General features: G+C 39.0%; 1 protein-coding gene, 2 long non-coding RNA genes and 1 pseudogene across 3 annotated transcripts; 3 read left to right on the forward strand and 1 right to left on the reverse strand.

Moving 5' to 3' along the window:
* The first annotated feature begins 7,781 nt into the window (after positions 1-7,781).
* Positions 7,782-12,004, forward strand: LOC122643214 (beta-glucosidase 12-like). The gene is made up of 11 exons (XM_043836861.1): positions 7,782-7,857; positions 8,216-8,293; positions 8,390-8,477; positions 8,739-8,988; positions 9,134-9,249; positions 9,386-9,603; positions 9,736-9,767; positions 9,944-10,046; positions 10,305-10,404; positions 11,618-11,861; positions 11,969-12,004. Exons 1-11 carry the CDS (start codon positions 7,794-7,796, stop codon positions 12,002-12,004), a joined length of 1,329 nt encoding a protein of 442 aa, XP_043692796.1. The 5' UTR covers positions 7,782-7,793.
* Positions 12,005-24,923: 12,919 nt separating this feature from the next.
* Positions 24,924-29,773, forward strand: LOC122643215 (annotated as a pseudogene).
* Positions 29,774-35,183: 5,410 nt separating this feature from the next.
* On the reverse strand, positions 35,184-47,181 carry LOC122641550. The gene is made up of 3 exons (XR_006329926.1): positions 47,000-47,181; positions 37,017-37,020; positions 35,184-35,197 (listed from the first exon to the last, which is right to left on the reverse strand). It is a non-coding gene; the product is annotated as an uncharacterized LOC122641550 (long non-coding RNA).
* Positions 47,182-49,092: 1,911 nt separating this feature from the next.
* On the forward strand, positions 49,093-58,933 carry LOC122641551. The gene is made up of 3 exons (XR_006329927.1): positions 49,093-49,187; positions 53,297-53,300; positions 58,922-58,933. It is a non-coding gene; the product is annotated as an uncharacterized LOC122641551 (long non-coding RNA).
* Positions 58,934-63,870: the final 4,937 nt, after the last annotated feature.

Raw genomic sequence — 63,870 nt, forward strand, 5'->3', positions numbered from 1 at the left:
CACGATGAGTTTCAATCATTGGCTCCCACTATGATGGCCCGATTTGATCCGATTTCATTAACTGACTTCCATAGGCTCCTGGTAAGTCATGAGTATTTATTGCAATCACGCCGAGCTGTTATTGATCCTTCTGCACATGCTTCTGCCAATTTGTCATGACATGTTGTATGAAACCCGTCTCTAAATCGAGCCTAATTCAAATGCCGACCATTAGGTGCAAATCTTCTCCAATTATTAAAGGCAAATGCGACCTAAGTTTTCCAATTTAGGCATCGGAATCCACTTTGAATCAAATGAACTAATTTTCTAAAATCCATTCTTATATGGCCCCTAACCAATCAAGCCCTAAGGGCTATGTATATAAGCAAAACCTTGCTTTGAGAATTCATTTCTCAAAGCCTTAAAACTAAATCAGTTCGGGAGAAGAAGAAGCTAGGAGTGGGGTTTTGCTTGGTGACTCTTGTTGGCTTGCATGCTTCAATTTCACTAAAATTTTCATGTTAATCCATCAATAGGTAACCTCTAACTCTGATTTTGGTTTCAACTATGTTGATTTATATCAATTAAGCCCTACATGCTATTGTTCTTGAGTTCTTCTAACTCAATTGTCCAATTCCTTTCCTATTCTTACAATTTCTGATTTGGTATGCCATTGCATGTGTAATCCTTTGATTATACATGCAATTGGACCTAATTAACCTAAAACGTGTGTACATCATCTTCCCCAAACCCCTGGGCAAATTACACTGAGTTTGGAGACCAAACTCAGCCAAAACCCTGCAATTTTGGGTTTTGTCAAGGACCCAGAGTGTTAGGGACGGTTGACCTGACCTGGCAAGGCTAGAAGATTCGGATCTTTGCTGAGTACTATTTTTGGTCCAGTTTGGGCTGGGTTTAAATGCATGCCCTGTATACCTTTTCTAACCCTCTATAATTTATTCTAGGGCCTTTCTAGTACCTTGTTTTCTCCTTTTTGTGTTGGGATGAAGGCAATTTGGTCAATTAAAACACAATTTTACCGTTTTCAGTCACTAGTCACTACCAGTTAATGGATTAGGTGTTTTGGTTAATTAGTTTGGAAAGCAGGGGAGGTATGTGAAATTTTCAAAACCTCACGGGTGAAAGTGTAATTAAGACAAACCTTAGGAAAGGTAGGTGAAATTTTCCCTTAAAAAAATGATTATCCTTGTAAATGGATTTTTTTGGTAAAACCTTGTAAATGGATTCAAAACATAGTACACCATTTCTTTAAAAAAAATGCCCCTATGATTGAATATGCAAGTTTATGAATAACTTGCACTGCTATAGCACAACGCTTAGCACCATCAATGTACGATTTCTAGTTTCTTACATAAGAATCCAAGAAAATAGGAAAAGAATACATGAATCAAATATGCCTATTGCCTTGGCAGGTCCAAGTTTGACTGGCTTGTTATCTTGAAGAAGAGCAATGGCTCATAAGGAAACTCTTCTTTCAAATTCACAATGGCTAGGTGGAAGAGGTGACGTAAATTTCTGGCTTGATAATTGGTCAAGGTGGGGTGTTTTGCTTGATTGTGTGGATGGGGTGGCTAATCTTGATCTTTCAACTCGGATGTGTGATGTTCTTAATCAGGAAGGTATTTGGGATCAGGATGTTTTGCAAAGAATTGATTTGGCCATGGTGCTTGATAATATCCGAAATGGAAATTTTTCTCTGTCAAGTAGGGCCGATAGATTGGTCTGGACACCGGAAAGTGATGGCAAGCTCTCTGTTAAAGCCTTATGGAACGAAGTTAGGTCAGCTTCGTCGGAGAGGCCATTTGCGAAATGGCTTTGGAATCGGATGTTGCCATCTAAAAATGGTTTTTTTCCTTGGCAAGTGCTTTGAGGATCAATTCCAACGGATGATGCAATTATGGTGATGGGCATTCCCTTTGTTTCCAAGTGCTTATGCTGTGGTAACCTGTGCAAGAGAAGGCAACACACTGTTTGGTGGCGGGAGGAACGGCTAACAAGGTATGGGATTTTTTCTCAAGACTGGTTGACATAGAATTGGTGCCCACTCAGGATGTGCGATGTAGAATTTTATTCTGGCACAGACATGCTCATGGAAAGGGTCTCGGTGGTGTGATCAATGGCTTGCTTCCCTCTTTTATTATTTGGGAGTTGTGGAAAGAGAGGAACAATCGTAAGCATGGGGAATGAGCTTGTTCGGCCCGTCACATTGTGGAGGTGATTTGTAATTGGGTGAGAGAAATTCCTTTCTTCCTCATTTCGTAAGTACCCAAATTTTTGGGACTCTATGGTACTTCAATTTTTTGGGATTACTCAAAAATTGGTTGTCCGTCGTCCTCCGACCCCTGTGGTCTGGTGCCCTTCTTTTTCTGCGATAAAGCTTAATATTGATGGTGCTTCCAAAGGAACCCTGGAGAAGGGTGGTGGTGGGGGCATCATCAGAGACAAATATGGTCTTGTCATTGCTGCATTTGCTAATTACTATGGTGCTTGCAGAAATAGCGCGCATTGCTGAACTAAGCGCTTTGAGGGATGGTTTGAGACTTTATGCTAACTTGGGGTTAGTGGGGCGGCCTATTGTTAACTCGTACTTGGAGGTGACTCTCAGGTGTATTATTTCAAAACAAAGATATAGCCTCTAGAAGGGCTGGTATTGGTTCCAGGAGATCATGGATCTCATCGAGTCTACTAGGCCTTTGGTCTCCTTCATCTTTAGAGAGGGGAACAGGGCAGTAGACTGGTTGGCCAATTTAACTTGTGAATCGGCTTCTGATATTTATTTTAATGGGGAGATGAATCTCCCTCTAGATCTTCAGCGGATTACCAGAGAAAATGCCCTTGGTTTTCCTGTGTTAAGGAGTTAAGCTTTCTTTTGCTTGGGGTTGCTTGTAAGGGCTGCGAGTTTTCTTTCTGGAGAGTTGAGGGTTTATTTTCTTTTGGGCTGGGGTAAGGCGGGTATGTCCCCTCTTGTATTTGTTTCTATTTTTTGATTGAGCTTTAATAAAACCGTAGGGACTGGCCCGAGTCCCACATAATATTCGGGTTAAAAATTAAAAGAAAAAACTATGTAAAATAATGTGAGGTCTTTTTATTATGATGTGTAACCAAGGTTCTTAATATATATATATATATATATATATATGTAAAGTAATACAGATCATCCTAATGATGATTCAACCTTGGAGCAGCAAGTCTCCGTTGGGGAAGTTGTGAGCCAAGGCCATTGACCATACCAGAAAACAATGGCATTACAGAATTGGTACATAAAAAGTACACACAGTAATCACTCCAAAAACCAATTTTTGAATCATATGGCAATTTTCCAAATTAACATCCCCAAACAATCTGGAATAATTTCTTGTCTACCATTGTAGTAGACAGAGAGAAATACAAGAGTGGATATAAATCAACTAAAATTTATTAAATTTTTTAACACTTGGGAAATATTACAGACCAAATGAATCTGCTACAACAATAAAGATTGGTTGAGAAAACCTGCATCATCAGTGCACAAAACTAATGGGTGCTTTGCATTATAGAGATCACTTGTGTTACTTGATAAACATGGCTGGCTTTAGATAGAAAAGAAAGAGCACAAAATTACATCTATGTCCTATGGGGAATATGGAGCATGCACAACATGATAAATGCATAGAAAACAATGGCTATTGAGCCTCTAAAATCAAACATAATGAAAGGAACATCGCATATTTTTTGAAGGATTTTTTACATTTCTGACATTTATTATATTCTCTAAAATGCCATAACAAGAGGTAGAAAAAAGAGAAAAATACTAAACCCATGTTTGGAGGATGAATTGGCCCAAGCCAAAAAATGCCCCACAATTTAAGCTTAGCTTAAAGGCTGAAACCAAAACATGCTTCACAGTTTCAGATTGTGCAAGTTCTAAAAACAGTTACAAGGGTTAAATTGTCCAAAATAAAAGCATTTGGGCCTGAGAAAATTAGTGGACATCAAACATAGTGGGGGGCATCTTGCATAGAAATTTCAAAAATTTTGAAACACAATAACTATTTTTAATAATGCTTCTACTCAGAACAGCTTATTTTCATTAAGAAAAATTAAAAAAAAAATAAAAAACCAACAATTAGGAAAAATTGCCCTTGAAGCCTGGGAGTATCCTATATCAATGTAGCAACCTTTGGATGGCCAGGATTTGTTTTCAGTATCCACCAACAGCCGATCCAAGTGTGATTGCTTCAAATGACAAAATGGGTGAACCAAAGATATTTGGAAATTTTTATAACAATATTAAGAAGGGGGTTTGCAGGCACTATAACTTGCACAAAATATAACAAGCTTCAATTTCAAGTTTTCATTCACATTGAATAGTAGTCAATACTTGGCCAATTCTGATAAATTTCGTACCCACTCCCCAATGAGAGTTACAATGTCCATTGAAGGGGCACTTTCATTTGCAATCATAAGTTAAAAAACAAAAAAAAAAAGGAAAAACAGCAAGGTGACAGAAAAGGAAGGACCATATTTTTCTTTTTTTGGATTTGGGAGCTTTATAAATATTTTACTTTTTTAGTTGGGGGGGAATAGAGAAGGGGGAAGGTACCAGTTAGGAGACTCAAACTCGAAACCTTTTGGTGAGCAAGGGCATGAAGCGCTCCACTGGTCACCAACTGCACTAGGCAGTTGTTGGTGAAGGACCATATTTCTTTACTGTTGGTATCATTGCACTTTGATGGGTAGTGAATAGCATTTTAGACCTCCAACATAAGGGTAGAATAATGATGATTGTAGACTTGTGAGTGAACCAACATAGATCTTCACAATGGTGAAGAAAAACTTTAGCTGAAAGGAATATGCATCTCGGTTGGATTCAAGCTGAAAATAGATAGAAGAGGCCATTATTTTGCTTAGATCAGGGTTCTAAAGTACATTAAAAGTTAACATTAAATAAGAAAGTGTTTGTGGTGGTCACTCAAAGAAGAAAATACGCAAAATCTTATACAAGAGAAAAGTAAAAAATATGTCTCAATGCGAAAAACGTACTACAAGTGGGGCTCAAGATTTAAATATCGCTAGATGACTCATATGGTGTGAATTATATGGGCTTTGTACTTGAGCTTATAGCACCTATATATGGCTATATGTTAGACTTGCCAAAAAAATAAGGACAAAAATCAATGATGATCCACTGAGATGCATTTGATGATGGTTTCACATTTATCATTTATGGGAGAGAGTTAGGTATTTTACCAGTTTTCTCTCTCCCTATTTTATTTTAAAAAGATCTTTAAGAGAAACCCCTTTTGTTACACCTCACACATGCCCCTCTCTCTCTTTCTCTCTCTCTTTTTCACCTAACACACACCCCTCAATCATCTCTCTTACTCTATGTTTTAAAAGAAAATCCTCTTACCCATGTTTTGGGAAAACCCATCATTTACACCCTTTGAGAAAACCCATCTCTTCGCCCGTTTGTAATTCTCACACCGTACTCAAAGGAAAAGAAGAGAGAGAAAGACACATGAGTAGAAGAAGGGTTCTCTTTCAACTGATGAAGGTAAGAGACCCCATCTATTATTGTTATGTGCCTAATGGGGTTCAATCTAATGTATGTGTGCTAGATTGGGACAGTCTACTATGCGATAGGTTAAAAGGTTTGATTTAAAACATTTCATCAGTTCTGGAGCTTTTGGCGTATCAGTCAAGTACCTAACATTTGGCATCAGAGTCATACACCACGTCAGGGGTACGAGTCACGGAAAGGACTACCTAGGAGAGAGTTATCTAGAGTAAAGTGAAAATCGTTAAGAAATGACTACCTCCTATGGAACAGAGTGGAGCCCCTTGGAAAGGGCTATCTATCGCCAGAATGAGAGTTGCCTAGAGTGAGAGCCGGCCTAGTATGGAATAGATTCAAAGACTTAATTTAACGCATTCCATTAGTTCTAGAGCTTTTGACGTATCGATCAAATACCTAATACTCATTCTCTTCAACCCAGTGAAATCCTCCTTCACAACGTAAGGGGAATGAAGAAAAAGAAGAGGATAGGAGAGAGAAAATGCCTTCTTTCAACTGATGAAAGTTGGGTCCCTCTCTCCCTCTCACCCATTCTCCTAAATACAACCGAAGCAATACCAAAACTCTCAAACAACACTTAAAACATAACTGAAAAATCTGAGATTTCCTTTGGTACCATAACTGTGCCTATGGTGCCAATGCAACCAAAATAATGCTTGAATTGGGCTCTACGCCTCTAAGCCAAAACGGTCTTCTTGAGCTAAACGGAAACGAAGGACAAGTATTTTCACCCCCCCTTCTGTTAATTCGAGATGTAGTACATCATCAGTGGTCCTACAACACAGATCCTCTATGGCGCAGTTGCCGATAGCGATCTGTGCGGTGCAGACTGGGCTGCACGCGCAATAACCGCCTTATCCCCGTTCGGGCAAGGCGTTTGGGCAGGGGTAAGACGGTTTTTGCACTCACGGCTCAGACTGTGCTGCTCAGGCCGCTATGGGCAGCGCACCGTAAAGGATCTGGATCCGTGGTTCTAAGGTCCGCTTTTTAGTTTTTACTACATGAAAGCGGTCCACCGTTAATAATATTATGGCAGTGATCCACCGTTAAATAAGAGTTGTAATCAATTCAAAATATAATGGAAAATCATCTTAGCGTGGAGGCGTGGACGTAAGAGAACTCATGCTGTTTCTCGCATCTATTATTCTATGCTTCACTCGTTCCATAACATACTCTATAAAAGGGGAGCCAAGGAGGAAGCTTGGCAACTCATAAGATGATCTCAACAATGGCATTTCTAGGCTCTCCTCTTCACTTTCTTCTTATTAATGTCTTCCTACTCCTTTTTTTCAACTACTTCTCTCTTTCCATGAATGCATTACCATTCGATGATGTCAATTCCATCAACCGGCATGATTTCCCATCGGATTTTTATTTCGGTTCCGCATCATCTGCTTACCAAGTACTACTTCTTATCATTTCCGGCCATGTTCGTTAATAATGTTCTTATTAGATATCTACTAATTAATTTTCTCTTCTAATAAACATGTTTGTGTGTGTGTGTGTGTGTGTGTTTCATTTCAGTATGAAGGTGCATGGAATGTAGATGGTAGAGGCCCAAGCATCTGGGACACTTTAACTCGTGATCATCCAGGTCTCTCTTTCCCTCAAAGAGGATAAGCAAAAGAATCTACCACATGAAAGCTCTTCTCTACCTAAAGTTAGGGAAACCAGCCTAGCTAAGTCAAAATGCCTTATCTTACCACTTGGCTGGATCTCTTTTAAGTAGACCATCCATGCAAAAGATTGGCTGAATTTCCTTCCATGTATGGGCGGGAGAGGACGGGAATGGGTATTGAGAGGTATTTTAGAACATACTAAAACCCTAGGAGGGGTTTGTGAACCATAGGATGGTGGGTGAAGCATCCTCTATGGGTGGAGGAAAACTTTGTTTCGAAATATATATTAACCATTTATTTAGGTTTATAAATTTTTACCTTAAACCATTTTCTATAAATTTTTACCATTCAATTTATAAACTTTTTCCTTCATGGAATTGTGTGGTGATTTATATGAACAGATGCCATAGCAGATCAATCGAATGCAGATATTACCGTAGATTTCTATCGCCGCTATCCGGTATTGTAACACTGGATCTTATTTTGTTAATGTCGCTTTTATGGTTTTGAATTTTAAACCATGAACAGTACTATTGTGTGTATTAGACATTATATATATATATATATATATGTATTTATGGATGGGGTGTGTCCAACGTTAATAGGAGGATGTCCCCATGATGAAGGATATGGGGATGACGGCTTTCAGGTTCTCAATCTCGTGGTCTAGAATATTACCAAGTAAGTGAGATGATCATTTGATATTTTAAAGGATCAACTATTCATTCAAATTAAGATGACAAAATTATAAAAGAAGAGAAATGTTCTTTGATAAGATCAAATCATTTCTGTGTAGAACTTCACAGTTTAGAGTTATTGGGCTGGGCGGGAGTAGTACTAGAGCAGGTGACCACCACTTGGGAAGTCCTCGTGGTGGTCAGCTACAACTCAACCTTGCCCAGAAATCAGCAAAAGATGATTAATTAAACTTTTTTTATTATGTCTCCCCTCCACCGAAATACAAATATAATTTTTTTTCTTATGTGCAAAATAATCCGATATTTACTTTGCTTTCCCTTGAAATATTTTTAATTTTCAGAAGGCACACTAAGCGGGGGAATAAACCCTAAAGGCATCCAATTCTACAATGACCTTATTAATACCCTGAAGAACAATAGTCAGCTCTCTCTCTCTCTCTCTCTCTCTGTCTCTCTGTCTCTCTCTCTTTTCTCTTTGCGTTTTTTCTTATATATTGGTTGTCCATCGTCTGCAGGTCTTGAGCCTTTCGCAACTTTATTTCACTGGGATTCTCCCCAAGCCCTTGAAGATGCTTACGGGGGTTTCTTAAACTCTAGAATTGTGTAAGGAACTTGAGCCCTTTATTTGCTAGGCAGTACGGATGGGGTTTCAAACTTCGTTGATGGGTAGATCTTGAGATTCCTTGCCTATATATAAATCAAATTTCAGCACAAAAGGAGTTTTTTTTTCCCCCCTTGAAAATACAGGGACAACTTGACATACATGGGGAGTGTATTTGATTGAATTTGGGTATGAAATTTGTCTAGGTGAAAGAGCTATGCTTCCAGAGTCTATTTTTTATGATCTCATTTGTGTACATGCAGGAATGATTTTCGAGACTTTGCAGATGTGTGCTTTAAGAACTTTGGTGACCGAGTGAAGAACTGGATGACCATAAACGAGCCATATTCCTATGCAGTGTATGGATACGGTGATGGAACCTATGCGCCAGCCCGATGTTCTACTTGGTTGGGTTGCAGTGAAGGGAATTCATCGACGGAACCATATATTGTGGGCCATAATTTACTCCTTGCTCATGCAACAGCAGTTGATTTGTATAGAAGAAACTATACGGTGCGTGCTATAAAACTATTGACTAGTTACCATTGGGAGATTAGTCACACAGAGACTACTAACAAGTCTAACAATTTGAAGTTTTGAGATGGAAACTTTACAATTAGGGAGTGAATGAATGAAATTGCACTATGTGAACCTGCAGGGATCTCAAAACGGCACGATTGGATTAGCATTAAATTTTTTCTGGACGGTGCCTTACTCCTCACACTTGGAAGATATTAATGCCACCCAACGATCGGCTGATTTCAAGTTTGGCTGGTGAGTCTCCTCCGTTTATAGTTTAATGTACAATGATCTCTCTCTCTCTCTCTCTCTCTCTCTCTCTCTCTCTCTCTCTCTCTCTCTCTCTATTTAGTTTTTATTTATTTATTTTAATTTGTTCCTGTACATGAAGGTATATGGACCCAATAACCAATGGCGATTATCCAGAAATTATGAAAGAACTTGTAGGAGAACGGCTACCGAAATTTAATGCAACAGAATCAAAGATGTTAAAAGGTTCTTTTGATTTCCTGGGGTTAAATTACTATACTACCTCTTATGCTTTCAATGTTCCTCCAGCCGACCCCAACTATCTAAGCTATCAAACTGATGCTTGCGCCAATACCACCGGTAAGCACTTGAAATCCATACATCCATCCTAGCATGGAACCCTAATATTAATTAATTAATTAATTAATTAATGGAGTTTAATCATAAGACTTATAATTAACTCCCACTCTTGTTCAATATTCAATGTCACAGGTGTTCGAAATGGCACTGCAATTGGTACACTGGTATAAGTTTTAATTACAAACTTACTTACCCCTGTTAATGTAGTTTCCATATTTTTGTATGGAAAATGCAGTTCTAGGGAACCTTAATTTTTCTTATGTGACACAGTAATCAAATTAATAATAGTAATGTTGCATTTGATTTATGATTATTATTATTATTATTTTGTTTTTTGCAGACTGGTTCACCATGGCTCTATGCATATCCAATTGCCATGGGACAAGTTCTGAATTACATAAATGGGAAATACAACAATCCTATTATTTACATCACCGAGAATGGTAAGACTACTTGAAGATCCATCTTTTTTTTTTTTTTTCTTTCTAAAAGATCATTTATATTAAACGAACAAAGAATGAAAAAATGCAAGTTGGACTGAAGCTGATACACCAACAAAAATCAAGACAGACTCCTACCAACTACAGTAAAGCCATCATCGGGAGGGGAAAGCTCGCAACATCAACATAGGAAGTTTTAAATTTTATTTCAATATCAATTTCCAATGAAGTTAATTTTCTTAATTTTGGGTACCCATGCAGGAGTTTCCCAGGAGAATGCCCCATCATCGAAGTTCCTCAATGACAACAATAGAATTGACTACCTCAAAAGTCATCTATATTACCTTCACAAAGCCATCAGGTAGGTATCTAGAGCAATCCCCCAAATTGTCTATGTAATATCCAAAAATCTCTACTCTTTTTTTTTTTTTTTTTGGTGGGGGGGAGGGGGGAGAGGGACAGAAAATTCTTTCCACCCAAAAGACCTATTTGAGTTGTTTTTACTTATGGGTCAGATATGGTTGTTAAGACTTCTCCCTAAGTAGTTTTTCATGATGCATGTCTCTCAACATTTATTAGATCCCCTAAAAAAATATGTTTTGTTAGTTGTGGAAACTAGGATGTGGCATTCTCAATCTAGCGAAAGCATGGCTTAGTTTATAAGGGACTATAGTTGGGTTGGCCTAGCTAGCCTAGTTATTAAATGGGCCTAGCCCAAAGCCAAGCCACCACTCCACAAAAAATATTTTTAGCATCATGACACTCAATTGTTAGCGCGAAAGAAGACAATGCTAGCATAGTTGGTTGGTGCCTTGGCAGTAGAGTGCAGGTTCCCAATAGAAACCAAAAAAAAAATAGGTACCTACCCATGAGAGAGAGGCATGGTGGTTCAACAATAGGGAGAAGGAGGTTGGAGAAGAGAGAGAGACTACTAGCTCTGATACCATGTAAAGTTCTAAGAGTATATGATTTTGAATTAATTACTCACACTTACAATAATGACAAGATTGGGATAGGTGGTTATACAATTTAAATTTAAAAAAATGGTTACACAAGAAGGATAAGATATGACACGATCATATGGTATTTGAATTTGTAATCGAATTCCTTAACATAGGGGAACGGTTGTTTGAGACTACAACATTTTCTATACTCTCACACAATTAAGGATATCAATGGATAGTCGAAAATTCATAGTTGATTTGTATTCATATCCGTTTGGAGGAATCTGTATTCGAAAAAATAATATCCAAAAACTAATCCAAGTTCTGAAACTATTCTACCTAATCTGATTATAAGAATATGAAAAAATAATAATTCTATAAATAATATTTTATAATATTAAAATGGCATTATCAGTTCATGACATGTTATTAAACAAAAAATTATCTGAAAGAAAAAAGATTCATGAGGACATCTATGTAATTTCAAATATGACTCTTCACATCATCTACATTTTTCTTTTGAAATAGTCAGAATGTATTGACTTGTTGATTAAAGCATTCCTTGACGCAATAATTAATTATTATTAAGATTATCCAAAATTTAATCCTCTTTATTTGGTTGTTTGACAGGAATGGAGTGAATGTGAAAGGATACTTCGTATGGTCTTTGCTTGACAACTTTGAGTGGAACTATGGTTACACAACCCCATTTGGAGTTTACTACGTGGATTTTGATTCAAGATTGGTTAGCCCACCGCGGTTCCCAAAGGAATCAGCTAAGTGGTTGAAAGGCTTCCTAAGAAATGTAGGGGATATTAAGCTTCCTGTGTCTTCTATGTTGGAAATAGAGCAGAGGGAGCAGAGGGGTCGTTTGGTCATTTCGTTTCTCCCTCTATTCTAATATTATGTATGAGTGAGTGTTGGGGTCTTTTGGTTGTTTCGTTTTGTTTGGAATTTACTCCCGTCTCTCTTTATCTGCAGATTGTGTGTGGGTGTGAATTGACTGTTTTGTTATGATATTGACGTTGAAAAATACGTCTTAATAAATAATAAAAAATATGCTTCATCAATTGCAATTGTTTTAGGTAATTGAATTAGTTTTACGAGTCTAAAAGAATAGAAGAAAAGAAAAGAAGATAGAAACTTCAAAGACAGAGAAGAAGAATGCAACGAAAATCAAAATATGTTATTAAGAAGGAATTAAAAAAAAAATAGAAGTAAAAGATGCGAATATATAGGGATTGAAACCCCCTGGACTCGGTAGCCGACTCGATCTTTTTGTCATCTTCCCCATTTTTAAATCCCACATCTTCGTTTCTTCGGAGAGACTGAAGAAACCCTGCACGTACGTTGTAAAGATTTTCGTAATCATCATCTTCTGAAATAAATTAAACCAGTCTACTGACTAATCCTTTATACTAGCATGCATAGTAGACTTACTGAAATAAATTAAACCAGTCTACGTTGCTATGTTGGAAAGCACATAAAGCATGTGAAAGCATATAAACTAATATATATAAACATGATACAAATGAAATATATGAAAAAGAAAATTATATACATGAGAGAGATAGAATTTTGCCAAGATGCCTATATACCCTTACCAGGGATCTGGTCATATGTAATTGACACAATAGAAGGATGGATGGGCGAGATACCATTCTAGCACAAACGAACCTTGAACCCACAAGGAAGAAGATAAGGACAAAAAATGACAGATTTCAATAGATTTCAAGATAACCCTTTACAAACCCCAAAGAGACCTTAGATAATAGGTCAAGATACATTTTCAACTAATAAAAGTGGGTCAAAATTCAAAATTCAAAAATTGCACCAAATTTTTGAAGCATCAGACGGTCTTGAAAACGAAGGGTTTTTTGGGTGGATACCTTTGTTGAATCAGGTTACTCTCATAATTTGTTGATCTCTACACGCCATTTCAAAAAGATATTATAGTAGCGAATCGAATGAGAAATGACATCAGTAATGTAGGCAGCTTGGTTGCAATCACATCAGAATCCCAACTCTCAGATGTATTTTAGGTATTTTTCTATTTTTCAAGATTTTTTAAGACTCTTTCTTAGGGTTTTTTAGAACTATCGATAGATTTCAGGGTTCTCCAAAGCTTTGGGATTTTAATTGGTTAGAGGTGTGTTTTGAACTGTTAACTAATGCCTTATTTATAGCCTTTAAAGAGGGGTATTTTTTTTGTAATTTACCAAAGGTGGCACCACCAAGGGGCTCTGGCGGCAACACTAGGACTCCTTGGTGGTGTCACCAAGGGTCTTGCTACATGGCAAGCCCAGTTGGCTAGAAAACTTTGATTTGCTGAGTTTTGTTGCTTTATTGGCTGATTTTTAGGCGGTGATTTCGAGAGATCTCATTATCGGAATTTATGATCCATATAGCTTTAGAAATGTATTTTCATGTAATATCCAATGATGTGAAGATCGATAAAAAATTTTATTAGGAACACAATAAAAAATATAGCCCAAAGAAGGGGACGCAAAAATAGTAATTTTGATGAGATGATGGCAAAACAATGTCATTTGCAATCAAAAAGGTATCATACGATTCAGGCTAAATATGATAAAACAGACATATCAAAAAGGTATCATACGATTCAGATAAGATTTAGGTAATCAACTCATTCTAGTAAAAAACGGTCATTTTCCACTGTACAACCTCTAAGAGCAGCGCCAAGCTCAATTTATCTAGAGGGTCCTCTAGAGTGACAAAATTCAGTGTCTATATAATTTTCATTTGATTTTATTTAAACCATCGGAGTAATTGCAAAATGAACACCAAAGGATTAGTTTTGCTCTAATTTGTGATACAAAATTTTCAAGCTTTTTTGGTTTAGTTTGGATTTATTATGGTGTTTTCTTGTGGTTTCTAGGTAATTTACAATTTTTTATGACGGTTATTTTTTAGTATATTTCCATTATTTGAACAATTTATTTTATCAATAAAAAATATCTTCTAATAGGCTAGGCCATTATAGATGGCCACGCATTGAGGAATCTATGCAGTAGCAATTTTTTTTTTCCTTCAAATCATTTGGGTTGATCTACATTCCTTTGAGGTCCGTTTTTTTGTGTGGTTGTGTAGAAAAGTTCTTTCTATAGGACGTTGCTTTATCTTGAATATTGATTTCAACCAATCATAAAAAGTCAATTTTAATCTCTTTTTTCTTACCATAAAAAGAATAAAAAATTAATCTCTTTTTAGCTTAAAATCTTAATAAAATGTATTTTGTACGGAAAATAAATACTCACATTTTTTGTTTACACAACCGTTGTATTAAACTCAAACAGTATCATTGCTGTACACATTTTATTATGCCGAATTTTCAAAAAGTATAATTATCGTCTGATTCGTTTAATTGACGTACGTATCTGTACCCATTTTACTGGCGTTCCCGAACTTACTAAGGTTCTAATCCTATGTTGAATATGCAACATGGTTAGGTAACTCTTTTATTTTATTTTATAAATATTCATGATCTAATAAAATATCAAATAAATAGAAGATCAATTTTCATCGAGTGGACTGGGTTCCTATGAACTTCTTCGGACCGTAACTTGACAAGTTCTCGATCTCATGGTCAAAATTTTCCTTGGAGTAATTTGGAATCAATTTTTTTGTGGATCCTTAATTGACCTTAATTTAGGTGGTGACTTAATGTCTTTAGAAAAACCCCTAAAATCTTTGTAGAAGAATGACCGAATTTATTGGTAGCCACTTAACGTCTTTAGAAGCTCCCTTTCCTTCATAGAGTGTAACAACGAATTTTGCCACCACGAAGATGCTATCGGTAGTGATGGAATAATTACCATTCTGCCCACATGAAATAAGAAATCTCATCTATATTGATGTCTCTACACTTGCTCTCATTGACCCCCGCATTGGTGCAAGAGTTACATTATTAGGCAATGATGTGGGACGTACCCAGTGCACGAGGCTCCCGCCACTATGGGGTATGGGGAGAGTCATAATATACACAACTTCATCCTTGGTTTTCGCAGAGAGGCTGTTTCCAGACTCGAACCCATGACCACTTGGTCACAATGAGCAACCTTATTTTGCACTCGAACCGTGAGCATTGGCAGCGATCTCTTGCCCCAAAAAAATAAATATTTTGGACCGAATCAAGTTGGATCAAAACAGGTTGACCCAACCCAGACTAATTCGGACCAAGCCAAGCCATCCTAACACCTAGCCTACATCATCCCTACCCCACTTACCACTTACCACTTACCACTTCATCTCGTCTTCCCTACACAACTCCTACACCACTTGCCACCTCACCCTTTCCCATTTACAAAATGAGAAGCCTTCTCTTATTATATTCTTTTCCAAAAGTCTTTATCCCCTTCCCTATCTCTGTTTTAGCCTTATAGACCTCTAGACCCCTCTCCTATTCCACTGTCTCGGTTCCTTTCTGCATTATCCCACCGAGACCTCCTTCCCTCACTTTTGCCAGTAGGCCACTTTTAAAAAGTAAGAACCCACGCTCTCGTGCGGTCCTGCCACCGCTATTTCACATTTTTGTTTTTTTTGGTGAAATCCTCTTTCACATATCATACACGCCACTCACCTCACTCTTGACACTCTCCACACACATTACACACCCCTGAGACACATCTCTCCCCATTTTATTTTCAAAAGATCTGTTCTCTCTCTCTCTCTCTCTCTCTCTCTCTCTCTCTCTCTCTCCCAAACACACACCCCTCAATCAAGTTGTTGACTTTCTAGGTAACCACACCGCAAAATCCGGAAGATCCCAATTTTGGAGGAGGTTTCCTGACTATGTGAAAGATGTTGCTGATCATGAGGTTATTGAAAACCTAGATACCATTTTGGATAGTCTATGGGAAGAACTCTGTCCTAATTATGGAGTTTCTTGGTACAGGATAATGGATATTTGTATATCATTTATGGTTGGGTTGGAATTTCTGCTGATCACTATGCTGAAGGTGGATCCCCAATCTGATCTTGGGTTCCTTTATCCTGTTGATGGATATGGAGAAGGTTGAGTGGGGGATTTCCAATGTATTTAATCCTGTACAAGTACACCTGGACATTAATCTTGTACCTGTTTTTTTTTAATATACTCATTGTCTGACCTTATAGCAATAAATTAATAAATAAATAAATAAAAGAACATTAATTTATGTATAATTTGAATGCCACAAAATATTATTGCAGAATGTTTTGAGAGAGATTCATTAATGAAGTGTTCTTACGAGAGATTGAAAAATGCCGAACTCCAAATATTTTATTTAAGGAGTGTTTTAAGACTTTATAGGTGTATTTAGAATCACTACAAGAAATTGGTGCAATGGCGGCACTTTGGGTTGAGTTATTGCGGCATATTTTACAAATGTCGTCATATGTGAAGATATACCGACATTTTATTAAAAATGCCGTCATATATAAAGGTATAACGGCGTATGGGTTTAAACGCCGTCATATATGCATATATAACGGCATTTATCACAATCGCCGTTAAATAAACTAGTTTCCACGGCGGTTTTTTAAACAAACGCCACTGTAGTTTACTATTTAATAATGGTTTAATATTTTTTGTAATAGCGTTTTCAAAGAAATGCCGTTGTATGTCACAATACAACGACGTTTATAGATAAACGCCGTATAAAGTAATAGTTTGCAGCGATAAAAAACCCCAAAATCTTTTCACTTCCCCGTGCTTCCCATCTCCATCTCAAAAACATTTTCGTTTCCCCCGCTCTTTCCATCTCTCTCTCAAAGTTCTCTCAAATCTTTTTCCCCTCAACCGTCAAACTTCTCTGAAATCCCTTTCAAACGACAGAGCAACGGTGAATCGGCGACACCAATTCTCGCAAGTCCCACAAGGTTTGATCCCATTGAACCCTTCTTCTCTCCTTTTTACTTACATGTTTTGATTCGTCAGAAAGTGTTAGTTCTTGTGTTTGATCTGTTGTTAGTATTTCAAGTTTTTTGTCCAAATTCTTTTGTTTAGGTTTCTGTAGTTAATTCTATTGTTTTTAAATTTTTTTTTTTTTTATCTTAAACTCTCCTTTCTCTCCTGCTCTCTCTGTTTCTGCTTCGATTCATTCTGTGTTTATCTTTGGATTTACTTATGTTTATATATGTATGAACATGTGATTTTGATCTTTAAGGGAGGAGAGTATTTTCTACTTCTCTCTTCCGTCTTCGTTCATTCAATTCTTTTGCTTCGTTTAAGCACCAAAAAAGATGGGTTTGATTTCTGGAATTCTAATGGGATTGTCGGCGGCATCGCTTTGAGGGCATGAGCTTTATGGAGCTTTATAGAGCTTTATGGCCTGTGAGGTGTTGATATATCATACTACAGTACTAATACTACTGGGTATGGTCGTATGGACTATGGATAGAGTCAGATCGACCTCCACTAACTTCTCTGTCAATGATTGAGTCAATTCAGGAAAAAGGAGAGGAGGAGAAAGATTGAGACCCCAAGAGAAGATGTTGACATTTCAGCAAGCAATCAATATAAAATAGAGCAGTTAAAGAGATGGATAAAACTTATAAAACTTAAAAGGATGGTAAGAGGTGGAGGAGGGGAGAGGAGAGGAGTGGAGTGGAGAGATGCCATTCTAGTGAATAGGAGTCAACATAGAAAGACAATAGGAGAAGTGTGGTTTTGTGTCTTCACAGAATGTCAACCCAACCCAATCCCATAGAATTCAAATTCACCATTTATATATTCTTTACTATTAGGTAGCAGGTAGGACACTTTCTTTTTTTAAAGAGGAAACTGAAGAAACCACCCAAGATTTCTTTTTTTTTTTCTTTTCCACCTTTGAAGGTGCATGAAGGAATCTCTCTCTGTCTCTCTCTATCTCTGTGTGCTGTAATGGGAGTGTCACTGTAAGATTTTGATGCAACTTGGGTTCTTCCATGTTTCCAAAATTGGTATCTGATGGTGTTGTTGTTCCAATGACATTCTGTTTGTATTGAATCCACCAAAATTGGTCTCTTGTTCATGTCCACCACTATTGCAATTCACTCCAAAGGTAGGGATTCCTCCTGAAGCAGCTCCAAAAATGGAGGAGCCACCATTTGCTAGAGAATTCATTAGATCTTGGAGATGATTTTCATTTTCCATCTGTGACAATGTTTCACCCCCACCACCTCCAAAATTGGCCCTAAAATTAGCAGTCAAGTGAGACCTGTCAGATTTAGGACCACTTAATGAAGAACTACCAAAACCTCTAAGCAAAGAACCACTTCCACTGTTTGCTGTTGAACCCATTTGAGCAGTTTTTTTAAGCAAAGCTGTTGCAGACATTTGAGGAATAACAACTTCATTTTGCTTCGATTCATTCTGTGTATGTAGTTTATATATGTATGACCATGTGTCTATGTTGGTGATGTGATGGTGAAAAGTGAAAACACTAGAATTTGAGCTAATTTGGATTTGTTTTGATCAAACAAAGGTGGGGAAAAAGAAAATAGAATAGGTTTTACTTTCATCTTTGTTCTATTTGTTTCTAATTGTGTTTAGGATGTTAGATTTTTGATATCTTGTTTGGTTCTGAATTCTAATCATTATTAGAAATTACCTAGCTCTAATTACTAGTTGCTGTGGATGTCTTTTTTTTTTTTCTCTTCTTCTGCCTTTTTTAAGAGTGAAACCATTAAAACCTCAACAATGTAACAAATCCTACTATATAGTTGGTGAAACTATAGCCATCACAAATGCATTATTCTAGTGATACATAATGCTGCATTGATAAATTGTTTGCTGTCTCTCGTATCTTGCGTTTTGTATAGGTGTACTTATTTGACAAGTTATGAGCGTAGTTCCTTGGATAATTAGGTCTCTTCTTTGTCTCTATAGCTTGCATTCTATGTACGAAATGTATTCGTTTTTGGAGTAAGAGTTCAGTTGTCAGTTGCTTGGATTTCCCCCCCCCCCTTTTTTTCTGTCTCTTTGTACGTTGTAATGTTGTATTTTGACTGATCAACTAGCTCGGAATGAGCATGGTGACTGTGTTATCTTCTTATGTACAGTTTTGAAGTTTCTCTAAGAAGGGCATGTGTTAAATTCGTGTCTTTCCTTCTAGTCTTTGGAAAATCTCTTCATATTTAAAATATGGGATGCAAAGTAAATGGATGCTACCCAAGGAGCTTTACCATCTGTATAAAGCCATCCAACCTCTAGACAATTGGTTCCCTTTCTCAATCATTATTTGTATGAACTTTAATCCCGATCAAACTTGAGGCTTGTGTGTATAAATAGATTCCAACTTGCAAGAGTTCATCTCACTAATCTCTCCCCTCCTGGGGGTTGAACTATTTGAATAATTGTCTTACTATTTTTATCTCCCATTTTTGTTAGAACTTGAACTATTTGAATAATTCTCTTATTATCTTTGATTCGGATCAAACTTAAGCTGGGACAGATTGCAGCTGATGACCTGGGCAACCCTCTGCAATGGACTTGGATGCTCATTTTCGCTTGCCTTTGATTCTTATCAACAAATTCGCATTTTTGAGTTATTAATTAAAATCCTCATTCCTAATCTTTCCTCTCAACAGCCATGGTAGGGGAGCAACAGACCCCCGACTTCGTCTCTAGCTAAGAGCTCCACCTCTCTTCACTCTGGGACAAAGGTTAGTTGCTAATCTCTCTCTCTCTCTGCATTTGATCAATTTTCAGAGACTTTTGTAGGTTAAATCTTATTTGTTTTCTACTCATTATGTATTGATCTGCTTAATTTCATTTCCTTTAGGTTTTCTTTGGTTTATTGTTACTAATTAGGTTAGTATGATTTTGAACCCGGAATCAGAGATAGTTTATAGACATAACTTGCTTTTATATTCATACTTATGAACATATTATGAGAACATTGTCAACCATTACAGGTTGATTGTAAATTAGAGATGGAGTTACAAAGAGAGAGAGAGAGAGAGATGTTTGATGTTTATGAGAAAGTTTAATAGATTTTCTCTTTTGTACATACATAACCTGGTATGTAATATATTGCCCTCTTTTGTAGACTCTCTCTTTCTCTCTCTCTCTCTCTCTCTAAGTGTTGCTTGCAGGAATGAAACTATGAATATGGTGAAGAGATATATAGCTTGACGTGGGTTGACAGGAATATGGTAAGTTATTATTTATTCTGTTGGATTTGAGAGGTTTGGAATCAAGAAATTTCAGTGGATATCTCAGTTTGGGAATAGTGGTGTATGGGGGGGGGTTTGGTATTGGGTCCCATAAATGTTTAAATATGTTTTCTTCCATTTCCATCTTTAGGGTTTTAATCCAATTGTTTGGAGCTCTTGGATCAAGAAACTAAAAAAATTCTGTTTTGTTCTTCTAAACCTAACCTCTCTATCTCTCTTCATCTTTCTTAGAGTTTCCTTTGGGGAATTGGTCCCATTAGAGAAGGGGATATAAAGCAGAAACTATTCCTCCTAGTTGTCTTCTACTTTATTATTCTATATGTGAAGATTGAGTTCTTTCCTTTCTACATGCATAAACATGGCATGTTTTTAACTAAAAGGCCCACAGCCTTTCTACATGAATAATGGAATTACATTAGAATGGGTCAAGTCATAGGAACAAGGATGATTAGTTATGTTGGATTTTGAAAAGCTTCATGGATAGGCGTGGTGGACATTTTTTTTGTTTCTTTTCTTCTTTTTTCCCTTCCTCTTCAACCAAGGCATGTGATTTCTCTACTTTTTTTTTGTCAAGAAATGGTAGGTAAGGGATGACCACATTACAACTAATTTGAAACTGAAGTTGACTATAACAGTTTGGTAAATTTCTAGGAAATACAGCATGATCATGAGAAATTGGTAGCATTCATGTCATAGTTATCTCCTAAGCTTGAAGAATTGGATTGGGTACTTGAAGATGCTAATGTAAGAGGGTTGGCCTCGGCACAACGGTAAGATTGCTCTTTTACAATTTGTACTTTATTTTATAATTCTATATTGTAATATGACAACAAATTTGTGATTTTACTTCTAATGAAATTGATGAAGCTTTTGCTAAGCATTGTAGTTAGTCGAGCTCATGTGTGTGTGTGTTTGGTGATTTTGGGGATGGGGTTGTAAAATCAGATCATGTGACTTGTGTGGGTGTGTTTTTCAGATCTTTGGGGGTATGTTGGATGTGCCACAAAATGCATATCATGAGTCTTGTTTCTCATGATGAAAGGGATTGGAAATTGGGCTTGCATAGATGGTAAGTATGGATGAAAGGATTTCTATTTGCATTGGGATTCTTAAAAGATGAGTTCTTTCAGGTAGCCTCATCCTCACAATCTTCAGATCTCAAATAACTATGGGAATTTCTTTGGCTGTTGATACCCACCATTCGGACTTCCCTCTTTCTTTTTCTTTTTCATGTTTTACATAGTGAACAATCATTGGGAAGCTTACTTGCTTTTTTTTTGGGTAAGGGGAAGCTTATTTGATACTTAATAGGTTATGATAGTCTACATATGAAAATATTGAATTTCTTGGTTTAACTTGTGCCTTGGTAGGAAAAGATAGATTGACGGGTTTGGCTGTTGAGGCAAGCAAAGAGAGCTCTTCAAATGGCTCAAGTTAATGCGATGATGTAGACTTTACCTGCTGTGCGATCTACTCAGGCGATCTTTTTGGCGATGCTCCTCGGTACATCCACATGATTTAGGAATCTTGAAATGCTATGATTAAAGTAATCATCTTTGTAAGAAGAGACAATTATAATCTGTCTTGTTGTGAGTTCTAGAGATATACCATCAATTATTAGATTACAATCCCCTCAAGTGTGTTAAGGCATCGATTAGACTTGAGCATCTCAAACTCCGAATTCTTTTTAGATGATCTGTGATGAATTTTGAATTTGTGCATAAAAGGACACATATTTGTTTGATCTATTGATTTGGATAATTACTTGCTCCAGTCCTTGTTTCTACCTATTGCTTATAAATGGGTCAGATTTGAGTTTAATTTGGACTATTGATCACTTAATCTCTGTTTCAATCCATTGCTTTTTAAATATATCGAGACTTTAACATGACTTGGATATATTTACTTAAATCTCTTATTTCATCCCATCTTTGTGGATGCACTTGAATATGAAATGGGTAGGGTATTTGATGAGGTATATCTCTGTTTTATATATGAATTTGGTTTGGATATAAAAATAGGTGACATGATGAATCTATTATCTTTGAAACAGGTTAATGGATTGAATATAGAAATAAATTTTTTTTTTTTAAATGCATATAGCGGCGTTTGTAAAAAAAACGCCGCTAAAAGTATAAACTCAACACCTATCACGGCACTTTTTAAATGCCGTTGTAATACACTTTTCCCGTCGTTTATTGAAAAATGCCACAAAAAAAAAGAAATTCAATACCTATCACGACACTTATGAAAACGCCGTTGTAGTAATTTTCCCGGCATTTATTAAAAAACGCCGCGAAAAAGGTACATACACAGTCACACTAAAAAAATGCCGTTGTACAAAAACGGCGGTACCTTCGCTGACATTTCAACGGCACAAATTATAAACGCCATTATATCCTATGACGGCTTTTTTTGGACTTATAGCGGCGTTTAAAAACGCCGTCGTAGGCCCAATTTCTTGTAGTGAATATTGTATGAAGGTGTGGTGACTAATGTGAGATCTGTATGGGGCCAGGGCAATGAATTTTCAATTACGGTTGGGTTGCTTCAAGGATCAGTCCTAAGCCCTTATTTGTTTGCGCTTATCATGGATTAATTAACAAAGAACATCCAGGATGAGGTATCGTACGTAGTGTATGCTCTTCGCCGATGATATCGTTTTGGTAGATGAGATAAAACAGGGATTAACACTAAGTTAGAGTCGTGGAGAACGACCTTGGAATCAAGAGGCTTTAAGATTAGTAGATCAAAGACAGAATATGTGATGTGTAACTTTAGTCACACTATGATGGATGATGACATGGTGAAAATTGGGGGGCGAGAGATAATGCCAAATGACTATTTCAGATATCTGGGGTCTATCATACACAAAAAAGGTGACATAGATGATGATATTTCACAAAGAATTAAAGTAGGATGGATGAAGTGGAGAGAGGTGTCTGGAGTCTTGTGTGATCGACACATTCCTTTAAAGCTTAAAAGAAAGTTATACAAGACTGTTGTCCGCTCGGCTGTGATGTATGGGGCAGAATGTTGGGCAGCTAAGAAGTGTCATATAGCGAAGCTATGTGTTGCGGAGATGAGAATGTTAAGATGGATGTGCGGCAAAACTAGGAGGGATAACGTGAGGAACGAACGTATTAGAGCGGATGTGGGAGTCGCCTCGATCAATGATAAGCTCCGAAAATGTCGCTTGAGGTGGTTTAGCCATGTACAACGGAGGCCTAGGGATGCTCTAGTAAGAAGTGATCTGATGCCAATTGAGGGAGCTAAAAGAGCTAGGGGTAGGCCTCAGATGACCATAGGTGAGGTTGTGTAGAATGACATGTATAGTCTGGGCCTTGTACCTAGTATGACCTCAGATAGAGCCTATTGGAAGGCAAGGATCCAAGTTATCGACACCATGTAGCTGAGATTTTCCTGAATTACTGGGCTATCCTCTTTCCTCTTACTTACATCTTTCACTTTCCGTTACTTACTTTGCTTATCCAATTTCTTTTAAGTTTCTCTTATTTTCCTTTCTCTTTATGAGGATCTCAGTTTTTCCTACTTTGTTTTTGAAAGGATCCATGCAGCCGACCCCATTTAGTTGGGATAAGGCTGGGTTGTTGTTGTTGTTGTATCTTCTTTTAATTGCCTTTTTGTCTTCTTCCTAAAAGTTTTTTAAGATAAGGGTATAAAGGGTTTTTAAAATAATTTGACAGTTAAATATAATTATGTCATTATCAAAAAGGATCATTCTCATTCACATTTTTTTGTTATATATGTGAAATGACACTGTTACCCTTATTAGTAAAAAATTATGTATCAAACTCAAAAGGGTGAAAAAGTAAAGTTACAAATTATTTGACACATTAAGGGATGTCAATAAGAATATCTTTTATTTTTGTTCTAATTTTGATCCTTACTCAAGCCTGAGTGAGAAGAACTTTCTTCTCCAAGAGAGAGAAAGAGAGAGAGAGAGAGAGAGGGGAACTTGCTAATAGTTATATGAACTTAATTTATTTAAGGGCAGGATTGCTGCTTGATCATGTAGCCTTTGCACTATCGTGGGGATTAATAAGAGTGCACGCAAGGGCATCAACACATATATGCTAATGCTATCCTAATATAACTGATGACTGGATATTGTTCCACTATAATCATCTATGGAAGGAAAGGAACGGATTTTAATCATCTCCAATTCCTAAAAGTGTGCAGTGCGGCAATGCTAGGTAGCGATGTCGACACCTAGCAGCTTAGACATTCAACGATCCGAACATAAGAGAAATCAATGAATTAGGACCGTTGGATGTCCGAGCTGCCAGGTGTCAACATCTCCATCGTGCAGTTCTTTTTCTTTTTTTTTTGTGGTTGAATTAAGACCAGTGGAGTTCAACCAACGTTAATTATTATTATTATTATTTTTTTGCTAACCTATCTAAGAGACTGCCCAAGGGGACTTTTACTCCACTGACCTCCCCGGGCGGCTGCAAGAGTTGTAATCAATTCAAAATAGAGTGGAAAATCATCAATTCAAAATAGAGAGGAAAATCATCTTAGGGTGGACCACGTTAAACTCATTCTGTTTTTCTCTTTCTCTCATCTATTCTCTTATTCACTCGTTCCTTAACAGATGCTATCCTTGTGGTCATGAACCATATCCAGACTCTATAAAAGGGGAGCCAAGGAAGCTTGAAAACTCATAAGATCTACAATGGCATTTCTAGGCATTCCTCTTCAGTTTGTTCTTCTTGTCTTCCTAGTCCTTTTTTCCAACTACTTCTTCCTTTCCATGAATGCATTACCATTCGATGATGTCAATGCCATCAACCGGCTTGATTTCCCATCGGATTTTTATTTCGGTTCCGCATCATCTGCTTACCAAGTAGTACTTCTTATTATTTCCGGCCATTGTCATTAATAATGTTCTTATTAGATATCTACTTAATTTTCTCTTCTAATAAACATGTTTTTGTGTGTGTGTGTGAGTGTGTTTCAGTATGAAGGTGCATGGAATGTAGATGGTAGAGGCCCAAGCATCTGGGACACTTTAACTCGTGATCATCCAGGTCTCTCTTTCACTCAAAGAGGATAAGCAAAAGCATCTAGTATTTGAAAGCCAGCAATTAAAAGAGTCTTTTCTACCACATGAAAGCTCTTCTCTACCTAAAGTTAGGGTAACCTAGTTAAGTCAAAATGCCCTATCTTACCACTTGGTTGGATCTCTTTTGTAGTAAACCATCCATGCAAAAGATTAGATCAAGTTTCCCTCCACCTATGGGTGGGAGAGGGCGGCAAAATGGGTATTGAGAGGTATTTTGGAACATACTAAAACTCCAGGAGGGGTTTGTGAACCCTAGGATGGTGGGTGAACAATCCTCTATGAGTAGAGGAAAACTTTGTTCCAAAATATATATATATATTAACCATTTAGGTTTATAAAATTTTACCTTAAACCATTTTCTATAAATTTTTACCATTTAATTTTTAAACTTTGTCCTTCATGGAATTGTATGGTGGTTTATATGAACAGATGCCATAGCAGATAATTCCAATGCAGATATTACGGTGGATTTCTATCACCGCTATCCGGTATTGTAACACTGGATCTTATTTTGTTTTATTCTCACCTGACGCTTTTATGCTCTTATGCTTAAATTTTAGTTTTAAGTAAGTTATTAGCTGGTTTTGAATTTTAAACCATGAACAGTACTAGTGTGTGTATTAGACATTATATATGTATTTATGGATGGGGTGTGTCCAATGTTAACAGGAGGATGTCCTCAGGATGAAGGATATGGGGATGACAGCTTTCAGGTTCTCAATCTCGTGGTCTAGAATATTACCTTGTAAGTGAGATGATCATTTGATATTCATTCAAATAAAGATGACAAAATTATAAAAGAAGAGAAGTGCTCTTTGATTAGATCAAATCATTTCTGCCAGAACTTCACAGTTTAGGGTTATTGGGGTGGGCGAGAGTAGTACTAGAATAGGTGACCACCACCTGGAAAGTCCTCGTGGTGGTCAGGTACAACTCAACCTTGCCCAGAAATCAGCTGAAGATGATTTTTTAAACTTTTTTTAAATATGTCTATACCAAAATACAAATATAAATTTTTTTTCTTATGTGCAAGATAATCCGATATTTACTTTGCTTTCTTTTGAAAAAATTTTAATTTTCAGATGGCACACTAAGCGGGGGAATAAACCCTAAAGGCATCAAATTCTACAGTGATCTTATTGATAACCTGAAGAATAATAGTCAGCTCTCTCTCTCTCTCTCTTCTCTTTTCTCTTTGCGTTTTTCTTATATATTGGTTGTCCATCGTGTGCAGGTCTTGAGCCTTTCGTAACTTTATTTCACTGGGATTCTCCCCAAGCCCTTGAAGATGCATACGGGGGTTTCTTAAACTCTAGTATTGTGTAAGGAACTTGAGCCCTTTATTTGCTAGGCAGTACGGATTGGGTTTCAAATTTTGTTGATGGGAGTGGGGAGCCATGGAAGGGTGAGAGACGGTTCATAAATAGGAGTATAGGGAGGGGAGGTGAGCGAGAGAGAGAGAGAGAGAGAGTGTTGTTGTGGCCTATGTCACTGACTTAGAAACTTTTCCCCAACATAATTAGCGAATTGGAGGAAGAGGGTATTGGGAACGCACGAGAAAGCATAACAGGGGTGGGTTTTTTTTTCTCTCTTTCATGGGGTGAGGCTGTCGCACCATCATATGTCTAGGTGCAAGAGCTACCCTTCCAGAGTCCATTTTTGATGATCTCATTTGTGCACATGCAGGAATGATTTTCGAGATTATGCAGATGTGTGCTTTCAGTACTTTGGTGACTGAGTGAAGAACTGGATGACCTTGAACGAGCCATATTCCTATGCGGTGTATGGATATGGCGATGGTACCTATGCGCCAGCCCGATGTTCTACATGGTTGGGTTGCAGTGGAGGGGATTCATCGACGGAGCCATATATTGTGAGCCATAATCAGCTCCTTGCTCATGCAGCAGCAGTTGATGTGTATAGGCGAAAATATAAGGTGCATCCCACATCCGCTACTAACAAGCTTATAGCCCCCTAATACCCCTAGGAGTCCCTCTTCCTAACAGTTCGAACTTTTGGAATAGAATCATTACAAGGTACCAAACTGGTTTTTCACTGTATCTACCTGTCTCTAGTATAGACTGCCACATGTAGTGCGAGATAGTGTTGGAAGATTAGTCCCACAGCGGCCTACTAACGAGCCTGCTCTCCCTTTGCAATTAGGGACTGAATTCTAGCACGATTGAATAGCATTAATTTTTTGTGAACTTGCAGGCATCTCAAAATGGAAAGATTGGATTAGCATTAAATTTTTTCTGGACGGTGCCTTACTCCTCACACTTGGAAGATATTAATGCCACCCAACGATCGGCTGATTTCAAGTTTGGATGGTGAGTCTCCTCCGTTTGCAGTTTAACGTACAGTGATCTCTCTCTCTCTCTCAATTCAGTTTTTATTATTTATTTATTTTTTAATTTGTTCCTGTACGAGAAGGTATATGGACCCAATAACCAATGGCGATTATCCTGAAATTATGAAAGAACTTGTGGGAGAACGGCTGCCGAAATTTAATGCAACAGAATCACAGATGTTTTAAAAGGGTCTTTTGACTTCCTGGGGCTAAATTACTATACTACCTCTTATGCTTTCAATGTTCCTCCAGCCGACCCCAACTATCTAAGCTATCAAACTGATGCTTGTGCCAATACCACCGGTAAGATGATATTAATACATCCATGGAACCCTAATATTAATTAATGATAGACTTATAATTCCCACTCTTGTTCAATATTCAATGTCACAGGTGTTCGAAATGGCACTGCAATTGGTACACTGGTATGAGCTTTAATTACAAACTTACCCATCCCTGTTTTATTTTAAGTGATAAAGACAAACGGATCCAGATCCTCTCCAATCACCCATCCATTGGCTGGGAAGACTTGGACATGCATCCCAACATCTCCCCAATATCTGGGGATGCGTATCCAAGTTCTTCTCACCATTGGATGGATGGTTGAAGAGGATTTTTTTTCCAAAAAAAAACACAGGTTCATATTAAAGTGGTGAACAGCCGTGGTTGGCCGCACTAGTTGAATCCAGATTCTCTACTCATGTAGGGTACCACCCCAAATGGTGAAGACCAATGAAGTGGAATCTCCACCACATCTTTTTTTTTTGGGTACACTCCACATCTGACACGAGTCAGATAGGTAAAAATTCTGTTTTATTGGCCCTCGCCCCTATGTGGGGGAGGCACACCAATTAGCCCTCCCTATCGATGTAGTTTCCACTTTTTTGTATGGAAAATGCAGTTTTAGGGAGCCTTAATTTTCCCCATGTGACACAGTAATCAAATTAATAATAATGATGTTGCATTTGATTTATTATTATTATTAATTTTTTTTGGTAGACTGCTTCGTCATGGCTTTATGTATATCCAATGGCCATGGGACAAGTTCTGAATTACATAAATGGAAAATACAACAATCCTCTTATTTACATCACCGAGAATGGTAAGACTAATTAAAGATCCATCTTTTTTTTTTTGGCTAAAAGTTCATTTATATTAAAGGCAGAAAGAATGAAAAAAATACACGTTGGTTTGAAACCAATGCAGCAACAAAAATCAGACTCCTACAACCTACAGTAATGCCATCAACTGGAGGGGAAAGCTCGCAACATTAACATAGGAAGTTTTAAATTTCATTTCAAAATCAATTTCCAATGAAGTTAATTTTCTTAATTTTGGCTACCCATGCAGGTGTTTCCCAGGCGAAAGCCCCAAAATCAAAGTCCCTCAATGACACCGACAGAATTGAATACCTCAAAAGTCATCTATATTACCTTCACAGAGCCATCAGGTAAGTATCTAGAGCAATCCCCAAAATTGTCTATATAATATCCAAAAATCTCTACTCTTATTTTTTTTGTTTGGGGGGGGGGTTGTTGGTGTTAGAAAGAAAATATCATAAAATGCCAAAAGAAAACTACAGCACAGAAAAGTCCTTCCACCCAAAAGACTTATCTAAGTTGCTTTTACTTATGGGTCAGATACGGTTGTTAAGACTTCTCTCTAAGTAGTTTTTCATGATGCATGTCTCTCAACATTTATAAGATCTCCTAAAAAAATATGTTTACTTAGTTGTGGAAACTAGGATGTGGCATTCTTAATCCTACGAAAGCATGGCTTAGTTCATAAGGGACTATAACTGGGTTGAGCTACCTAGCTTGGTTATTTCAAATATGACTCTTCAACATCATCTACATTTTTCTTTTGAAATAGCCATAATGTATTGACTTGCCAATTAAAAGTATTCCATGATGCAATAATTAATTATTATTAAGATTAACCAAAATTTAATCCTCTTTATTTGGTTGTCTTGAAAAGGGAGGGTGTAAATGTGAAAGGATACTTCGTATGGTCTTTGCTTGACAACTTTGAGTGGAACTATGGCTACACAACCCCGTTTGGAATGTACTACGTGAATTTTGAGATAATATCGTCTAGGCCGAAGAGGATCCCAAAGGAATCAGCTAAGTGGTTGAAAGGCTTCCTAATAAATGAAGGGGATATCAAGCTTCCTGTGTCTTCTATGTAGGAAATAGAGCAGAGAGGTGTTTTGGTCATTTCGCCTCTCTCTCTAATCTAATATTTTGTATGAGTGTATGTAGAATTGAGGGGACTGAGGAAGATTCTTCTCCCATCTCTCTCTATCTGAAGATTGTGTGTGGGTGTGAATTGACTGTTTTGTTATGATAGTGACGTTGAAAAATACGTCTTAATAAATAAAAGTTTGCTTCATCAATTGCAAATGTGTAAGGTAATTGAGGTTGGTTTTAAGAGTGTAAGAGTAGAAGAGAAGAAAAGAAGATAGAAGCATAAAAGTAAAGGGGGAAGAATGTAGCGGAAATTCATCCCGTACTAATTGGTACTATGAATATAAAGTGTATTATTAAAATAAATATGAAAAAATAAAAGATTCGAAGACATAGGATTTACGTGGTTCAGTGTGATGGTATATGTTTATGGGACAATCTCACAGAGCTCATTTTACAATTTAGGGAAATATACAACTAACACACCATACCCACAATATTGTACGTGGAATCCACTCAACAACAAATCTCACACTCATAGTATCACCCTCACAATCTCTCCAAAACAAAACAATTATAGAGAGCGGGATGAAATACCTCATTCATGATTCTGTACCGGTCTTGTCTTTTCCATTTTCTTCAAAAATAGCCGCGGTAGGTATGGGCTGTGCCGACCATGGCTGACCCCTTCTCTCAATTTTTCTTCTTCATTCATTTGCTACAACCTACAAAGAGAAGACGTAATAGGAATTATCTTCCCATTCATTTATACCAATATTGTAATGATGGTGGTTTAGTTAATGAATTTTATTTTTAATTGTCAATTCAATTTCACATTCTCTCACTTGAATACTAATTTTGATAATAACCTTCACAGCTCTGAATTGTTCAAAGGTCACTTTTGATCAAGTAAACACATGCCCAAAAGAAGTTTTGCATCATATGAACTCCTTCGTAACAGGCTTCATCAAAATGACTGCAAGTCTGCAATATTGTCATTGATGTGAATCTTTTGCGGAGAGATTGCTCCATCTTCCACCACATCTCAAATAAAATGATATTTTAGATCAATGTATTTAATTCAAGAATGAAACATTGGATTTAAAGACAAACGTAATGTACTCTGACTGACACAATAAATAATTATCACATTTTGCTTGATTCTCAGTTCATCAAATGACCTCTTCAACTAGATACTTTTTTAACTTGAATCTATAGGTGCGATGTACCACTACAACAAAATCTAACATTAGGGAGCCCTAATTTGATGGATATAAGATATTAGTGAATAGCATTTTAGACCTCCAACATAAGGGTAGAATAATAATGATTGTAAACTTGTGAGTGAACCAACATCTTAAAAAAGGAAATTTTTTGCTGAAAAGAATATGCATCTCGGTTGGATTCTAGCTTAAAATAGAAAGAAGAGGGCATGATTTTACTTAGAAAGGGTTCTTGAGTATATTGAAATTTAACAGTAAATAAGAAAGTGTTTGTGATCACTAAAAGAAGAAAAAACACAAAATCTTACATGAGGAAACAGCAAAAAAGATGTCTGAATGTGATAACAATTGCTACAAGTGGGGCACAAGATTTATATATAGCTAGATGACTGTGTAGTGTGAATTGTACAGGCCTTGTACTTGAGGTTATAGTACCTATGGCTATATGTTAGACATGCTAAAAATAAGGTCAAAAATCAATGATGATCCACTCCGATGGATTTGATGATGGTTTCACATTTATTATTTCTGGGAAAGGGTTAGGTATTTTACCAGTTTTTGGTAAGTTAGTGGTATATGCAAACCACAAGGTTGGAAATTGGAAGGCAAGGCTTTACCCAAATAAAAAAAGATATTGAAAGGCAAGGGAAGTTCAGATCTGTTACCCACATGGGGATGAGTGAGGATAGATCTGAAATCTCCACGGGGTGTGGGACCCACATCCCATGGAGGGGTCAAATCAATCTCCATCTATCACCATGTGGGTAGTTGATCCAGATTCAAGGTCTTTTCCAAAAGGGAGGAAAGAGAATGGCACATGTTGGGTATGCTGCCAGCATACCCAATCTTTTGGCAATATTTATTTATGACAAAAAAAACATTGTCTGGTTGCGTTCCCCTTGCACCCACACACAAGGGAGAAAAATGATTGCCCCACCCCCCTTATTGGATGACCCTACACATCTCCTTGATACATAATCTGGTGCAAGGACCATGTGACAAAGCAGCATTCATCTTCCCTTTATTTATTTATTTATTAATTAACTAAGTAACTCTAAGACTCCGGCTAGTTTTCAAAGATTTAATAATAATAATAATAATAATAATAATAATAAGAAGAAGAAGAAGAATAAGGGTTGGTGTTCTATGTGGGAGAGTGTAGTCCCTGCATGCGTGTGGGGACTAACGAGAGTATGCATGCACATTGGCATCATGGGGGCCAGCATTTCTACCTTTCACGGGGGATGGGGTAGTTATTTCACCGCCCTTTATATCTGGATGTTGACGGTTCACTCTCCGATTGAAAACTTTCTTCCTAATAATCAAAAGGGAGGAAGAATGCTACCTGGGTGCATGTTGTGCACTGTCCTGCACCCAGACACAGAGGCATGTGAAATTACTGCCACGCCCCCCAAGGAAAGATAGAATTTGTTAGGGGTGTGTTGGTCATTTCTCGTGCCCCTGTGTCTGGACACAAGAGCAGTGAACCATACACGCTCAGTAGCATTCTCTTTCCCTAATAATAATAATAATAATATGGAGCATTCTCTATGTGGAGCACAGGGGCTCGCAAATGCAGTAACCAATGAAAGCACAAGCACTGGCATCTCAGGGACGGGATTTCCACCTTTCATAAGGGCTAACAATCATTTCGCCATGTCTTCCCCCGTCGAACTCGAGTCACTCGACTCCAAAGTCCAAAATCAGATGGTTATAAATAATAGGAAAATCTACTAAATGTAGATGTTTTAGAGTCTGATATGACACGAAATTCCACATGTAGATATCCAGCAAGGATTGTTCTTTAAAAATCTTCCTTGATGCTCAAAAAGGCGGTTGTATGGGCTTTTGCCAACCTAGTTGTGACACGTTGAAGGATAATTTGGTAATTTCAATTATTAGACAGATATGTCTCTTTTTTATTTTTTTTTGGGTGAAAAACAATTTCACACTGTTTCAACAATAAAATTTCAAGCATTGTGGATTGCATAAAAAATAATAAATTCTCATGGTGCTTTAAAAAAAAAAAAAATGGAGATTTTTTATGAGGTTTTTGGATAATATTTCATGGCATACTTCACACTGTTTCTGTGAAGCAAACATGGTGGTTGATAAGTCGGCAAAATATGCAGCATCAACAACATTATCTTTAATCTGGGACATTGCGCCTTCATTCACTATCCATGAAGTTGGGACTCGCATGAATGAATAGCCTTTTTTCTACAAAAAAAAAAAAAAAAAAAAGATATTAGCTTGGACTCCCAAATGAGACCTAGATATAAATTTACTTAATTATTTGTTATCTTTTGATTGAGTTGTAGTTCTACTGATGGCCATGCCCAAGGTGGAGTAGAGACCCAATATTTTTGTTTTCTTTTTTATTTGTGTTGTATTTTCCTTTCCTTTTTAATAAATCATTTGCTGACGTTTAACAAAAAAAAAGTGAAAAAAAAATTAAAACACTAAGCGAAAACATCAGTATTCAAGTCCTGCATGCATGCATCATAGTTTCCTTAAGTTTTTCAAACCTGGCCTCATTAGCCAGTCTATGAGCTACTGAGATTAGCCATTTATCTTAAGGCTGTGTTTGGTATGCATTCTAGGTGCATTTTGCATTCTTGGGCGACAAAACAACTATTTTTATCATCCGAAATACGAAAGCGACTTAGAATGCATTTCAAGAATGCATACCAAACACTGCTTTAATTACATAAACTTTTTTTTTTTTGCTAAAGGTCAGCAATGTATTGAACTAATGAAGTGTAAAATAATTCAAAAATACAAATGTAACGAAAGATCCAGGTGAGAGATAAGTACCCTTAGCCTGGCTATCTCAATCAATCCACTCCTGCAAGTAGGAACAAAAGAAGGCTCTAAGTGAATCTGTAATAAGGCCGTCCAGAAACTTCCCACGAAATTGCATGAGCAAGGAACCTTGGAGGGGTAGTCCAGCAGCTGTTTGTTTGCTCTGTTGCTGCATAGTTCGCTATCTTATCTGCCACTACATTCGCTTCTCTGTAGCAGTGAGTTATGCGCCAATGGATAGTGTCCAGGAAAGGGGACACTGACCACCAATTTTGCAGCAAACTCCAAGGGATGCTTCTTGAGAGAATACTTGTAACCATCGCAGCTGAGTCACTCTCAATCTAGATTCTATCAATATTCATTTCTTTGGCATGATTCACCCCACTAAAAAATGCTTCCATTTCTGCCATATAGTTGGTACCCACTCCTTTGAAATCTGCAAAACACCTTACTACTGTGCCCCTGTAATCACGAAAAATTCCTCCTGCCCCTGCTGGCCCTGGGTTACCCCTTGATGATCCATCTATGTTGAGCTTCCACCAGCCCATGGGTGGCTGTTTCCAATGAACTTCAATGATTCTTCTTGCTGTTGGTCTTGTGATAGTGAGCTGCATGTGTCTTGCCATTACTAGAGCTTGAACCGATTTGACCTGCACCCCATGAATAGCGCTGCTCTCTGAGGCTTCAAATAAGCTTAGCTTTACCACCTGTTTGGGGCTTTTCGCAGTACCTTCATACCTTCTTCTGTTGCGCTCAATCCATACCTGGTAGCATAAAATGACTAGCAACTTTCCCAAGTCCTGGGTAAGCAAACTACCTTTGATTTTCTCCTCCACCAAGAAAATAGTAGTTCCATGGCTGGAAATCCTCCCCAGCTTTCACTGAAGTAGTATAAGCATTCTCTCTAAACTTGGGTCGTGAAGGCGCATTCCAAAAAGAGATGGGTATCTGTTTCACATGCAGCCCTACAAAGTTCACATCTTGACACAATGGGTATTGCTTTGCGCCTCACCTTGTCATCTGTAGGGAGTGCGCCCTGCGTCATGCGCCAACCAAACAGTGATGTACGTGGCAGAAGGTGCTTATGCCAAATCGCCCAGACCCATGCAGGAGGGTGCACCTTCTTCCTTAGCACTTCCCAAGCAGACTTGACCGTGAATGAGCCTGATTGCGTGTGCGCCCAAAAGCACTTATCCTCTCTTTCCGTGACCAAAATGTTCAAGTCTTTAATAACATTGAGAACTGCCTGTAGGGTGGGACTTCCTACATTTGGGAAATTCCAGTTATTCATCTCCCAATAATCTGACACCATGGCTGAGAGACCTAGGGGTATAGAAGCTGGGCTCAACATCTTTTCTATGCTCTGATTTCCTACCCACTTATCATACCAGAAGCTGACTGTGCTGCCATTGCCTACAACCCATCGCTCTGCATCTTGAATGAAATCCCATACCTTCCGTATGCCTAGTAGAATTGTGGAGGACCCAATGCAAGACTTGAGGGTGCCATCAGATTTCAAATACCGTCCTCGCAAGAAATTTGCAAACACAGAATTCTCCCTTCTGATCTTCCAAGCAAACTTAGCAATCAACACCATGTTTAAGTCCCTGAGATGGCGAATCCCAAGACCAACTTCTTTCTTTGGCTTATAGACCACATCCCAACGAGCAGCATTAGCTTTTGATTTTTCCGCTTCCCCTGCCCAAATAAAATTTGTGTCCATCGATCCATGACCTCAATGGTACCTGCAGGCCATAAGTAAACAGAAAAATTATGTACCAGGATACTCCCCAACACAGAACGCACTAGCTCAACCCTCCCTGCCATAGATAGGAGCTGGCCTTTCCAATCTGACAATTTCTTCTTGTAATGGTCAACAAGCGGCTGGATAGTATTTTTCTTCACTCTTCCCTTCATAATTTCTACACCAAGATATCTTGTTGGGAAGACACACACCGGCATCTGTAGGATCAATGTTAGCTTTTGCCTTCGGGCGCTGCTAACCTTCCCTAAAAAAACCTTGCTCTTTGCTGTGTTGATCACCTGACCCGAATAACTACCATACTCCTCCAAAAATTGCTTGACTTTTTAAACATTTTTCAGCTTTGCCTTCATAAATATAAATAGATCATCTGCATAAAGTATATGGGTGGGTGTTGTCACCCCGCACGGCCCTGGGAGCGCCGTGATCCAGCCTTGATCTCGCAACTGGTTGAGACCCCTACACAACACCTCCTCAAACAAAATGAACAAGAGAGGGGACAAAGGGTCCCCTTGTCACAGTCCTCGTTCCATCCCAAAGAAGCCTACTGGTCCTCCATTTATCAAAACAGAAATTTTTGTAGAAAGCAGAATTTGGTGCATCCAGTTGATCCAGAGGGTAGAGAACCCAAAGGCTCTTAAAACATCAAAGAGAAATCCCCACTCCAATGTATCGAAAGCCTTTTGGACATCTAATTTCATTCCCAACCCACCTCCTCTACATTTGACTTCCATCAAGTTTGTAAGTACAGAAGCTACTCCAATGCTATCAAAAATAACTTTTCCTCTTTGGAAAGCACCCTGCTCCGCCGAAATCAACTTGTGAAGTACAGAAGCTAACCGAGTAGCCATGATTTTAGGGATGAGCTTGAAAAAGAAATTCCCTAGGCAGATAGGCCGAAACTGCCCTGCTTTATTGGCATTGTCTACCTTGGGAATGAGAGTTAAGAAATTGCTATTCAAACCTTTGTTGATTACTCCTTCATGAAAAAAAATTTGAATCCCTCGACAGACGTCCCTCCTTATAAAATCCCAACAAACTCTATAGAAGGTACATGGAAAGCCATCTGGGCCTGGGTCACTAGAGGGGTCAAGGTCAAGAACTACTGCTTTAATTTCCTCCTGCGTGGGGACCTTTGCTAGCATTTCATTATCTTGATCAGTGATCAGAGAGGGAATAGCTGCAACCAACTCTACTTTTCTAGAAACTGTCCCTCTTTTATAAAAGCTTTCAAAGTGGTTCACAAAGTAATCACCAATTGAGCCAACTTCCGTTAATCTCACTTCATCGTCCCGCTTTATTTCCTAGATAGAATTCACAGCCCGACGGATTTTAGTGGAGAGGTGAAAATACTTTGTGCATCTGTCCCCGTGTTTAACCCATTTGTCCTTGGCTTTTTCTTTCCACAATTTCTGCTGTAGCTCTACTGCCTTAGAATAACTCAGTTTCGCTGACACCTCTGTCTCAAACAAATCATCAGAGTAACCATCTTCCTCAATGGATTGTTGAATTGAATGCAGGTGATCCCTGGTGCGTGAAATCTCATGATCTTTATGAGGGAACGCCCCTCTAGCCCAGTCACGAAGAGGGCCTTTGAGTCGCTTCAGCTTCGTTGCAACTACAAATAGTGGTGAGCCCTTGACTTGTTCTTCCCAAGAAGCTTTAACAAAACCCCTAAAGTCCTCGTGATCACTCCAGAACCGCTGAAATCGAAAAGGCACATTGGTAGGGCGTGGAATATTATCACAAGAAACCAAAATAGGAGAGTGATCCGAATAACTACTCACTAGGACACGCTGAGTGCACCCTTCATACTGATGCCACCAGGCGTCATTCCCAAAGCTTCTATCAAGGACTGCTTGCACATTCCCGACCTTTCTGTTATTTGACCATGTGAATTTTTTACCTGAAGAAGGGATTGACGTTTGCGATGCCATGTCCACCATTGCCGCAAACTCCTCAGCTACACCCTGATTGAAGCGACCAGGTCTCGATTTTTCACTAGCATATAAATACGCATTAAAGTCACCAATAACCAGCCAGGGACAGTTAACACCTGCTACAGATGCTAAATCACACCACAGTTCACGTCGTACTGCTCGTAACCAGCTGACATGAACCACTGAAATAAAACTTCTAGCCCCTTGGACTTCGACCTGCAGAGTCATATGCTGGTTGGAGCTAAGGATTACCACCGGTTTTGGCAGCCCTGCCTTCCAAAGAAACCATAAGTTAGCAGCTCCATCTTCTCTGTGATTCGCAATAACCTCAGAATGCAAACCTATCCTTGAAAAAAACCTGGTTGGGCACCTTTCAATTGGGATTTTTGGTTCCGCCAAGCCAATGTAGTCCGGCTATATTTCATTCACCAGCAATCTCAAGTGTGAACGAGCTCTGTCGTTTCCCAACACTCTAATATTCCAAAACACGCACTTCATTAGCATTGGGAATGGGATTCACTCTGGCGTTCATTTGGCTCGCCACCGTGCTGTTGTTCTATTAAGCTGGCCTCTACAGCGCCCATTTCAAGAACTGATCTTCCTCTTCGCCGACCACCCGTGACGATGTTCGCCTGTATGGGGATCCACTGTCTATAGGGAGTGGAATCTATCTCTGAAGTGTGGGATCCACACCCCATGAACAATGAATTCCCATATGGAGACCGTCCCCATAGGTCTAGACTAAAACTTCTCACCATTGTTTATCCATATCACATGAGTTAATGGATTTTATCCTTATCTCCTACATGTGATAATGGATCCCATGTGTTTTAGATAGTTTAAAACTCTAAGCCTAAATAATTGGCTAGGGTTTTCCCTTTGTACTATATATTCACTCCTATTGGAGAATTATACTTTAATGAAAACAAAACTCCAATATCATTATGGTTTACAGCAATCAGACTCCTCTACTTCCGCCTTGGGTTGTATTTTCGTGGGCCTCACATATAAGGCGGGTGGTATGTACTGCCTTACTCTTGTTTGAGCGTCTTGCCCGAATGGGGGTAAGGTGGTACTTTCCACCCGCCTTGAGTGTGTGGGCGCACAAAAGTACCGGATAGGCGAAAATAGAAGAGTCGGCAACAAAGCCCCCCGCTCCAACGAGCATACCTAAATCTAGTTTTTTTATATATATATTTTTATCTTACATCTTCAACGTTTTCTCTTCTTCTGTACTTCTACCATCCATGTCTGACGTCTGCTCCATGGCCGACTCCACCTTGCCCACGGCTTCTTATGGCCCTCTTTCTCTCACCGGTTCCTCGACCTTCTTGCACTTAAAGCTCTCCTCCAAAAACTATGTCTACTGGCTCACTCAGATTGAGCCCTACCTCATCCAGCAACGCCTCTATAATTATGTTACTGGTGACAAGCTCTGTCCTCAAGATCCAGCCCTTGCAACTACTTGGCGTGAATAGGGTGCTCTTTTGAAAAGTCTCCTCATTGCATGTCATACTGAAAACACTATAGTCCTTGCAGTTGGTCGTAATCCCAACAAGGATTTATGGGATGCCCCTTCACGCTACCTATAGTTCGGCCTCAACGACATGAATATTGTCCCTCAATGTGCTCTGCAGAACCTAACTCAAAAACCTGATGAGAATTGAGAATGTCATCTCCTTTCTCCAACGTGAAAAGTCTTTCTCACGAGGTGCATTGATGTCTGACCCTACAAAGTATCGGTCTGTTGTGGGTGCTCTTCAATATGTTACTCTTACTCGGCCTGATGTCAGTTTCTTGGTCAACAGGACATGTCAGTATATGCACGCTCCAACGGAGGATCACTGGCAGCTTGTTAAACAGATCCTGCGTTATCTTCAGAGTACACAATCGCATGGACATTTCATTGAGCGTTCCCCTATACGCTCTCTTCAAGCTTTCTCGGTGCTGATTGGGCCGGTGATAGCACTGATCGCAAGTCTACAGGAGGATTTGCTATTTTTCTCGGGCCTAACTTAATTTCATGGACTTCTCGGAAGCAGCGTACTGTGGCCCGCTCATCAACTAAGGTTGAATATAAAGCCTTGGCCGATGCATCAGCCGAACTAGTCTGGTTGGAATCTCTCATGCACGAACTGGGTTGTCCACTGGCTGAACCACCAATTTTGTGGTGTGATAATATCGGGGCGACTTACTTGTCTGCAAATCCAGTATTTCACGTGCGCACCAAACACGTGGAAATCGATTTCCACTTTGTTCGTGATCGAGTGTCAAAACGGCAGCTGCAAGTTCAGTTTATTTCTACCCATGATCAGCTCGCAGACACACTTACCGAGCTACTTGGGTCGACGCGGTTCATTTTCTTAAGGGACAAGTTGAAGATTTGGCCAACCAATTCTCCACCTTTAGGGGGTGTATTGAGAGATATCGACAGATATCCTTTCCTTTCTCAGCCATCCACATGTGATCACAGAATCCTACCATGTAGAACACAATCTCCACATGTGATCATGATATCTTACCTTGTAGGACTCAATCCCTTGAATAAGGAAACACAATATTTGATTGTAAATCTTTTGTAATCCATTCCTAGTTTAGAATAACTAGGATCTCCTATCTTGTATTATGTATATAAACTCTCCATTGAGAGGTATGAAATCAAGGAATAATATTCATGTTATCACTGATGAACTAGCTGCTGCCAGTAAGCCTTTACCTACTGAGGATCTCAACATTCACATATTCTGTGCTCTCCACGATGAGTTTTAATCATTGGTTCCCACTATGATGGCCCGATTTGATCCGATTTCATTCACTGACTTCCATAGGCTCCTGGTAAGTCATGAGTATTTATTGCAATCACACTGAGCTGTTATTGATCCTTCTGCAGATGCTTCCGCCAATTTGTCACAACATGTTGTATGAAACCCGTCTCTAAATCGAGCCTAATTCAAATGCCGACAATTAGGTGCAAATCTTCTCCAATTATTAAAGCCAAATTCATATCATTCGTAATCCGTGCCGATCAATCGTGTTTATCAGACTGCCATTATAGACTGGTCGTGCTGGCTCGATATCCAATTTTACCCTATGGGCCCCGCATATTCTAATTTTGCTAGCGACCCCGTGTCACGTGTCAGTACTATCCAAACAACACCCGATACCTAAATTTTCCAATTTAGGCATTGGAATCCACTCTGAATCAAATGAACTAATTTTCTAAAATCCATTCTTATATGGCCCCTAACCAATCAAGCCCTAAGGGCGATGTATATAAGCAAAACCTTGCTTTGAGAATTCGTTTCTCAAAGCCTTAAAACTAAATCAGTTTGGGAGAAGAAGCTAGGAGTGGGGTTTTGCTTGGTGACTCTTGTTGGCTTGCATGCTTCAATTTCACTAAAATTTTCATGTTAATCCATCAATAGGTAACCTCTAACTCTGATTTTGGTTTCAACTATGTTGATTTATATCAATTAAGCCCTACATGCTATTGTTCTTGAGTTCTTCTAACTCAATTGTCAAATTCCTTTCCTATTCTTACAATTTCTGATTTGGTATGCCATTGCATGTGTAATCCTTTGATTATACATGCAATTGGACCTAATTAACCTAAAACGTGTGTACATCATCTTCCCGAACCCCTGGGCAAATTACACTGAGTTTGGAGACCAAACTCAGCCAAAATCCTGCAATTTTGGGTTCTATCAAGGACCCGGAGTGTTAGGGACGGTTGACTGGACCTGGCAGGGCCAGAAGATTCGGATCTTTGCTGAGTACTATTTTTGGTCCAGTTTGGGCTGGGTTTAAATGCATGCCCTGTGTACCCTTTTTTAACCCTCTATAATTTATTCTAGGGCCTTTCTGGTACCTTGTTTTCTCCTTTTTGTGTTGGGAAAACTTTCTTCCTTGCTTTGCTCAATCCAAGGGACAAGGTGAGTAGGGTTTGGCTTGTTTTTGGTGTGCTTTATAAATTGATGCCTGTATTTGTATGACACTCTTACATGCACTATGAGTAGCATCTAATTCTGGTTTCTTATGCTCTGATCATGTAATGTAATGCTAGTTCAAGGATTCCATGTGTGTTTAATTAGAATGCTGATAATACTATATGGTTATAATGTTGGCTGAAATTATATGATAGGAAATATTAATTTCTTATGGATTATTTCTGTTAAGAATGATTGGTTGTGGATTCACATATTGTGGATAATTGTTATGAAATGGATTATGAATTGACGTATACATGTAAAATCCTGTGGCCTTGAGTGAACGTGTATATGGAACACGGTATACTCTTGGATACAGCATGTCATCATCTAGAAATACATGGTTAAGATGGAAACCCCAAGTTACAACCCTTACCAGCAGGGGTTTAAGTGCTGGGTAAAGGCACTTGTTGAGCGTAAGTTTTCCCGTAAAATTAAATCAATTCAAACAGACTGGGGAGGCAAATACCGTTTTCTCTCCTCCTTTTTCAACACTTTGGGCATTGAGCATCAAATCTCCTGCCCTCACATTCATGAGCAGTAGGGGACTGTTGAACGCTGCAATCGTCACATAGCTGAAACCGGACTCACCTTATTATCTTATGGTTTAGTTCCCCACACTTACTGGGATTATGCCTTTGAGGCAGCGGTATATCTCATAAATAGAATGCCCTCCTCTGTCACAAACAACATCTCTCCTTATGAGATAGTTCATAATTGGGAATGGCTCAGATTGTGATCAAACTAATTGGGAATGGCTCAGATTCTTTCTTTTGGTTCGATCCTTGGATTCCAAATAGCCCTGATATTGGGAGCTATAGACTAAACTTTGGTGTTGGTCCTAAATCTCGAATCGATGTTTTTATACATGATAATGAATGATTTGAGTTTAATTAGATCTTTCTTTCCTGCTGATACTAAGCCTATTTTATCTATTTCTATATCTTCTGACTCTGACAGATGGAAATGTATGCTTGCCAAAGATGGGAAATTTACCACTAAACTGGCTACTAAGTTCCTATTGCCTTATACTTTAACAGATCATTCTAACCAACAATCGTCGTGATGTGTAGGAATTATGCTAAAATTCTTGTGGAAATAGATGTGGAGGGCGACAGACTCTACGAGATTCAAGTCGAACACATGCAACCTGGGTCGTGCGATCCGTTTTGGTTTCACCAATCTATTGTTTACGAGGACGAGATGGAGTGGTGTGGGTTCTGCAAGAAGGTGGACCACTCCTTGGTTAACTGTTATGTGAAGGACAAGGTGGACGCTGACGGCGAAGTCATGGGTGATGGCCGGATGACTGAGGTGCACGGCATTGGGGAGGATGGTCGAAGAAGGTGGCGAAAAAAGAGGGATCGGCCCCAGATCCACGCAACAAGCCGTGACATTTTAGGAAACCCAAATGGCGTGGTGAACTGCGCAGAAATCACTGACCCGATTAGGATGGAGTTATTGTTTTTTGACAGTAAGAAAGTGGGCATGAAAGTACACAAGTGGACCAGTTACTCCCTCAACCAGTTCTGACACCTTGGCCTTTGTATTTGATTCCACAACTCATCTACATCACAACTTTTGCAAATGAAATTATGATTAAACGTAAAAGACCGTGATCATTTTGAGATCACCAATCTAGATGTACAGTGTTTGTTTCAGTAATTAAATTTTTCTGTTTATCAAAAAAATAAACAAAAAAATTTTGCAAGCTTTCATCCACACTGAAAAGTAAAAGCAAGCAATCTATAGCTAGGCCACTTTCGATTGAATTTCATGGCCTGAAAACAATAACTATAAAAAGGTTTAAAGAAACGGAAAGAGGTTACACAGAACCATGACTTTTCTGTTAGGCGTGCCAAAAAATCCGTGATAATACCATTTGATGCTAAATTTATTAATGATCTACATACATGCAGAACGAAGTAATGGTAAAAAATTATGACTATGGGTCATGTACATATACTTTTTTTATTTATGGCTAAAAATACATGATAGGTGATCGATCCACTTTAGCTATGTTTGAGAATTTTTGAGAATGGATCATCTGCACGTATCAATAGGTGAACGTACATGTGAGAGTCAATCGTACTTTAATTTTGTTTCTATAAAAATCCCTCCTCGTGTTGTAATTGGCAAAAAAAGAACAGGTGATTACTTCACATGTACGTTCACCTCTTGGTACATATAGAGGAATCGAACCAAACTCAATTTTCCTAGATCAGAACGATGGAGTGTCTATGGAGTGTCTGGAAATACCCCCTTCCCACCTCCAGTGTGCCTGAAGATGGTAATCTCGAGAACGATAATTGTGTCGGAGCTGGGGAAGATGCTTAGTACAAGCTTAGGGGAGAATGATGGCCCTTCTACAAATCCAGAATCCTCCAAGTGGCATCCCTGTCTCCTCCTTACCTTCCTCGGATAATGTGAAAAAGATCCTATGCATCAGGGCTGCATGTGTAGCGCCAGGCTCAAGGCGGTGCGTTTTGACCGCCTTACACCTGCCCAAACGCCTTGCCCAAGCAAGGGTAAGGCGGTTAAAATGCACCGCCTTGAGCCTGGCGCTGCACACGCAACCTGGCTGCCTGGATGCACAAGAGCCAGGTCCCGGATAATGCCGCTTGGAAATGAGTCATTATCAAACGCCCCTCTACCCCCATCATTCCACCAACAACCCTTCCTTCCTTGACACTGAATCATCCAATAAACCATCGATCTGTCCTTTGCCTTGATCAATTGGACCACCTTTCACCAGAAAAAATTAATATTTCAATTGGACCCCAACCTCATTCCCGATAATTTTTTTTTTATTTTTTTTTTATGAAACAACAACAAAGTGAAGTGTAATCACATAAACCACACACCAGCCCCACAAGGTTAATCGACTTTTGGAACCGTAGAATGGCGAAAATACACAACACATACACCACACACATTCCCGATGTGGGACTAAACCCACCCCCTTTCTTTTGATGAAACAACAACAAAGTGAAGTGTAACCACACAAACCACACATCAGCCCCAAAAGATTAACCAAACCTCATTCCCGACCATGGAACCATCACCAGACAAACCTATATATACCATATCATCCAACGATCAGACACGTCAGCTACTCTCCTCTCCCTCCTACCCATTTTATCTGATATCCGTGCCTCACAGCCGGCCCACAAAATCACCTCAATTAAAATCAAATCACTCATGACCTCCATACTTTAACTTATCCTAACCAGCTGGCGGTCCACAACCCTCATTACCCAGTACAAACGAATATCCTTCCCCACCCCCACCCCCCAGCTTGACACTTAACCACCCAACACCTCATAACCATCCCGTAATTCCTAACCACCCAGACATAAGAACCCCCTTCCAAACCCGAGATGAGAATGGATCATCTATACATACCAACAGGTGAACATACATGTGAGAGCCAATCATCTGTTCTATTTTTTCCATTCACAAGAAGAGGGGCTTTTATGGAATCAAAATTAAGATGTGATTGGCTCTCACATGTACGTTCACCTGTTGGTACATGCAGATGATCCATTCTCTCCAAACCCTCACCCCAACATCGTCCTCATGTAAATCATAGAACCAGGCTTGTCTACCAAACAAACTCAATATCGTAAGCCCAAAACCTCTACTGCTTCAAAGCCTAAACCAAAACGAAGGAGACAGACACAAATAGACGAGACAACTGACTCACATCTTGCAGCCGATGATCATTTTTTAATGGAAAACACCTTGGTAGTTGGGGGAAATCAGTCCCAATTAGGATCATGAAAATACTATGTTGGAATTGTCAGGGATTAGGGAGGTCCTTGACAATTCGATCCTTGGGCAATATCTCCCGCTATGACTGCCCTGATAGTGTCTTCCTTATGGAGACGAAGTGCTAGACTAAACATATCTGTAAAATCAGTACGAAATTAAAGTTGTTTGACTATTTTTATGTGGAGTCTCATAGAACATCGGGAGGTCTCGCTCTCCTTTGGAGCCCTCAGCTTAAGGTTATTGTCATCTCTAGAGACTCAAGAATTATTGATGCTCATGTCTCAAACCCTCAAGGAGACGACTTCTACCTTATATGGGTGTATGGGGATCCTGTTAAAGCCAACAGATAGGCAATCTGGGATAAACTCATCATATTGGGGTCTCAAAGATGTTGGGATTAATCAAACCCATTTGTTTAGTGTGTATTGAGAAAACAATAATCCAATGTAAAAATTACCAAGCAAATATATAGTCAAACACATAATAGAAATAAAATTGCAAGAAAGCAATTACACAATCAACACCAAGAATTTTACGTGGAAAAATCTTCCAGTGTAGAGGGGAAAAAACCATGGGGCAAATATTGCACCAATCCACAATGAGAAAAAATAGGAGTACAATTGTTCTCTCAAGTTTTTGTCCAAACTTGAGATATACAAGCAATTGGAGACAATACAATAGGGATTACCTGACAAGAACCCAAACCAAGTTCTCACCACAAATACCACCTCTCACAAAGTCTCCTTGCTTTGAAGAGGTCTCCAAGTTGTAATAGAAACACCAAGGCTCCAAAGCCAATCCCAAATTCCTTGCTCCTTTCCTTCTCCTTCTTCTTTTCTTTCCTCTTTTTTTTTTGTTTTTTTTGTTTTTTCTAGATCTCTTCTCTTTTTCTCTGGTTTTTCCTTTCTGTTGTTGTGAGTTCTTCTCTGGAGAGCTCACCACCACACACACACTGCCGAACCTATTCAGCCAGCCACTTTAAAAACCAAAAAACTAATAATAATAATAAAGAGAAAGCAAAACGAACATACGCAAAATTGGCTTTCCCAAGATCCACCGCTTTAACCCATTTGATGGTTTAAGTGATAGGCACATGAGCCCTTGGGCTGGACATTAGTGGGCATGGGCTCCACCAACAATCTCCCCCTCCAGCCCATGAGGAAGGAGATCCACCACGCGACTCCTCATTTGGAGTCCATCCCGACCAATGCTGTGCAAAGCTCAAGCCTCTTCCTGGGAACAACCTTGGTCATCATATCTGAAGGATTCTTCTCAGTATGAATCTTCTTAAGCCGAAGTAACTGCTTCTTCACAACTTCATGAAGCCAAGGATACTCACATCATTATGCTTTGTATGGGAATGATACATAGCATTCTTGCTCAAGTCCATAGCACTATGACTATCACAAAATACCACATACTCTTCTTGCTTCAAACCCAATTCACTAAGAAAACGTTTCATCCATAACATCTCTTTTCTTGCTTCTGTAGCAGCAATATATCAGCTTCAGTTGTAGATAGGGCAGCACATTTTTGCAATCTGGACTGCCATGACACAGCTCCCCCTGCAAAAGTAAACAAGATCCCTGAAGTGGATCAAAAAATTAGTGAAGAGGAAGATCAAAATCGATTGTTTCTTCATTAGATAACAAGTCACTGATGAGCAACAAGTACACCATCCAGAATTCGGCTAATCTAACCCTGTCCAGCAACAGAAACATGTTCTTATACTGTTCACCTCTCCCTTCTTCTTGTTTCTTTTGTTTTAAACACTCCTTCCTTGACAAACTGTTGAGAATTTTCTTCATTAATAGCTGGTGACTGTTTCCTTCATGCCACAGGCATGAGAATTGGCTAAATATTCCATCCCACTCCCCTCACCTCAACTTATAAGATTATTCAACCTTTTCTCCTTGCTTTTTTTTCTTTGGTTTAAGGAGCAACTTCACACACCAAAACACCCATTCAACCAAACCAAAATCTAGTTCCATCTAGCCTTAAATAGCTAGTTTGAAATTCAATTAGACTTAAACTAACCATTAGGATCTGTTTATCCTATGAGATCCAGTTGTCCATTCCAATTTCACAGAGGCCCACAATAGCTAGTTTAAAATTCAATTAGACTCGTGAAAACCTGCATATATTTATCACAAAAATGTTATGTTTCTTTGTATGAATGAAACTCGATCCAAGTTTCCAACATTATCATAGTGTCACAGAGAAGCAGAGGATTCATTACCAATAAAATAAAAAAGTAATAAAATGCATAATTCTTCCTGTAAAGAAAAAAAGTCATATAAAAAGGACATACATATGTTAAAGGTGGAAATAGCTGCATCAGTAAGGCATCATACAGATTATCTTGGATAAATAGGACAGATATATGTTATAGAGGAAATAGTTGCATCAGTATGGCATCATCTAGAAAAACAATACGGAGACAGGAATAAGGAATCATTCATTCTGATATTTGACAAAGTATCTTTTCATATATGAGAGATATGTAAAACAATTAAATAATAATATGAAGAGACTGGAGAAATAACCCATATAGGGCATTAAAAACTAGCCTAGGGTAATGACATAGCCGGCAGTCAACTAGCTCCCCTGTTCCTGATCATCCTCGAATTTAGCTTGTCTCTAGGGGAGGCGTGCGTCCGGAGTGCTGCCAGGGGGCATCCAGCAGTTGAACTGTGCCGCACACATCTCGGCGCACACCTAGGGATGTGTACGGCAGCGCCCTGTCCATTCCTTTTCTTTCTTTCTGTTTCTCTCTTCTTATTTTTCCCCCTTTTTAAACTAGGTAATGAGAGAGACTGGCCACCTAGGGGACAATATTATTATCCTTCATGCCTTATCCATTCCTTTTCTTTCTTTCTGTTTCTCTCTTCTTATTTTTCCCCCTTTTTCAAACAAATAAATGAATCAGGAGAAGAAGGAAAAAAAAAAAAAAAAGGAATACAAACTTACATAGTGAGTTAGTGACCAAACATCAAAGCAATACTTTGCATGGCTCTTCCTGGTTATGGTCTGTAAGACTGGATGTCTATGTTAGATGCATTAAATTGGTGTCCAACGCCCGAATCACTCGGTATGTTATGTTAGCTATGATTAAATAGTAGAACAAGATGCATGGGTATGGAAGAACTTGGATAAGACCTTAGAATAGTCTGGGATAGCATAGGGTAAACAGGGTTATTTTGATCAAATTCAACGGGGTTTTCTCCATTTCCCCTTCAGCTTCACTCTTCACCGGAGTTCTCTCAAAGAAGATAGGAACGTCAGGGCTCCTCCTATTCCCAGCAAACTCCTTGATTGAGCATCTAGAAAGGATAATTTTCTGAAGAACCTGTGATCGCATCAAGAGAATTGTTATCTCCTTGATCGGAAAAAGCTCCTTTTTGATTGTGCAATTTAATGGGGGTGTTTTCCATCATATTCACGATCGTATCTATAAGTTGCCGGCCTGTTGGGTTCCTCCACCCATGGGAGAGTTAATGTCTCTCTCTTCCTCTTTGTTTCTTAGTCAAACCGTCACTGACAAGATGATGTCACATTCCGAACACATAAAATGTGAGGAATGTGCAACCGGCCAAAATTAAAAAAGAAGTTGAAAATTGGAAAGGGTGCGGCACCGTCAACCCAAATTTTCTTCAACTAGTGCACCACCATTAAATGAAGGTGGTTGAATCCCTTGCCTCCAAACATCTATATAAAGGAGGAGGGGCCAAGAACAAAAGGCAACACTTGAACGATACACAAGTTTAAGAGGTGAAGTGAGTTGAGTAGGTGGATTATTTGTGGAGTATTGGGTTTTTGTGTTATCTTTTCAGGGGTTTGAGAGTGTGAGTTGAGAGAGGGTGTACAAGGGGTATCCGGCTTTGGATACAGGGTTGGGTTTGGTTTAAATCCAAGTATTATTACTTGTACGATATATTATTGTCTCAGTTCTTTCATACTGAAGAAGTCTCAATTACACCCGTAGATGTAGGCATTGTCGAACCACGTAAACACTTGTGTCAGTGAGTTTGTTTGTTTTTATCATTTTATATGCTCTTTGTACGCTCTCACTTTGTATTAACGTGGGTCCCACATGTGATCACTATTCACATTTATTGTTCACGTGTCACTATTCACATGACACTATTCATAGTTACTGTTCATGTACTGCCGTATTTTCTCCAGTTTTCTTTGCACACAAGTGGAAAAGGATTTTTGCACTTTTTCCAATAAGTGGTATCAGAGCTTTGGTTTACGTGAACGTGTGTAAAAGCTTGATTGCAGTACGATGACTAAAAAAAGAATCTCAATGGGTAAGTTCGACATGGAGCTTTTTTATGGCAAAAATAACTTCAGTTTTTGGCAAAGCACGGTCAAAGACATTTTGGTACAACAAGGGTTGTTCAAAGCATTGTCTGGCAAAGCCAAGAAGCCACAATCCATGTCTGATGATGACTGGAAAGAACTTGAAATGAAGACAATAAGTACCATCCGCTTATGTCTCGCACCTCAGGTAAAGTATAATGTGTTGAATGAAACCTCTGCTCCTAAATTGTGGTTAAAACTTAAAAGTTTATATATGTCAAAATCTCTCACAAATAAATTTTTTTTGAAAAAATAATTATATCAGTTGAGGATGGAAGAAGGAACTAACCTCATGGATCATCTGAATGTTTTTAATAGAATTGTTACTCAACTGTTAAATCTTGAAGTAAAAATTGAAGATGAGGACAAAACTCTTCTTCTTTTGGCTTATCTTTTATCTTCATTTGATACACTGGTGACTACCCTATTGGTTGGAAAAGACACTCTCGAAGTTGATGAGGTGACAATAGCTTTATTGGAAAATGAGACAAAGAGAAAATCCTTGAGGCTGTCGTAGCAAGAGGCACTTGTCACAGAAAGCCGAGGGAGAAGCAAAACTAGGCGACCACAAGATCGTGAGAAGTCACAGGGAATATCCAAGTCAAAAGAAAGGATCACATGCTACTACTGCAAAAAGGTAGGGCATATGAAAAAGGACTGCAGAAAGCTCAAAGTAAAAAGAGAGAACCAGGATGATAAGAAAGAAGAAAACGACACCACTGCCGTGAGCTCAGATGGAGACATTGTTATCATCTCAAGCTATGAAAAATCTTGTCTCGTCCTCGCATACAATGACTCAGACTGGGTCATCGATTCAGGTGCATCTTACCATGTTTTCTCTCATAAAGAATTTTTTACTTCTCTTAAAATTGGTGATTTTGGTGTTGTAAAAATGGGCAACAGTGGCCCTCAAAAATTATGGGGATGGGTGATGTGAACATTGAAATAAATGTTAGTTGTAAAATGGTTCTCAGGGACGTAAGGCATATACCAGATGTCCGTTTAAATTTGATATCTACATGAAAATTAGATGAAGAAGGATATCACAATCACTTTGGTAAAGGTCGATGGAAGCTTACCAAAGGATCTCTTGTGATGGCAAGGGGAAGTAATTGCTGCACTTTATATAAAACAAAAGTGTAAATTTGTAAAATTGAAATAAACACAGCGGATGATGAGTCCACTACGGACGTGTGGCATCGACGACTTGGCCACATGAGTGAGAAAGGGATGCAAATTCTCACTAAAGGTAACATTTTACCAAACATTAATGGTATGTCCATAAACCGCTATGTTCATTGTTTAGTCGGTAAACAACACCAAGTTACCTTCAACAAAAGTTCTCCCCAAAGAAAAAGAGATATCTTAGAATTGGTACATTCTGATGTCTGTGGACCTATGAAAGTAAAATCAGTTGGTGGTGCATCTTATTTTGTTACTTTCATAGATGATGCATCTAGAAAAGTGTGGGCATTTGCATTAAAAACTAAAGATCAAGTTTTTGGTGTATTTACACAATTTCATGTTACTGTTGAAAGAGAAACAGGAAAACCTCTCAAATGCATTTGTACTGATAATGGTGGTGAGTACATTGGTCCATTTGAAGAGTACTGCAAAGACCATGGAATTCGACATGAGCAAACAGTTCCCATGACCCCATAGCATAGTAGTGTAGCTGAAAGGATGAACCGCAGCATTATAGAAAGAATTAGATGCATGCTTTCACATGCAAAATTGGCATAATGTTACTGGGGAGAAGCCATGCGGACAGCCATTTACTTGATTAATTTATCTCCATCATCTCCTTTGAATGGAGATATTCCTGAGCGGGTATGGAGCAGAAAATACGTATCCTACAATCATCTAAAGGTGTTCGATTGCAGAGCATTCATGCACGTTCCAAGAGACGAACGGTCTAAACTTGATGACAAATCTAAACAATGCATTTTCTTAAGATATGCTAATGACAAGTTTGGTTACAGGTTAAGGGATTTAGTTGAGAAGAAGGTGATCAGAAGCAGAGATGTGGCCTTTCTAGAAGACCAAACAATTGAATACTTTGATAAGATTGAAAAATCTCAGCCGTTCATTGATGACCTTGTGGATTCTGATCTAGATTCTCCACCCATGGCATATGATGATGGGGGAGATGCGCAAGAAGGCATTGAAGATGCAACCGGTGATGTCGATGGTGAAAATGATGGTCCTACAGATGGTACCGATGATGGTGAACAGGGGGAGCAGGTGACTCAAGAGCCACCAGTTGAGTCCCAGTTAAGAAGATCCACCAGGGAGGGACAACGATCTACCAAGTACCCACCTCATCAGTATGTTACACTAACAGATGCAGGTGAACCAGAGTGCTTCGAAGAAGCAAAAGCTGATAAACACAAGGGTGAATGGTTAAAAGCAATGCGAGAGGAGATGGACTCCCTGCATAAGAACCATACCTATGACCTGGTAAGTTTACCTAAGGGTAAGAAGACACTCACGAACAAATGGGTGTTCAAATTAAAGACCAAAGAGAACAACCCTCAACCAAGGTACAAGGCAAGGTTGGTTGTGAAAGGTTTTGGGCAAAAGAAAGGTATTGACTTTGATGAAATTTTTTCACCCGTAGTAAAAATGTCATCGATACGGGTAGTGTTAAGTCTAGTTGCAAGTACGAACTTGAAAGTTCATCAACTTGATGTAAAAATAGCCTTTCTCCATGGTGATCTAGAGGAAGAAATTTATATGGAGCAACCAGAAAGCTTCAAAGTCAAGGGTAAGGAACACATGGTCTGCAGATTAAGAAAGAGTTTATACAGCTTGAAACAAGCACCAAGGTAATGGTACAAGAAATTTGATTCATTCATAATGGATCACGGGTAAACAAAAACAACATCAGACCATTGTGTATTTGTTATGAACTTTTTAGAAAATGACTTTATTATTATTTTGCTCTATGTTGATGACATGTTAATTGTTGGTCAAGATGTCAATAAAATTGACAGGTTAAAGTAAGAATTGAGCAAGTCCTTTGCCATGAAGGATTTGGGGCAGGCACGACAAATCTTAGGGATGAAGATTTTCCATGATCGGAAAGCTGGGAAGCTATGGCTATCACAAGAAACATACGTGCAGAAAGTACTTGAAAGGTTCAATATGGATAAAGCAAAGCATATAAGTACCCCACTTGCATGCCACTTTAAGTTTAGCAGTGACTAGAGCCCCTCAACTGAAGAAGGAAGAATTGGAATGAAGAATATACCCTACTAGTTAGCGGTAGGAAGTTTGATGAATGTCATGGTATATAGAAGACCTGACATTGCACATGCAGTTGGAGTTGTAAGTAGATTTCTTGCTAACCCAGGCAAAGAGCATTGAAAAGCAGTGAAATGGATTCTAAGGTATCTTAAAGTCACAACTAATTCTTGTCTGTGCTTTGGAGGTGGTAAACCTGTGTTGTAGGGATACACAGATGCTGATATGGTAGGTGACATCGACTTGAGGAAATCCACTTCAGGATACCTCTTTACTTTTGCATGGGGAGCAGTGTCATGGCAATCCAAGTTACAGAAATGTATGGCCTTATCAACCACAGAAGCTGAGTATATAGTTGTTGTAGAAGCTTGTAAGGAGATGTTATGGATGAAGCGGTTCACTCAAGAACTGGGTCTGAAGCAAGACAAGTACGTTGTTCATTGCGATAGTCAAAGTGCCATCCACATAAGTAAGAATCCAAGTTTCCATTGCAAGACCAAGCACATCAATTGTAAGGTTTCACTGAATACAAGATGTACTAGAGGAGAAACATTTACAGCTTGAAAAGATTCATACTGACAAGAACGGAGTAGATATGATGACAAAGGCTTTACCCAAAGTAAAGTACGATTTTGCAAGAGCATTGTAGGGTTGGCAGTTCCCTCCTTATGAGTCGGAGGGGGAGTTTGTTGGGTTCCTCCTCACATGGAGGGACCCATGGGAGAGTTAATGTCTCTCTCTTCCTCCTTGTTTCTTAGTCAAACCATCCACTGACAAGATGATCTCACATTCCAAACACATAAAATGTGAGGAATGTGCAACCGGCCAAAATTAAAGAAGAAGTTAAAAATTGGAAAGGGTGCGCGCGGCACCGCCAACCCAAATTTTCTTCAACTACTACACCACCATTAAATGAAGGTGGTTGAATCCCTTGCCTCCAAACATCTATATAAAGGAGGAGGGGCCAAGAACACAAGGCAACACTTGAACGATACACAAGTTCAAGAGGTGAAGTGAGTTGAGTGGGTGGATTATTTGTGGAGTATTGGGTTTTTGTGTTATCTCTTCAGGGGTTTGAGAGTGTGAGTTGAGAGAGGGTGTACAAGGGGTATCCGGCTTTGGATACAGGGTTGGGTTTGGTTTAAATCTAAGTGTTATTACTGGTACGATTATTGTCTCAGTTCTCTCATATTGAAGAAGTCTCAATTACGCCCATGGATGTAGGCATTGCCGAACCACGTAAACACTTGTGTCTGTGAGTTTGTTTGCTTTGATCATTTATACGCTCTTTGTACGCTCTCACTTTATGTTAGCGTGGATCCCACATGTAGTCCTTATTCATATTTACTATTCACATGTCACTATTCATGTGACATTATTCACGTGACACTATTCATAGTTACTATTCATGTACTACCGTATTTTCTCCAGTTTTCTTTGTACACAGGTGGAAAAGGATTTCCGCACTTTTCTCAACATTGCCGGTCAGAGGAATCACCACTATAAACATCTTTCATACTGAGAGGACCCAAGACTCTAGGAGAAGGCTTTGATTGAGCAGGAGATGTGGGGGTGTTATTGGGGGAAACGACAAGGTCGTCTTCAACGCCTCCTGCTGATGACGAATCAGGTGATATTCGTCGTGTACGGAGAGACTTGTCGAGCACAACAGGAGCTTCGGGCTTGGGCTTCTTTGCTGAGCGACATTACCTTTTGGTTCAACTCTGCCATGAGTAAAGACACGAACAAAACAAAATGAAAAGATTAAAAGAGATATTATAGGGAAGAAGTTATTCAAAGAGATGAGAAGGTGAGAGGGAGGAAGGGATGAACCTGTTACGCTTGGTCACAGAAGAGAGTTTTTGAGCTATGTGATAAACTCAGGTTGACGCTGAGAGGTGGGTGAATCAGGGTCACCAAAAACTTTCTTTCAATCTCTAACGGATACCGCGTTGGTGATGTTTTCTCAATTACAATTCAAGAATAGCCGGGGTAGTCCCGTAATTACCAATCACACACAAACACGTCCACCACACACCACAACGTGGTTGGGTCTACCAGACAATGTCCCTCCACTCTGCACAACACACACTTCAAATATATGTTGAAAATAAGTGCGAGACAGAACATTAGATATATGTGGTTCGACTAGAGTGCCTACGTCCATGGAGGAATACCCGTATAGGGTTTCGTATTCCCTCAATACACTACTCAAATTTTGATGGCTACAACCACCCAGGAACTCCCAATCCCTGCTTCAGTTTGTGCAACCACACAAATGAGAGCAACTACCCCAATCTCTATACAAGCCCCCACTTGACAGAGTTATAATAATTTATTGCAAATAACAGAACCAAATCCCCCAATACAATGGCCAATATTGGCTTACAATCAAACTAGGTTTTTTTTCAACTAAACATGCAACCAAGAAACTCACAATGGGGGATTTATAATCGAGGATTACCTCTTGCAGATTAATCAATCAATCATGAAGCCTTTGACACACAGAAATCGTGTCTGTGTACGCTCCACTGCTCAAACCATCTTCAATACGAAGTCATCGAGCATAAAATAGTGATATTCGTTGACTTTCTATGCTCAAACAATTCTGCAACTACTTCCAATAGCTTCCTCTAGAAAAAAAAACCCAATTTTAAAAAAAATTTCGTCCCATTTGGACTTTGGATGGCCAAGATACGGCCTTCCAAAGTTGGATGCTCCAAAACTGGTAACCATTGATAGAATTGTAAATAACTAGATTCTTCGTGACAAAACCATGTGTAACGAGAACACATGTAGGAGAAATTCAAAATGCCATCTTCATTAGAAATAGGAGGTGACATCATGCTGATGTCACACTCTACTACCAAATCCCTTATTTCCTTTCTCTCTTCCTTCTTTTTTTGAAAAAGAATCCTGCATCAATCCATGACATCCAAGAGGAATCTTACACTAGATGCTGATTCGATGCTCATGGAGATTCTGGAACTTTATCAAATTAAAGGAAAATGACTATCTATAGAATGGTCGTTAAATTTAAGCCAAAAATTTTGGCTAAGTATGGAGAAAATGTCCTCCAGATTCGTTCCATTTTCGCGCAACGACAGAAAAAACACCATAACTTCTTCGTCTCACATCCAAAACAAGTGAAACGAACTGCATTGGAACCAAAACTTGACGAAATGAAATTCTTATAAAGATGTCACTGCCCAATTGTAGGTGCAACGGACGGAGGGTCGCTGAGCGTGCACCCAGGGGGAAAGAAGGAAAATGGAAAATGGGAGTCGCCACCTAGATTTAGGGTCTAGGACCCATGAATGGTGCCCCTCCTTCGCAGAAGAGGCGCTAATTTAAATCCAATGACTCAATGGATGGTCTGCCCCAGATCTCTGGGTAAGTGTCAAGTTACGGGCTGGGAAGGTGTTAGGCACCCAGCAACTGCCCGGCCGACGGCCGGTCTTCCTAGACCAAACTCTTTTGTGTACTGTTGTTTTATACATATTATGTACCTAATTAAACTAATTTTTTTTTGAAGAATTTTTATTATCTTAATTGAAATTTATGAACCTAGTTAGACTAATTAAGATTAATGTTTTAATCCTGATTATTATCACTAGGCTAGATGGTTATGTACATTATGCATCCTAGTTAAGCTAATTAATGGATTTTACCTAAATTAGAAAGCCTAACTCTATGGTCTAAAACATGGTTGACTGTAAAAAAGAAAACCAAGTCTAATTATAACATGGAGAAGGACAATTATATTGATAAGCAAAACAGCTTATAGGCCAAAATAGCCAAAATTACGAAAATGCCACTAAAGGGCCAAAATATGTACAAAGGCATGAAATCATATTTAAATGTTGTAAATAAGCAAAACATGATTAAATAACATTAACATCATGCATTTGGATCATCAAGAGCACATGAAATGGCAAGGAAATGTGGGGTGGTAAAAATTACCAAAATGCCCCTGTTATGGCAAACATGTAGAAAATGCATGATAATTCATGAATATGCTGACTTATGCTGAAAACATGTTTATTAAATGTTAAAACATGTGGCAAAAGTAACAGGAGCCTTTCCGGGGTCCTAAGCAAGGTTTGGTCACAAAATGACCAAAATGCCCCTAAGGGCAAAATGGCAAAAGTGTCAAAAGACACTTAGAATCATTGTAGGCATCGAAAGTGCTGTTAAACATCCTAAAATGACTGAACACACCAAATGATATTTCCAGAATGATAGCCTAAGCCCACGTTTGGTAAATCACCAAAATGCCCCTAGAGGGCGCAAGTGACTTTGTATGCATATCTATCAAGCATGATGGTCACGTATGCATATGAAAACATCCTAAACCCTTCTAAAACAGCATGTCATGCATAAAAACATTTTTTCCTATTTTTCCAGAATTTTTCATTATAATTAGAAAAATGACATTTATACCCCTAAATGAGGTGGGAAATGTGTAAAAACTATCAAACATGCATGTCAGTGGATAATGATTCCATAAAATCAAGCATGATGAAATATGCATTCCATAATTTTTCATGAATTTTTATGCATTTATATTATTTTTAATATTTTCTGAAATGCTAAAAAAGAAGGGAAAACAAAGAAAAATACAAAATCCCCATCACAGATCCGAATTGGATCAAACCAGAGCCCATTCCCACTAATCAAAACATGATCTTTAACATGGTCATAACACTTTTGTTCAACTATCCACCCACATGTTCAGATTTTACATAATTCAAAATCTTTTACAGGGGCAAAAATATCACAAAAAAAATGATTTGGGGCTCGAGAAAATTAATGAATGTCAAACATAGTGACAAGCATCATCCCTAAAAATTTCATATTTTTATCACTCTTGAATTATTTTTAACATTTTTAACTGAAAAACAACCTTTGTTGTAAAGAAAATCAAAACAAATACTTAAAAATAAGTAAAAAATATGGAAAAATACCCTTGAAGCGTGGAAGTGCCTGGGCTCAGCTTGAGTAACCTTTTTTTGACCGTAAGTATCGCAGGAAACCTCCAAAAGCCACTCCAAGTGTGGTTGCTCCAAATGGCAAGAGTGGTGAAGAAGGGGTATTTACTGAATTTTATATCAGTAATGGAGCATAACCTATGGATAAGAAAACCATGGATGGAAAGAGGGGATCAAGGACTACGTGAAGGTAATTTTTCAATAATTTTCCTCTGTTTCTAGACCCTCCAAATGGCCTCCTATTTATAGGAGAAAATATGTTCGAGGAAAAGTCTCAAAGACCCTTGGGGCCTTAATGGCTAGGATAAGGAGTGATGAGCTGGCTTGCGTGTGGCCAAGCTTGCTGAGCAGCCTGGGCTTGCGTGTGCCTAGGCATGCTGTGCAGCCTGGGCATGCGTGTGCCTAGGTCTGCTAGGCAGGTGGGCATGGGTGATGGGCCTTGTGTGGCTCAGCCTAAATGGTGGGGGTTTGTCCCCTGCCGACAGTCCAGCTGGGCTGGGTCAGATTGGGGGTACCCGGTTCGGGTCAGTCCCGTCTGACTCGGGTCGGTCAAAATGTTTTTTTAATTTTATTTTTCTCTCTTTCTCAAAGATTCCATTTTAAAGGCCCACATTCAAATATTGATATCTTCCAATCCGTGTGGTCGATTTTGATGCGCCACATATTACCGCGAAGGTCTCAACCCGTACTTTTCATCCGTGTGACAGATATGGTCGGATTTTTCCTAAAAATAGCACGGATATCGAGGAGAGCACATAAATGGTGTTTCACACCGATCAAGATCCAAATGATACCAAAATTACATGAAATTTTACGTGTAAGCACAATACGACCAAATAAAGTTATCCAAATGATTTCAGGTCACATCGGGTGGCTCAGGTACCAAGAACCATACCAGGGGCAAAACGGTCATTTTCACAAAAGTTACCTTATTTGGCCGAAACTTTACGTAAAAATTTAATATGACCAAATGAGGTCATCCAAAGTATTTCGGACTAAATCGGATGGTCCAGATACCGAGAACCGTGCCAGGGGCAAAACGGTCATTTTCATGAAAGGTGTTGGATTTGGGTGAAACTTCACATGTGAACTTAAAATGGTTAAATACGGCTATGTTAAGGGTCTAAGCTCTATTTGGGACAGTTTGGTTATGAAAAGTGGGGTTGGGGTAATTTGGTAATTCTTGCCATTCAGTCACCACACGAGTTACGTCATTGACCATCATTGCCTAGACTCACTTCCAAGGTGTCAAAATGTGGTGTCTACAGATGCCCCCATTTGACTGAGGGCACGCAATGGACGAAAGTCAAATGAATGACTCCGCATTTTGTCACAGGGGAGCAAAAATACGACCTACACCTTGCTCAAGGATGCAAGCGTTAAAATGAAAATCCAGAAAATGAAAGCCCCCTCGGCAAACAAATTCCAAGAATTTCAAAAAGAGAAAAAGAAGCAAAATAGACCGGAAAAGAAGTCGTTAAAAATAAGCAATATGAGATACCCAATAACCCAAATAGGCGGTTACCCGATTGAAAACCCGATAAATCCCTTAACTATTCTAAACATCTGGCAAATCTTGCTTAATTTAAAAGAAGGCGGTCAAATACTTACCTGAATTTCCAAAAGAATAATGCCTGGTGAAGTGGAATCTTACAGCTCTTACGCCAATAAAAATGAGTACGAAAGTTCCAAACTGCGATCAACTGCACCATTTGACCCTTGCAGGCTAAAAACTTTGTTATCCTGGGACTAAATACCCAGAGGACTAAATACCTCGTTGTTTTGGGACTAAATACCCAGAGGGTTAAATACCTCGTTATTTTGGGACTAAATACCCAGAGGGCTAAATACCTCGTTATGAAAGTTCAAGGTAAAATGTTTTTTTTATTTTTTTTATTTTTTTTAATTTTGCAACCTCATGGCTTTAAACCAAAGGATCTATGGGTAGTCGTATGACTTTGAACCAAATGATCCGGGGGTAGCCGCGTGATGTTGAACCAAAGGATTTGGGGGTGCAAATAGTCCATATTGGCAGCGGTGTACAGCTTTGAACCTGAGGATTTCTCAGCGAGGTGCGGATAGTCCATGTTGGCAGCGGTGTACAGCTTTGAACCTAAGGATTTCTCAACAGAGGTGCAGATAGTCCATGTTGGCAGCGGTGTATAGCTTTGAACTTGAGGATTTCTCAACAAATGTGTGGATTATCCATCTTGGCAGCGCTGTACAGCTTTGAAACTGAGGATTTCTCAACAGATGTGTAGATAGTCCATGTTGGCAGCGGTGTACAGCTTTGAACCTGAGGATTTCTCAACAGAGGTGCGGATAGTCCATGTTGGCAGCAGTGTACAGATTTGAACCTGAGGATTTCTCAATAGAGGTGCTGATAGTTCATGTTGGCAGCGGTGTACAGCTTTGAACCTGAGGATTTCTCAATAGAGGTGCGGATAGTCCATGTTGGCAGCGGTGTATAGCTTTGAACCTAAGGATTTCTCAACAAATGTGTGGATTATCCATCTTGGCAACGGTGTACAACTTTGAACCTGATGGAAGTGGAATCTTACAGTTCCTTCGCCTTGTTAATTAACAACTGGGGGATGAGCCTCCAAACCACGATCACCTGTACTGTTAGAACTTGGCCTAAGCGGCCTACAAATCATGTGGAAGATGAAAATTAGGCAGGAATCGAGGAACTCTAATCACTTGCATTCTCCTTCCATTGAAGGAAGAGGACCACGACGCTCCAATGGGTCGAGTCTATAAGGCTGCCACTCTAACGGGTCACCTATTGGTTGATACACTACTGGCACCTATTGGTTGACACTCTATTGGGTCATGAAAACAGATTGACACTTTATCGGGTCAATATAGGGTTGACCCCCTAACAGGTTAGGGAAGCAGATTGACTCTCTACCGGGTCAAGAGATGGATTGACGCACTATCGGGTCATTAATGAATTAATGCTCTACCAGTTCAAGACATGGGTTGACACACTACCGGGTCAAGAGATGGATCGACGCACTACCCGATCAAGAGATGTGTGACAATCTACTGGGTCACGAATGAATTGATGCTCTATCAGGTCAAGACATGGGTTGACACACTACCGGGTCAAGAGATGGGTTGACGCACTACCGGGTCATGAGATGGATCGACGCACTACCGGGTCAAGAGATATGTGACACTCTACTGGGTCATGAATGAATTGACGCTCTATCGGGTCAAGACATGGGTTGACGCACTACTGGGTCAAAAGATGTGTGACACTCTACTAGGTCAAGAGATGGATTGACACTCTATTGGGTCAAGATACAGGTATAAACATAATTCACATGCAAATTGGGCTCTTTAAACATCATGCCAAGTTAAACTAAATTGGGAAGAAGTACAGATGCAAGCATGGAATATATACAAATGCAATCAACATGCAAAACTATTAAATTAAACATGGAATAAACACAGATGCAATCAATATGTGGGCATAAAATAGATGCATATTAGGGTAAATGACCATAGTTAATAGTTAATTTACAGACACGGTCTAACAACATGTTCATGCAGAAGAGTGTAATCCGTCACCAGGGAACAAGGACTGGAGAAACAAGAAGGAAACCCATCAATGAGTATTACCCCAGATCAAACTGCCTCCGACCAACTCAACATAAATTCAACAAAATTCCAACTCCCAGTTTTGCTATGAGATATGCCAATTTTTTCATCAAAGGTTTTATTTGGAGTCCCTTGATTTAGATTGAACCAACAATTGAAATAGGGGACATGTGTGAGTCATCCGATTTACTCTGCCACAACCATTTGTCCAAAACATGCAGTACTTGGTTCTCTATCTGTCATCAATGGTGATCTCATCTGATGTCTTCTACTACAAGGGCTACCAGTTGCCCGGTCAATTCCCCACCACAATCTGCAATGATTTTTTTTTTTGGAATATTCTCCTTCTGCTACTGATGGTATTCAAGGGTGATCTGTTCAAGTTATTATCATCAAAAGACAACACGTCATGTCCGGACCCACTCAAGCCTAAAATAACTATAGGATACACTTTTGTAAGACACTGTAAAGAGGTCCGATGGGTCTACCATGGACGGAGAGACTAATAGGAATGGTGAGCTCATGAGAGAAATCGCACAATTAGAAAGAAATCAGTGGTTTGAAGGAAAAAGGATGGTGCAATTGTAAGAGCGAACTAGTCGACTCTAGAGGTGGATAAAACTCTTTGGGAATTCCGCTAATGAAGTGAGTGGAGGAAAGAGCTCAACTAAGATGGTGAGAGGATTAGATGATGAAAATAGCGACAAATCCGTCGTTCCCTTAAAATATGAGAGTTGATAAGGAAATTCTTATGAAGCCCTAAAATGATGGGTAATAAAGTTTGGTATGACCGAGCTTAAAAGCTGCCTACGTATCCCAAGTCGGGAATCAGGTCAAACGTAGTTCGTGCTTGATGATGGTTAAAAATGAGGTTTAATGGAAGATGTGATGGGTGGTGTGACCGAGCTTGAAAGCTGCCTACGTATCCCAAGTCAGGAATCAGGTCAAACGTAGTTCGTGCTTGATGATGGTTAAAAAAGAGATTTAATGAAAATATGTAATGGGTGGTGTGACCGAGCTTGAAAGCTGCCTACGTATCCCAAGTCAGGAATCAGGTCAAACGTAGTTCGTGCTTATGATGTGTTGGTGTCAAAGCCTTGATAATTAAGTTCCATCATAACCGGGTGAGCTTGAAGCTGTTGAAGAAAACTTCACCATATCTAGCCTAGGAGGACTTATCAGGTTGTAATGGGGCTTTGGACTCAGCTGCAAAGGATGATAAAGGCTCAAATATGTTCCTAGGGTCTAACCAGAAGTTGATAATTTTGGCTCCAACAAGTTAACTGAAAACTTGGCATTTCTAGCCCCAAAGATTTAATCAAGAAGTTTCTAACCCTGTAATTTGCTAAATAGATTGGCAATTTTGCCTCAAAGGCTTAATTGAGAAGATTGGAAACTTTTGCCCCATGGTTACTTGCAAGATCTTTTCCAACGTCACTTGAACCGATGCATCTCATTGATCTTTGATTCTATCTTCTTCTTTTTTCCTTTTTTACATTTTTTTTTTTTTTTTTTTTTTTTTTTTTTTTTTTTTGAGATTGCACCGGCTTGGGTTTGGAAAATCTTTTCTTTTCTCATTCCTGGGGGCCTCATTGCCTTTGTGACATTAGGTTTCAACACAGAGATTTCTCCTGATCAGACCCTAGAAGATATGGGGATATGCTACAAGTAGGAGGGTATTTGGATAATGGGTTGTAGGTAAGCTGAGATGAGCTTTCAAAAAAAATGCCAAGGCACAACAGGGGAACTAGCGGATTCAAATGTTTCTGAATTCTTTGGGAAAGCAAGCGGCCGAAGATGGCCTCCCTTAATAGGTTCAATGCGGTGAAATCCCTTCTAAGCTCCACTCTCGTTGGAAGGGGATCAGATGTATGGAAAGCTCAAGATCTTTTATTATCAATACTTTGACACCCAAAATGGACAATGAATGGTTGATGAGTTTTTTTTTTTTGTTTTTTTTATTCAGGAAAGCTAGGCAACGGGTCGTCGCAAGATTCATCATTAAAAGATAGAAAATAGGGGAAGAATAAACAATATACTCAAGAGAAGTTATTTTTTTGGAAGCTGAAAAGGTAACATCAGACACAAACTCACTAGGACTGACACAACACCAAGAAGAAAAGGTAACATCTTTCATAGGTGAAAAACATAGAGAAAAAGAAAGAACAACAACACAACTACCTACAACACTAACGAACTTAGGCCCAGACATGGCCAAAACATTCAGGTAAGGAAAGCAACCCCATGGGATGAACAGAATCATCTAGGAAACTTCAATTGATAAAGACACCCACAGTAGGGTGGATCAACAGATGTGTGGTAAGAAACTGTTTCCTCCATCTCCAGCAACTTCTGCGTCAAAAAGCTAATGATGTCCAAAACCTTCAAACGCCCTTGTTGG

Source organism: Telopea speciosissima, chromosome 10 (genome assembly GCF_018873765.1).
Source record: "Telopea speciosissima isolate NSW1024214 ecotype Mountain lineage chromosome 10, Tspe_v1, whole genome shotgun sequence".
Classification (NCBI taxonomy): Eukaryota; Viridiplantae; Streptophyta; class Magnoliopsida; order Proteales; family Proteaceae; genus Telopea; species Telopea speciosissima.

Bases quoted from the DNA above. Each gene is read 5' to 3' on its own strand.
- LOC122643214 (XM_043836861.1), top strand. From the start codon at position 7,794: ATGATGAAGGATATGGGGATGACGGCTTTCAGGTTCTCAATCTCGTGG. The intron at 8,478-8,738 runs GTAAGGAACTTG...GTGTACATGCAG, and splicing joins TTCTTAAACTCTAGAATTGT to GAATGATTTTCGAGACTTTG. The intron at 9,604-9,735 runs GTAAGCACTTGA...TCAATGTCACAG, and splicing joins TGCTTGCGCCAATACCACCG to GTGTTCGAAATGGCACTGCA.